Source organism: Hemiscyllium ocellatum, chromosome 19 (genome assembly GCF_020745735.1).
Source record: "Hemiscyllium ocellatum isolate sHemOce1 chromosome 19, sHemOce1.pat.X.cur, whole genome shotgun sequence".
In the NCBI taxonomy this organism is placed as follows: domain Eukaryota; kingdom Metazoa; phylum Chordata; class Chondrichthyes; order Orectolobiformes; family Hemiscylliidae; genus Hemiscyllium; species Hemiscyllium ocellatum.
Genome location: NC_083419.1, coordinates 42,797,059 through 42,859,347, shown reverse-complemented (window position 1 = coordinate 42,859,347; position 62,289 = coordinate 42,797,059). Strand labels below are relative to the sequence as shown.

The window sequence follows — 62,289 nt, the reverse complement described above, 5'->3', positions numbered from 1 at the left end:
GAACAGTTAATGATTTGTTTTTTTTTGTTAAGTATTTCAATAGAGTTAAGGTTTTGTTTGTATTTTGATTTTGGTGTAAGAATAATGTGTGGTTTGTTCAAAGCTTAGTAGTGAACCAATCAAATTACATCTGGAACACAGTACCTTATGCCTGCCTTTAAATAAGATAAAAGTTAGTGTCTTGGCTATCTCTTTGATACATTTTGAGAAAGTTTGGTCTGGTGCATAACAATGGTGAGGTAAAGAAACATCACAAACAAGCACCTTAACTTCTTGGGCAAGTCTTCCCAGGTAATAATATCCATCACTTTCCCTTCGAGCCAAAACACGAGCTCCCCTTATCAGTTCTCCCGCATAGGAATCAATTAAATCTCCCTTTGTTATAACCTTCACATCACAAGGATGCAATGTACTCCAGCTACATAGATGAGGCCTGTGTAAGTAAGACAGGTACAGACAATATATACAGAATACACAGTAACTAGTTAAAAAAGACTAGTTGAAATGTAAATTTTTTGATAATGCTTTTGCGTGCAGCCAATTGTTTGAAAAATACCCAAAATTTTGTGTTTGACTTAATGCAAATACTTGCAATGTAAATGATTCCCTTGTCCTATAAAGTTAGGCACTGGGGCACATTCCCCTCTTCAGAGAACTGTAGACCGCGCAGGACAAGATTTCTAGCAGCCCTCTTAGTCATCCCAGTCCTAACCCACTTCCCTGGGTCATGGCTACATTAAGTACTAACTGTGAAATACAATCAGGATTTCCACTGTCAGAAGATCAGTAATCAATCCAAAAAACAGTACTGCAATGAAGACAACTACATAATCCTCAAGGAGATTAAACAGTCCAATGCATTCTGATGGGCTCAACCCTACTACTTTGATTGTGCTTTTGGCCATGCATCTCACTGTCTCCTTTTGCAGCTTGTCATAATCCCAGCGAATGGTAATATTGGACAAGTCAGAGTCCTGGAGTGAAACCTAGCTTAATACATCATAAGTTTTATTTTTGCAGTTTGGCTATCCTGGTGACCAGTCACTGAACGTATTTGTAATAGGTTACTAATGTTCATTAAACAAAAGAAAATAGCTTGAGTACACAAAAGAAATAAAAACTAACCTATATATAATTTGACACTTTTGAAAGATCTTACTATAAATATCAACAAAGAAAGATTAAAATCTTGTTCCCATCAAAATCCTTTCCAGTCACTCAACCCCAGAGAATTATATCTCTGACCTTAACTTTAAGATTTCCTTCTTACCAAGGATTACCAGCTCTTTCTAATCCTGACAGCTGGATTTCATTTCACATCTTACAAACTATAAACTACCCTCCTGTTAGGATGGCTTATTTTCTTCTGAACTCAACCTATTAATGACTCCTGACCATTTGTTTCTGAACAGATCATTTAACTTGGTATTGTAAAAAATCAGCAAGTAACTCCCCAGGAAGTTTATGTAGTCATTTAATCACATAATTGACAAGCTATCTAAGCCCCTTCACAAATGACTTTCTGACTTGTTATAAAAATGTAATCTTCACAGTGTTAAAGCCCAAATTCCTTTTCATCTGCTTTAAAATCCAAACTTCCGAATAATAACAATATATTAGAAAAATAAACCATTATCACAAGCTCAGTACTAGGTAATGTTTGATATTTACTATTGTCAAGTGTCTTGGAACATTTTACTACAATTAAGGTGCTATATAAATGCAAGCTGCCGTTATTGTTGATAGCAATCAACATTTTTCTAATATTTTGTTACTGATCAGATGTTCGAACTGATAAGAAGGCAAACTCTTCACGGTAGAATATAAACGCCATACTGCTCCTCATAATGTCATACCTGAAAGGCACAGCCACATGTGATGGCCCAATTGGGCTGTAGGGATCTCCACTCAATGTAGCAACCATGTTGCAACAATGTGGTTCTGCAGAGTTTATCATCATTGGGTCAGAATAGTTGAATTGGTAGACTGGGATAAGCTGCAAATGATAAGATTTCCAGGACTGTTGTTAGGAAGCCTTGTAATATTATTTTCAATTTTTATTCTTATGAATATTTAAAAATGTATTGACTTTGTAGTCATCACAATAACTACCATTGTTGTCCTAAATATTAATGTCAAATAATCCCTATTGAAAAGATAGTGAGCACAACAGAAAGCTCTCAGTATTAGAGTAGGTACAGTGAGAAAGGGTCCATGAGAAAGGGTGCTAAGTGCTCTGTAAAGAACCCCATCACTCTGCCTCCACAGACTTCCACTGGGACCCATGTTATGAAAATCTTCACTGCAGAAATAAAGTTACTTCAAAACAAAATGTAAAAGTTGGTGCATTATTTAACTATAATGGCTTCTTTTTAGCAATTTTCCACTGATACTGTGGAATGAAGTTATGAGATTGTGGAATACATAGAATTCTACTACCATATTCAAGTGCAATCAAAAGCTTTAGCCTAAAATCTAGTAAACTATGAGCAATATACTGAAAATTCTCCATCAACCCCAGAATAAAATGATCAAAAGGATATAGATCATAGAGATGTACAGCATGGAAACAGACCCTTCGGTCCAACTCATTAATGCTGACCAGATAACCTACTCCCATTCGTCAGCACTTGGCCCATTTTCCTCTAAACCCTTCCTATTCATATACCATCCAGATGCCTCTTCAATGTTGTAATTGTACCACAAGTGAAACTTTACACTTTGCCATTATTTAATATCTTTAATGTATTTTAAATAGTTAAACCATATGAATCTCAAACACAACTAACACAAAATGATAAACATGAGTGGAAAATTCTAGAAAATAATTTCAGTTTGAGGAGAAGTATTGGGGCAGCATTGTAGCTCAGTGGTTAGCACAGCTGCCTCACAGCACCAAGGACCAGGATTCAATTCCCACCTTGGGTGACTGTCTGTGTGGAGGTTGCACGTTCTCCCCATGTCTGTGTGGGTTTCCTCCCACAATCCAAAGATGTGCAGGTCAGGTGAATTGGTAATGCTAAATTGTCTATAGTGATAGGTGCATTAGTCAGACGTAAATGTAGGGGAATGGCTCTGGGTGGGTTGTTCTTCATAGGGTCAGTGTGGATCTATTGAATGAATGTCCAATTTTAAAGATGTTTATTTACATTTTAATTTTAGTACTTTTGCTGTAACATTTGGGAGTATAAACAAAATACAAAATTATTTAAACTTCTATTAATACCCTTTGATCTTCTCTTAAACCTAAGTTTTTAAAATAGATGGAACTGCCTTTTTACATTTTTGGAAATAAGCTATCTTGTTACACACAAATTTTAGCATGCTCCTAATTGTAATGCAATTATTGAAAGGCTGCTATTGGAGATGGTAAAAGACAGTCCCAAACACCACAAGTATTAAATCCTCAGTTTTACTATCATTATTTTAGACATTTTCAAACCCACTTGTTCTGTTGAATCACTTCTGTTGAGTCTAGCTGTTTGAAAGGAAGCACCAGTCTGCCATGCTATCTTTTCCAAGAACTCATGAGCCTCAGATCTGCTGTGACGTCCCATCACATATAGAGTGTGTACTGGTCGACCTTTTGCTGCATATGTCAACATAGTGTAGATTTCTTGCGGGTTGATGTCAGGTATCCCATCTGTTATCAGGTAAACTGCATCTGTGGCAGGATCATCTAATGCAACAGCTAAAGCACGTTGCATGTTTCTACCAGTTTGACACTCCAGAGATTTGATCCATGGGATAGTTTTCTCTACTGCCTGAAGTTTGCAATCAATCAAATTATCACTGTATTTTGCAACCTAGTGAATAGGTAAATAAAAAAAAAATGTTAAGTTACTCAGATTTGCAAAAGCCTTAATTGTGTAACTAAGTAGGTATTGGTTTACACAGGGGAGGATTGGACGTTTTTGATCCTCAGGTGACCTGCTCAGATTGTCCAAAGTCAAAACTGGGATACATTGTGAAACCATGTGGAGGTGAGGATGGGTGATGTTGGAAATGTTGGGTAACTGATGACAAGGAGTCTGGAGGGAAGGACAATTGAAGATGGAAGATCATGTGCTATCATCTCCTGGATTATGTCCACCCAGAGTTGGCAACATTATTTTGCAGATCATTTAAAAGGTTTCAGCGGCATTGGAGCTATCAGCACCGAAAAGGTAGTGGCAATTCAATTGGGGTATAGGGGAGTGGTGGTGGGCATTGGTGTGGATCTGCTGCCTGCAATGCAAGTCTATATGATGGGTGTTTACAGGAAGAATGACACCATTTCATGCAGACTTTCTGCCTCGAGACCCAGCTTTTCTGTTTGACACAAATGGAAAGGGTGAAAACAACGAAATTTGATCTATTCATATGAAGTTGTTGAGAAATCAGGACACTTAATGAGAAGATGTTGTCTGGTCACCTTACTCTATCCAGTGCAGCTGAATAACACACACATGCAATGGAGTAAATATTTAGCTTAGAATGACAAATCAAAGCAACCATTGATTTTAGGCAGAGATAGCGATAAGCATGGCTACACAGCTACTCAACACTAACATATTTTTTCAGATGAAATTTGTAACTGAAATTTACTAAGACATATTGTCATGAATGATCACCATGACAGATGTCAGAAATGTAGCAAAAGAAGTTATGTTAATTCACTAAGAAAGCTTTGGGATGGATATAGTGTTCCTGCATTTCCAGTGAGATTGGAAATCATCAGGAATCTGGCTGACATTCATGTTGCCTTACGGAATCCAATTATATGGTGGCTGGTCAATTAGTGAGGGTGACATGGTCAGATCTTATGGTGAGGGCAAATTTGATGTCAGGAAGGAATTAGGAATAATAATATTAATAAAGAATATTATTTTTATGTAATAAACTTTCTTCAGTTAAAAGTATATTGACAGCTTAGTGTTACAATGTTCAGCGACTGACCTCCATGATAAACATAAAAGAAGAAAAAACTTGTGATCTATCAAGCCAGGTTCTATTATGGAATCTGATTTCATCAGCTGGGATCATACAGCATGCTGACTGAGTCACCACTCCTCAGCCTTTCAGATCTGTACATTTTTACACAGAGAACAAGTCTTCAAAATTATATCTTCTGTCCAAGAAGCCAAAGCAATTCTTAAGCTATTTATAAGTAACCAGCTTTAACTGGGCTGGTTAATGAAGGCATGGGAAAGCTATGTTGCTTAAATTATATTTGGGAGGTGATGTTAAATTGCCTAAACTGATGCAAATTATATTTAAGGGCCTATGAATCCTTTTAGTGAGGTTCTGTTACCAATGGGCAACTTTTCCATGTCATTACCTTACTGCCACACACTTAATATCTGGGTACATTTCCTGCGGTTAGAATTCAGACACGTGGCCTCCGACATGATTGTCTGCTCCAGTGGGTAGCTCTACATTGAGCCCATGATTTTTCACCAGATGTGTTGCATATTCAGCTGTCAGTTACATGTTTTTTTTCCCATTTTTAATTTCATCTTTTGCCTGTCATTTTTTTGGGGGATGGGGGGTGGGGCAGTGTGCTGGCAAATATATTCAAAATGCCAGCCTTCTAAAACTTCCTGTCTTCATATATTCAAGTCCCAAATCCAAAGTGTTGTTCAGCTAAACTGTTACACATTTTGATCTGTCCTAAACCTGATGAAGCATAGGTTTGATTACCAGTACTCTTCTCTATCCCGGTGAGCACTTGAAAGTTAGGCACCATCTAATGGAGATAAATCTCTATCTACAAATATTGTACATTAATTCCAATGCTTGAGAACTTCTGAGAAAATAGACCAGGTATAGGATGAGTGACATGCAGACAGTCAATTTTTTTTTAAACTGATAACTTGTCTCTATTTCCACAATAGCTATGGAATTTCAGTTAACTAAATAAGTTTAGGAAATATGAAAAAAAAACATTGAAGTAGCTTATGAAGGGCATCAGACATCTTTACCCATTCTGGCCTATTTGTAAATCCAATAACAATCTGAATGGCTCTTAACTGCTCTTTAAAATATCTTTATTGCATTCAAAAAGGCAGATCACCACTACTTTCTCAAGGACAATTATAAATGGACAATAAATGTTGGCTTGTCCAGAGACACCACACCCAGTGAATGATTACAAAAATGTGCTCAGGACAACTGGTTAGATTTTAGCTCAATGACAAAGAAGACACTGTTGGCTCTAATAATAGAAAATATAGGAAGGCAACGAAAGGATCACATAACATCTAAGATGTAGTTATGACAACATAATTAAAATTGAAAAAGAAAGAGAATGGTAAAGACTTTACTGGAAAAGTCCAATTTTACTAAGATGTGGGAACTGGCCCAAATAAACTAGAAAGAAAAGTTGCAGAAAATATATTGTACAAATAATGCAAAACATTTAAAGAGAACTCAATTAAATTTTGTTCTTGGCATACTGCCAGAGGAAAAGGTGCAGAATAAACTGGAATTCTTTGGATGAGTAGTGAATTTAAAATTAAGATTAAAAATTGAAAGGAAAAGTTGCTATACTATTAAGAAAGTGCAGAAGAGAATGAATAATTGGATAGCCCTTTTAAAGAACATAATGGATTGAATGGCCACTTTTGTGTGAAGATATTCTAAGAGGCTTTAGAGAGAAGTATGATAAATCTGGACCCAAGGATCCAAATCAAAATCAAATTAAACATAAAGGAAAACAACACAAATTAGAGAAGAAAGAGGAAGATGAAGCAGACTGACAATAACACAATGCTAAGTACCAAAGACTGTTCCAATCACATGAGATAATTTTTGCAGGACAGAGACAAGACACAGCTCAGTACATGGACCCACTCATCTCTCAAGGGCATATTCCTTGAAAACATAGAGTAAACCAAGTAAAATAATTGTCATAGTAAAAGAACAAGATCCATTGAAGATGAAGAACAAAACTTTATGGAACATATAGATGTGACACAATAGAAAGTGAGAATAGAATGGGCACAACAGGAAAAGATGAAGCAATCAGATGAATTGCAAATGGAGAGGTTCAAAGTAGAAAAGACCCTGGTGTCATTATAAATTTTAAATAACAATGAGATAGGTTAGTATCAAGCTTGAAATAAGAAAGTACAAGCATGTGAAAGGAGGGGAAAAAGAAAGTATCTCCTCTCATAAATGATGTAGGTGTAAGCAGTCTCACACCGCCTTTCCTATCTCAAGATGCTAGGGTGAACATGAACTAGTGACATAATTACACTAATTGATTTAGATAAATAATTATTTATGTCTACAATGTTATTCTTAACTGTACTTAAGTCGTTTATTGACTTAATAAACTAAAGAAGCAACTTACTGAACAACCTACCTTGCCAGCGAATGCAATGATGTTGAATTTGTTATTAATCGTTGCAGAGGCCTGAGTGAACAGGGCCTGGATTAAGTAGTATTTCACTGCTTCTAGTTTGGAATACATACTTCCAGATATGTCCAGAACAAAGGTTACATTCTTGTCTTTAATACTCCTGAAAAGAAGACTCCCGGTGAAACATAAAGGAAAAAAGACTGCCATAATGAGCCCCTGAAATGAAAACAATGTAATTAATTATGCACCATAATGAGCCTCCAGTTTCTCTTCTTCAGGTTCCAATAAAGTGTTTAAAACTGACGTTCCACAATTCAGTGCAGCACAGTCCCTTTCACAATGCATGATGGAAAATCCCGCACAATAACAATGTTACTTTTGAAGTATTGTATTTAATATAACACTATATCCAAACTATTAGACCCATCAGCATTTTCGTACTTCCGATATTTTGGTATTAATACTAATTGCTCCATCTGCAAATTACGCCATCAAATAACAATCCAATGTTTCCCCAATATTACATCATGCTGTCTCCAAACATCACACCCAATATAAATTGTGCCCAAAATATTTTTTTTTACAGATCACTACAGGAGATTGTTTTATGTGATACTTATTGAAGATAAACCTCCTTCATGTCTTTGAAATAACACCACAGGATCTGTTATACCCACCCAAGCAAGCAGTCATGGCCTCAATTTTAAAATACCACCTCTGCCATGGCTGCCAGCCCTGTCACACTAGCCTGGTCAGTAAACTGAATGAATATAGCTTGCTTAGGCCACATTTTAGTTCGTAATGGTCCTAGTTAAAGCTGATCAACAAACAAACATTCTATTAAGTTTTAGTTACTTACAAGTTATTACTGAAAGTTTGTTAGGAATTGAAGAGACACATTTATTAACGGGAACTTACAGGAAAACAACATATGATGATTAAAGCTAGTACCAATAAGACAAAACAATAATGATATGAAGAATGTCCCAACTAGCCTCTGTGGTATACCACTAGGGCCAATTGATTAAGTTCCTTGTTGTTGAAGTGGAGAGGTTAATGTTTGAACTCAGCTGCAATTAAATGGTTGTTCTTTCATTACACATGCACACTCTATACAACAATAAATTCTGGAAGACAGAGAAGATTCCAACTGGCTCTCCAAGTGTGGCTCTTTATAGTTGCCCAGTTATTTGATTGCTTTTTGTTCGTGTAGACTGCATTTTTAAATTTTACAATCCTGTGGATTCAAGATGGCAGTGACCCAGTAGGTCTGCCCTGCTGAGCTCTGCACCAGGACCCAGACAAAGTGGTGTACTCACCCTCACTTTATTACCCAATGTGGTAGAAATAGTTATTTTTGACTCCTAGAATTGTTCAGTGTCAGTTTAAAATAGTTAGGAAAATTACCAAAGGGAAGGGACCGCAGGGATTGCAGCAAACAGGGTACCCTCCCCCTCCCCAGCAACAACGGACACACCCATGGCTGCAGCATCGGCCTCCGCAATCGCCCCAGGGGCCGGAGCAGAGCCCGGTCTCGGAGGCTGTGAATCTCTGAGAGAAGATCCATTCAGCGATGGAGGAGACCCGGGCCAGGCTTGAACCGATCTCAGTCATGCTGCAGAAACATGACCAGGAGATCCAGCATCTCGGGCAGCGTGTTGGGGAGGTGGAGCAACGGTCCGTGGCCTCCGAAACCGCAGTGGAATCCTCGGCAGGTCAGGTCCAGGCCCTGGAAAAGGGGGCATGGGCATTAGAGGAGCAGGTCGACGACATCGAAAATCGAGGTCGTCGGAAGAACATCCGTTGGTGGGGCTTCTAATTCAGGAGGAGAAAGGCCAGCTCGTCAGCTTCTTGGAGCAATGTTCCCTGCAGTTTCTGAAGCTGGAAGTCGAGGTAGGCTGGATACAGGTCGAGGAAGCCCACCCATTTGCAGTGCACAGGCCCGGATTGGAGCAGCGCCCCCCGCCTGGTCCTAATGCGATTCCAACACTACAGAGATAAGCAAATGATGCTGGAAACCTCTTGAGCACTGGGGAAAGATCTACAGGCTCTGATATACAAAGGATCACGAGTTATGATTTTCCAAAACTTTTCTATGGTTGTGATTCATAAGATGAAGGCCTTTGATGAGGTAAAAAGGCGACTGGGGGATTTGAATATCCAGTATTCTGTAAGGTATCCGACAATATTACGTTTCAGCCATGGATGGTCCATGTTCAATTTTGACTCACTGGAAAAGGCAAAGGACTTTCTGGATGCTTTAAAATAGACTGGCTGGCTTGAATAATATGGACAATAATGTTTATTTTGTTATTCCTTGTAATTTGCCTGGTTTTCCTCGTTGTCAAGGGGCTTTTTTTAAATATATGTGGGGTCATAATTGTTTCTTTTTTCTTTTTCTCTCTCTTTTCCCTTCTCTCTACCCTCCCATAATCCTTTGTTCTTTTTTCTTATCATTTCCTTTTGTTTTTCTCTTCTGGTATGGGTGGGGCGGTTGGGGTTAGAGAGGCTATATATTTTTGTTCTACGAGGAGTGCCTAGGATTAGAGTATGGATGGGACAGGTTGAGTGCCTACTTTTAACATTCTTGTTGTAAGATGTGTGTATTTTTTCTGACTTTGTGTTGTCTGGGGTGGGGCATGGCTTCAGCTAGAAGGAACCATGGAGGGGTTCGTGGATAGTATGAACACCCCTCGTGGGCAAGGGGGAAAGTCTCCTTTTATTTGTGTTTTCTGTTGGTATGTTGTAGAAGTAGCTGTTAGAAGTTTTGATTTGGTAGTTTAAAAATTTGTATGAACTGTTTATTGTTTTCACTCGGCACACTATGAGTGGGGTTTTTCCTCCCGGGGGGAGGGGGGTCATAGACTGTTTTTTTTTAGATTCCTTACAGTGGAAACAGGCCATTTGGCCCAACAAGTCCACACTGATCTTCCATAGAGCAAGCCTCCCAGACCCATCTCCCTCTGACTAATGGACCTAACACTATGGGCAATTTAGCATGGCCAATTCACCTGAGCTGCACATCTTTGGATTGTGCTAGGAAACCCAGGCAGACGCAGTGAGAATGTGCAAACTCCACAGTCAACCGAGGCAGGAATCGAAACCAGGTCCCTGGTGCTGTGAAGCTGCAATGCTAACCACTGAGCCACCGTGCCACCCACCCATTTTGGATGGTTATGGCTAGCCATTCGTTTAAATGGAATGTTAAAGGGAGTCATTCACAAATTAAGAGAAAAAAGATACTTTCAAGCCTTAGAAAAGAGAGTCGATGTAGCCTTGCTGCAAGAAACACATTTAACCAATGGGGAGCGCTTGAAATTGCAACAGGGAGGGTTTGGACAGGTGTTTTTCTCATTCTTTAATTCGAAAAGTAGAGCGGTTGCTATACTCCCATTTCAAATGTTAGACCAAATTAAGGATGAATATGGATGGTTTATAATTCTTAAAGCTTTAATATATGGAGAGGAATATGGGATTTTGAATGAATATTGCCCCCTGACACAACCCCTTAAATTTTTAACAGATATGCTTTCCAGGTTGATGGCTTTTGGGATGCGTCATACAATTATAGGGGGAGACTTTAATCATCTTATTGACCCTGAAGTGGGCAGGATGCCTAGGGATCTTGCAGGTATGTGCCCGCAATCTAGGCAGTCAGTGAACCTGAACAGGGAGCTGGGGTTGGTGGACGTGTGGAGATGTCTTCACCCCGAAGGAAGGAATTTCACCTTTTTCTCTAATCCACTTAAGTGCTATACCAGAATTGACTGAATTCGGTGCTGTCTTGCAGAATAGGGAACGTAGCCATTTCCGATCATGCGGCAGTGTACTTGGAGGTCAAAGCTGGTGGTAACAGGATAGGCTCCCAGCACTGGCGTATGGACCCTTTCCTCTTGAAAGATAGCAAGTTTATAGAGTACTTTTCACAGGAATTTAAAAACTTTTGGGACATTAATTTGGGTACGGCCAGTAATCCATTGGTGCTCTGGGAGACTGCAAAGGCCTATGCAAGGGTTTGATTATTTCTTACTCAGTGGCCCAGAAGAGACAGAGGGGAGAACAGCAACGTTTGCTCAAGGCTCGCCTGAAGGCAGTTGAGTTAGCTTACTTTGACAGACTGTCTGTAACCAAATTGGAGTGGATTACAGTCCTTAGGGCTACTTTGAATGCTGTGCTCACCCAGACAGCAAAAAGGGAAATGTCTTTTGCGAATACAGAGGTTATTTGAGTATGGTGATAAACCGGATAGGTATCTAAGGTACCTAGCCAGAAAGAAGAATGCCTCCCCCCCCCCCCCCCCCCCCCGCCCCCGACCCCCAATCTGTCACATCCATCAGAGAAAGTGCTGGTAATCTTACTTACGATGCCAAAAAGATTAATGCAGCATTTAGGAAGCTCGGAGCTGTACCGGTCAGAGGGCTGTGAGGACAGATTTTGAAGATGGAGTCCTTTTTTAAGATCCTGGACCTCCCAGGCATAACTTCAGAGCTGGCATCTTTTCTGAATGCCCCCTTGATAATCCAGGAAATATTGGAGGCAGTGAGGCAGTTCCAGAGTGGTAAAGCGCTCGGCCCAGACGGTTTTCAAAGTGACTTTTACAAGGAGTTTATAGAAATGCTCGCCAGATCACTCTTGGATATGTACAGCTACTCATAAAGTCAGGACTGCATGCCATCCTCTCTGAGAGAAGCAAATATTTTTCTTCTCCTTAAGAAAGGGAAAGCTCCAGAAGATTGCACTTGATACAGGCCCATAACATTACTGAACTTGGATTTTAAAATTCTGTCAAAAATGCTAGCGTTAAGGTTGGAGCGGGTTTGCCCTTCATTGTAAAGGAGAACCAGACACGTTTTATCAGGGGTCATAGGTCTACCAACAACATGAGTTAAGTATTAAACATGGTCCAGATATGCCAGCAATGTTCGATTCTGGACATGGTAGTCTCCCTGGGTGCAGAGAAAGAGTTTGACCAGGTGGAGTGGCCATACCTCTTATGTACTGGAGCAGTTTGGTCTTGGAGGGGTTTTTGCCAGGTGGGTGGCAGTGTTATATAGTGATCCAAAAGCAACAGTTCTCACAAATGGTATAAGGTCAGATACTTTTAGGGTTGGCAAAGGCTGCTGACAAGGGTGCCCTCTCTCACCACTATTATTTACCATTAGTAGTTGAGCTGCTGGCGAGGCCATCTGGAGGGATCCCAACATAATTGCCCTGGAGATAGGGTCAGGCAGACATAAGATCATTCTCTATGCAGACGATGTTCTTCTCTTTTTAACTGATTCGATGACATTTGTGTCCCATTTAATACAAGTGATTAATCAAATTGGTTTGTTCTCAGGGTATAAAATTTACTTTATGAAGTCGGAGGCTATGTCTATGGGGGGCCTTACGAAAATATCTGATTTTGAGAATGAAACCAGTTTCCCTTTCAGATGGTCACAGGAAGATTTCTTGTATTTAGGAATTTTTATCACCCCGGCCTGCAATCAATCAATTATATAAAGGTAATTTTGTGCAGTTGCTAGAGAAAATAAGGCAGGACCTTCAGCGTTGGGAGGATCTTCTAATATCTTGGTTGGGTAGAATAGCTCTGGTTAAAATGAATGTTCTTCCTCGCTTATTATATCCCATGTGAATGCTCCCCTTGATGCTGCCAAAGCAAGCACTACAGAAGCTTTAGAGTTGGCTTAGATCTTTCATCTGGCGTCATAGGCGGACTCTTATATAGCTGGGCAAATTGCAGCTTCCACAGGGGATGGGAGATTTGGATTTTCCGGACTTTAAGAAATATCAATTGAGTTCCTTACTATCCTATGGGCGGCATGGTGGCACAGTGGTTAGCACTGCTGCCTCACAGCGCCAGAGACCTGGGTTCAATTCCCGACTCAGGCGACTGACTGTGTGGAGTTTGCACATTCTCCCCGTGCCTGCGTGGGTTTCCTCCGGGTGCTCCGGTTTCCTCCCACAGTCCAAAGATGTGCAGGTCAGGTGAATTGGCCATGCTAAATTGCCCGTAGTGTTAGGTGAAGGGGTAAATGTAGGGGTATGGGTGGGTTACGCTTCGGCGGGTCGGTGTGGACTTGTTGGGCCGAAGGGCCTGTTTCCACACTGTAAGTAATCTAAGCTATGTGGCTGACTGGGCCTGCCAGGACTCGTGACCAACTTGGCGGGCTATCGAGGTCTCCCAGGCAAAATCCCCCTCATCAATTTGTTGTCTATGGACAAGATGAGGACTGTTATGGACCATTGCAAGAATCCGATTGTCCTTATCACGGTTAAAGCATGGAGAGTGATGCGGCAAGGTGAGGGCAACTTACGAAAAACTTCCCCTTTCACTCCCATAGTAGGAATGTTAGGATTCTGGCCGGGTTATTGGACTCTGGCTTTAAACTTTGGGAGTTTAGAAGCGTCTCCTGTTTAGGAGATTTATTCAATGGGGAGGTCATGATGCCTTTCGAGCAGCTGAGTCAGAAATATGAGCTATCTGGGAGGGACCTCTTTTGTTACTTTCAGGTTAGGGACTTTCTACAGAAAAATACTATATTGATGGTTAGTCCCTATAAGTCAGATATGGAGAGGAGAGTGCTCCTGTCTCCCGGCACACTGTCGGTCAGCACCCTCTATCACTCGTTAGGAAGTAATGTTTCAATGGACTCTATGCGGAATCTGGATTCGGAAATTGGGGGTAGAGATCTTGTCAGAGGTGTGGGAGGATACTTGGGAGAACGTAAGGAAGATTTCAATTTGTAATAGGTTGCAGGCTATGAAGGTATGCCACAGGGCTCATTTGGCACCGGAGCGGCTTGAGAAATTTAAGACAGTAGCGCCCCAACGTGTCCCAAATGTAAAACAGATGTTGGCACTCTTACTCACTGTTTGCGGTCATGCCACAAGCTTCATAGGTATTAGGGTGCCATAGCGAGTGTTTTGGAAGAGGTCTTGGGGAACTGAGGTTAAATTGGATCCAGTGTCCTTCCTCTTGGGTTTGCCAAATCTCCCGTCTTTGGACTTGCATGGGCAGGAACTGTTTAATATTCTTTCATTCTGTGCGTGGAAGAACATTCCAATGAGTTGGGTGTCGGAGAATCCCCCAGAACTTTCGGGTTGGCATAGGTTGGTTATGGAGCACATTCCCCTGACTTCCTTACGAGTATGGTGCACCAGAAAACACAACTGAATTATTTGGATACAGACGTGTTGACTGTAATCAGTCAGGTCTTTGTGTAGTCATGAGGGCTCTGTCTGGCGGTCCGGGGGCCCCTGGGAGGAAGAATCCTGAACAAATACGGGTTTGCTTACTGATGCTCCCGGTGGTGGGGAGCTTCAGTGGGATTGCGCTAACTGCAGTAACTTAACTGAATATAACTTAATTTACCTTGGTTTAATTTAATTTTTTTTCTCTTAGTTATTTATTGAATTGTAGTTTTTGTAGGTTTTTTTATTCTTTCTCTCATCAGTGATTTGTGGAGTAGAGTAGTAGTTTTATTTGTTATTATCATCATATTATAAGGTTGTTGTACTATTTTGTAGTGATTTTGTAACTTTTTAAATTTTTTACCATCTTTTTTCTCAATAAAAATATTTACAAAAAAAAGCTGACAATCCTGTCATGTCCACCCTCACCTTCAACAATAGTTTCCAGAGACCATGCATTTCATTAGCAATAAGCTGAAGAGCAATTCACTGCCTCTATTAATTCTATCCTTCCCTTTAACTCACCAAACTTCCTAGGTCAAAGGTTCCCTGTCTTACTCTGAATTTGAATTTATCTCCAGTTTATCTCTTATTTATCTCTTTATGTCATTTCCAAATTATGCCAAATTATGTTGACTACCAAAATTCCATTCCTGCCTCCCATATTAGCTGATATTAACAATGAAAAATATTATTTAAAAAAAGGTCTTCTTTATTATTGTTTTGGTCTGCATTGAGAGCTGGTGAGCATTAATTTCGGTGTAAAGTTAACAATTATTTAAAGATACTGTTTAAGTTAAGAGATATTAGGTTTTATTCTAGCCTTACAATAGTAATATACAAGGTCTCTGAGTGCGGTTCCAGCTAACTAACAAATTGTCTGGTTAAAACAGGCTTTTTCAGGAGTTTGAATGCAGTTGTTTGAGAGATTAAAAAAAAAGCAAGGGTTTTCTTTGTGCTGCTTTTCTGTAGAGTGTAAAGTGGGAATTGTTCAATAAAGAAGTTCAAACAGGAGGGAAAGGAAATGTTTTGTTTTCTTTCTTTTTCAGCCTCCAGCAATTGGCTTTTACTTTGGTACAGGAAAAGAAACTGATTAGAATAAGTTACCAGTTACTCACCACTTATTCTAATTGTAACAAAGAGTTTTTAAAGTTACAGTATAGCAGATTAGCTCAGTCAAGTGGAATACAGCCTGCAGTATGTGGGAAGTCATGGATGTACCACGAGTCCTAGACAAATATATCTGCAAGTAGTATCAGTGACTGTGTAAGCTTGACCTCTGGGTTTCAGAACTCAAAGTGGTGATTGGAGACACACTGTGCATCCACAAGGCAGAGAACCATGTATGGAATGTTTAAATTGAGAATTAGAACTAACTTTATTGTCACATGTACGCATACAAGTATAGTGAAAAGTTTACAAGTTGGCATGTACTGTACAATCTTAGGTACAAAGGTACAGATACCTACAAAGGTACCTACAAAGGTCAGCACCTAGCCCCCAAACGACAAATGAATAAAGAAGAAATTACATAAATAGAGTTAATCTTCTGAACATGAGAGTCTACAAAGACAGAGCTTTTGCAAGATCTCTGTGAGGACCCACAGCCAGAAGTCCTTGCTTCGGGCACTGCCCTCGTAGTAGCTAAGTCAATGTTTCAGGCTTTCGGAACACCACTTCTTGCATGCCTGATGGAAGAGCAGCACTCTGAAAGCTTGTCATTTCAAATAAACCTGTTTGACTATAACTTAATGTTGCTTGATTTTTGATCTTAGAGAAGAAGAAATCGAGTGTCTGAAAGCAGATTTTATGGAATTAGGAAGTAAATTAAAAAGTAAAATGTCTAGAGCAGTCATCTCAGGATTACTCTCAATGCCATGTGATATTGAGCATGGGAATAGGAGGATTTATCAATTGAAAAATATGGAAAAAAAATTGGTCAAGGAAGGAGAATATCAGATTTCTGAGGGATTGGGACTGATTCTGAGGAGGTGGGACCTGCTCAAGTTGGATGTACCACACTTTAACATGACTGGGGCTGATTTTCATAGAATCCCTACAATGTAAAAGCAGGCCATTTAGCCCATCAAGTTCACACCAACCTTCTCATACAGGGAAATTAGCCAGTGCTGATTGGGAGGATTTAAACTAGCTTCTCAGAGATGGGAACCTAAAGTATGGTCATAGAAAGTCATAAAAATGGTAAATGAAACCACAAGGCAGGTGAAATGAAGGCAAATATCAACTATGCTTGGAATGCAGAATAATACTAAAAAGGGAAAGTTAAGTGCACTCCACCATCATTGTCTCCAACTTGTAGATCGCAATTGACTGGTCGATTGCAGTCTCTAATAGTCAATCTCACTGCTTGCCAGTGTTCCTTCACTAGGCATGTCTGATAGTTGACTTCAGCGTCTGCCCATGTTCCCTCACTGTGCACACATCAACCATCATGCCCTGGCATGACTTCTACTTTTGGGAGCTGTGCAGCTAGAGAAAAGCACAGACTTTATCATCATGTTTCTGCTTGGTCCAGATGGACTATCATTGCATGATAAATGTAAGTTTTGTGTTGGAAATACAAACTAATGAATCAGAAATATACTTGGAACTGAAGACAATGTATTACAGTACTAGAAACATAGGTGACCATTCAACCCATCAAATCCATACAAAGTCCCTGCAAGAGCAGCTCAGCTAGTCCTGCTCCACTGTTCACTTTCTGTAGACCTGCAGCTTTTTGTTCTTCACCTGATCATCAAAAAAGTCTGTGCTGGATAAAAAACAAATTATGGGGAACATTGCTGCAACCCATATCCAATATCCAAGTAATGCAAATCGATCCGGAGCTCTGAAGCAAACTGCAATCACAGAAGTGACCTCTGGGGCCTCACAGTTGAAAGCAGCAACATTCTGAATGTTCTAGAGATGTGGATCCAGAGGCTTACCTGTAGTATGAGCAATAGCTGATGATGTTACAAACTACAAGGGAAAGCAATAATAATGACTGGGGAATCTGGGCCATTTAAAAAGAAACTAAAAGGATACAGCTTCCACGAAAATAAATTTCTGTTCATAACTTTAAAACAAAAGAACATTTACTTTCTCTGTTACCGAGTATATTGATAAGTAGAAGTGGGTATTTGGAATGAAACCACATAACAATGCAGTGAATTCAAGGTTAGGTTTCCCTGAACAGCATGCTTTAAACAAAGAAAGTTGAGGAGTTGAAGGCTGCATTTGAAAGCTGAAGTCATTTGTTTACAAACCTGCAACAAAAGATAAGACCTACATTGAAGCATCACTTCACATTTGCCATCTTCACAGATGGTGAAGTAATTTAACAAAAATAATTGTGGCCATGAACTCTACATTCAAAGTCTTTGAGAATAAAGAAGAAATAATGGCAATTCAGTAGCATGATGTGTAGAACATCGTCCAGAGACATCTTTCAGCAACTACTGCAGAATTTGAAGGACTGTGAACACTTTTTGCTGCAGTTCAATGAGTCCATTGACAGACCTCAACTGATTGTGTTTTTTAAGGACATAAGGATCTTTTTGCCCGTTAACGAGGCAACAAGAGGTGAGAGTAGCTACAATGAATTCAAAAAGGCATGTGCTTGAGATAAGCATTCGAATAAAGAAACTTGTTTCCAGCACAACTAATGGTGCAAATATGGGCTTTGTTGCGTTTTAGAGAAATAATCCTGACTTCCTCTCTTCCATCAATTATCACAGTATAATCCACCAGCAAGTATTAACAAGGCATGATGCCAGCCATGGTTAAGACTGGTCATTTGAGCAGGCTCCAGAAATTACCCGTGACATCAAGCAAGAACCGTCCAAGGAGAGAAGAAAATCAATAATCATGAGGGTGGAGGTATATCAATGCAGTGACATTGTCAGAAATGGTTATCTAAGAAGATCCTAAATACCTGTACTCTGAACAAGTAGCCTTGAGTTTAAGATTTTTAGATATTACATTTTTACATGGTGTCCGCTAGGAAATCAATGTGCAACTAGCCCACAAAGATACATCAAGGATTTATCTTCATTGCAATTACCACCAGATACTTGAATAAATATTGGCATTACTAGCATCAGTGGTCTTCTATTGTTGCAACCACAAACTGAGAAAAAGTGAAGGAATAATATAACAAAGAAGCACTTTTTCATAACATCCCTAAAACTGAATACAGATAGCTTGTTCACATACACACAAAATGCTCCTATTACAAACATTGAACAGTTTTCAAATATGCTATTCTACAGTGAAAAGGGACTCACAGCAGGATGAAATAATCCTTTTCCTTTTAATGTCTGGATTGCTTCTTGTCTTGTACACACTTATTCCGTCCAGTATTTTGCTTGAAGCTGTAGGGTATTCTTTGATCCTTTCAGGTTGGATCTCAATTTGAAAAATATTCTCTCAGCTTGTCATCTTCTCTGATATTTATCTCTTTCTCTATCTATTATAATGAGTTTCTCTCCAGCTGTAATTCTGATTACATGTGCCTCACATTTCGTCTGTAGAATTCTTTTTGATATAAATGTATATTCCTCCTGTGACTGTACAGCATGTAATGTCTCTATGCTTGTAACTTTCCAGTATGTGTCTTCTATACGACTGCTTATTTCTTTGTGTACATCTCAGTTTCAAAGTACCAGCCTAGAAACATGTCTGTTTGTGACTTCCTCATTTGTTTTTACTTTTCTGTGTGTTTTTTTTTGGTAACTCCATTTCACTGTCTTTCTACATTCTATTTTTGTCACGAGAGACTTAACTCAATAACTCACTATATTGATGCCCTCCTGTCTCTCTTGATTTCTATTCTGAAGCCTCCTTCTTATGAGTTTATGTTTCTGTTGTTACCTAGGAGACCACATACAATTGGTGTATACTAATCTTTCAACACAGAGATAGTTTTAAATTACTCTGACTATCCATGTTTTGATACTCCAACTAAACATTCCGGCTACTACCACAGCTAGCTGCAATCATAGAAAGTGTTTTTTAAAGCAAACAAGCTTTAGTAACAGAATGAATCAACTGAAATGTTAATGCATCTAATGGTTTAATCCAGGTAATATCAAGCTTTTGTTTCACTGCATGCTACTAAGATACAACTCCAGACAAAGACACAGGATTCTAAAAATATAAAAATATTTATTAATCAACCTGTTCAGAGATACAAATGTACAAAAAAGGTAGAAACAGTTGTAGGCCATTCAACCCTTCAAGCCTGCTCTGCCATTTAATGTAATAACTTATTAGAAACAAAAAAACTGCAGATGCTGGAATCCAAGGTGAAGAAGTCAACATTTTGGGTGTAACCCTTCTTCAGGTATGGGTGTGGTGTAAGTTAAAAGGGAGGGGGCGGCAGGGTGGTGAGGTGGGGATAGGTGAACATAGCTAGGGGGTATGACCTGGTTGGTTGATGGGAGGAATGAATCTGGTTGGTGGCTAGAAGGAATGGTCGAAGAGAGGAATGGAAGGGAAGGGAGGGGCTGGGAAGAGAGTCGGGTGATGGGAAGGGAGGTTGTTTAAAATTAGAGAACTTAATGTTGAGTGCTTTGGGCTGTACGCTGTCCAGCAGAAGATGAGGTGTTGTTCTTCTAATCTGTGGTCTGATTTGTTGTAGTAATGGACGAGGCCAAGGACCGTCATGTCGGAAAGGGAGTGGGAAGCGGAATTAAAACGGACAGTAAATGGGAGGTCAGGTCAGCCCCTCCAGGCCCAGCTGAGATGCTCGGCGAAACATTCACTTAGTTTACATTTGGTCTCCCCAGTGCAGAGAAGACCACCTCAGGAGCACTGGATACAGAAATCAAGGTTGGAGGAGAGGCAGGTGAACCACTGTCTCACCTGGAAAGACTGTTTGTGGCCCTGGATGGAAGTGAGGTGGTTGGGGGAGGGTGGGGGATGTGCCAGCAGGTTTTACATTTTCTGGTTGCAGGGGGTTTGGGATTGCTCGGGTCTTGTTGCATATGGACACAGATTGCTTCAGCTTCTGGAGAATTCCAAATAGTGAACATTGTGTGATCATCAGCTAACATCACTAATTTTGACCTCGTGATGGAGGGAAGGCCACTGATGAAGAAGTGAAGATAGTTGTGCACTACTCTGGGAATCACCTGCAGAAATTATTTTGGGGATTGTAATGATTGACTTCCATCAGCCAAAACTGTCTTCTTTTGTAGTAGGAATCACTCTAGCCCCAGTACAAAGCAGTCTAGGAGTCATTCTCACTGATATCCATCACATTTACTGTAGTTTTATTCCTCAAAAGGGAATAGGTTATTTAAAAGACAGCAAGCAAAACAAAAGGAGGGAATGGAGTTCGAAATAGAGTGAATAGTTCATAAACTAAAAACAGCAAATGAAGTGACCCAGCAAGTGATCCACATAAAAAAGCACTATAAACGAGAATAAATTTCAATGCATTGAAATTTAGAGTGCAGCTAACATTCATGTTGCTGAACCACGAGCAGCAGGTCACTGCAGCCAAGGTCAGCATCACCTTGCACTGGATCGAAAAGCTGTTGACGCACACCCAAACTCAGACTCAGACTAAGTCCCAGGAAATCACCCTCTCCTTGCAGGTGAAAGTGGGTACTGCAGATAAGAGTAAAGAGTAGAGTGGTGCTGGAAAAGCACAGCAGGTCAGGCAGCATCCAAGGAGCAGGAAAATCGGCATTTCGGACAAAAGCTCTTCATCAGGAAGAGGCTGGGAGCCTTAGGGGTGAAGAGATAAATGGGAGGGGGCAGTGGGGCTGGGGAGAAGGAAGCTGATAGTGCAATAGGTGGATGGACGTGGGGTAAAGGTGATAGTCAGAGAGGAGGGTGGAGTGGGTAGGTTGGAAGGAAGATTGACAGGTGGGACAGGTCATGAGGACAATGCTGAGCTGGAAGGTTGGAACTGGGATTGGGAGGGCGGGAAGGAGGAAACTGGTGAAGTCCACATTGAGGCCATGGGGTTGAAGGGTCACGAGGTGGAAGGAGTTCTTCCACCAGGCGTCAGCTGGTAAGGGAGTGGCGATGGAGGTGGCCCAGGACCTGCATGCCCTCGGTGGAGTGGGAGGGGAAGTTGAAATGTTCGGCCATGGGGTGGTGGGGTTGATTGGTGCGGGTGTCCTGGAGGTGTTCTCTGAAGTGCTCTGTGAGTAGGCAGCTAGTCTCTCCAATGTAGAGGAGACCACATTGGGAGCAACAGATACAGTAAGTGACATGTGTGGAAGTGCAGGTGAAGCTTTGATGGATGTAGAAGGCTCCTTTGGGGCCTTGAATAGAGGTGAGGAGGGGTGGGAAGATGTGGGCACAGGGTTTGCAATTCCTGTGGTGGCAGGCAAAGGTCCCGGGAGGGGAGGGTGGGCTGTTGAGGGTTGTGGACCTGACCAGGTACTCATTGAGGCAACAGTCTTTAAGGAAAGCAGATAGGGATGGGGAGGGAAACATATCCCTGGTGGTGGGGTCTGGTTGCAGGTGGCAGAAATGTCGGCGGATGATGCAATGTATACCTCCATATACACCTCCGGGACATGCGCACCAATCAACCCCACCGCCCAATGGCCGAACATTTCAACTCCCCCTCCCACTCTGCCGAGGACATCTTCGGCTTCCTCCATCGCTGCTCCCTCACCACCCAATGCCTGCAGGAAGTACACCTCATCTTCCGCCTCGGAACACTTCAACCCCAGGGCATCAATGTGGGCTTCACCAGTTTCCTCATTTCCCCTCCACCCACCTTACCCCACTTCCAGCTCAGCACCGCCCTCATGACCTGTCCCACCCGTCAATCTTCCTTTCCACCTATCCACTCCACCCTCCCCTCTGACCTATCACAATCATCCCCACCTCCATCCACCAATTGCACTCTTAGCTACCTTTCCCCCCAGCCCCACACCCCTCTCATTTATCTCTCCACCCAGGAGGCTCCTCGCCTCATTCCTGATGAAGGGCTCCTGCCTGACCTGTTGTGCTTTTCCAGGATCACACTAATTCTGACCCCACCCCCGCCCCAGGATACAGCAGGTGTAACAAGAGAAAAATTGAGTAAGTCCGGCATCATCTGTGAAGATAAAGCGGAGTTAATCTCGGAGGGTTGACACTGACTCGGTGGTAAAAACAATGACTGCAGATGCTGGAAACCAGAGCCTAGATTAGAGTGGTGCTGGAAAAGCACAGCAGTTCACGCAGCATCCGAGGAGCAATAAAATCAATGTTTCAGGCAAAAGCCCTTCATCAGGAATATGGGCAGAGAGCCTGAAGGGTGGAGAGATAAGTGAGAGGAGGGTGGGAGTGGGAGAAAGTAGCATAGAGTACAATAGGTGAGTGGGGGTGGGGATGAAGGTGATAGGTTTGGGGGGAGGGTGGAGTGGATAGGTGGAAAAGAAGATAGGCAGGTAGGACATGTCATGGGGACAGTGCTGAGCTGGAAGTTTGGAACTGGGGTGAGGTGGGCGAAGGGGAAATAAGGAAACTGTTGAAGTCCACATTGATGCCCTGGGGTTGAAGTGTTCCGAGGTGGAAGATGAGGCATTCTTTCTCCAGATGTCTGGTGGTGAGGGAGTGGCGGTGAAGGAGGCCAAGGACATCCATGTCCTCGGCAGAGTGGGAGGAGGAGTTGAAATGTTGGGCCACAGGGTGGTGTGGTTGATTGGTGCTGGTGTCCCGGAGATGTTCCCTAAAGCGCTCTGCACGGAAGTGTCCAGTCTCTCCAATGTAGAGGAGACCGCATCGGGAGCAACTCATACAATAAATGATATTAGTGGATGTGCAGATAAAACTGTGATGGATGTGGAAGTCTCCTTTAGGGCCTTGGATGGAGGTGAGGGAAGAGGTGTGGGCGCAGGTTTTGCAATTCCTGCGGAGGCACGGGAAGGTGCCAGGACGGGGCGGGGGGGGAAGAGTGGACCTGACCAGGTAATCATGGAGGGAACGGTCTTTGTGGAAAGCTGAAAGGGGTGGGGAGGGAAATATATCCCTGGTAGTGGGGTCTTTTTGGAGGTGGCGGAAATGTTGGCAGATGATTTGGTTTATGCGAAGGTTGGTAGGGTGGAAGGTGAGCACCAGGAGCGTTCTGTCCTTGTTAAGGTTGGACAGGTGGGATCTGAGGCCGGAGGTGCGGGATGTGGACAAGATGCGTTGGAGGGCATCTTTAACCATGTGGGAAGGGAAATTGTGGTCTCTAAAGAAGGCCATCTGGTGTGTTCTGTGGTGGAACTGGTCTTCCTGGGAGCAGATACAGTGGAGGTGGAGGAATTAGGAATACGGGATGGCATTTTTGCATGAGGTAGGGTGGGAAGAGTAGCTGTGGGAGTTGGTGGGTTTGTAAAAAATGTCAGTGTCAAGTCGGTCGTCATTAATGGAGATGGGGAGGGAGGAGTCAGAGATGGTCCGGGTAAATTTGAGGTCAGGGTGGAATGTGTTGGTGAAGTTGATGAATTGCTCAACCTCCTCGCGGGAGCACGAGGTGGCGCCAATATGAAGAGGTGGGGAGTGGTGCCGCTGTAACATCGACTGTTCTACATAGCCAACAAAGAGACAGGCATAGCTGGGGCCCATATGTGTGCCCATGGCTACCCCTTTGGTCTGGAGCAAGTGGGAGAATTCAAAGGAGAAACTGTTAATGGTGAGGACCAGTGTGGCCAAACGAATGAGTGTATCGGTGGAAGGGCCTAACAGACTCTTTCCGCACTGAAGGGATTCTATGAAGCTCAATGACTAACGCATTCTCTTACTCAGTCGGTGCTCACAGTAAAACCAGGATCGACCTGACCTTCGCCCCTCACGTCACACGCTGACGTTTCCAGTACTTTCTGTAAGAGAAGCTCAAACTGTCATTTAAACCACACCCCGTAAGGTCACACACATCAGCTGTCGGATCAGCCCCTATTAGGTATGGCTCCACCCCATAAGGTCACATACATCAACCACCGAGACCGCACCTATGAGGCGTGGCTCCACCCAATGAGGTCGCACCCAACAACAACGGAATCTGCCCCTGCACTGCCAGCCCCGCCCCTGTAAGGCATAGCCCCGCCCCTTTCGTTTTCAGTCTTCCCGCCCAGGTCACGCCCATCCACTGCCACTCTCACCAGACTTGTTTGGTCTGGTCCTGCCCACCTGGGAAAAAGCCCCGCCCACCGCAAGCTGTTCTTGCAGCTGCTGTCCAATGAGTGTAGAGCTTGTTGGAGGGTGGAAGCGGTTGTACCTGGAGACGACAGGCGCCATGTTCTGGGTAAGGACAGTCGGGACGGCGCTGAGGAGTGGTTCCCGGTTTCTGCAGGGTCGGAGTCCTGGCAAGCCCTCGGTCAGGAGGTGAGCAGCCGTTGCATTAATTAGATGCTGATGCTGTTTCAAACTGCAATGCAGGTTCTCAGAATGCCATCGCGAAAGGTCACTGTCTGCTGAAGTTGCCTGTGTATTGTGAAGGACATTGCCCCCAGTTGGACCGTGCTGTAGACCTGTCCTAATGGAGACACTTTTCTGACCCAACTTCAGTCGGCTGCATGAGATGTTCTTGTGACTTTGCAGAGAAAAAAAAATGATAGTAGATTCTGTTGAATGGTTATCTGGGTAGACTAGGAGAAAGTGAGGACTGCAGATGCTGGAGATCAGAGCTTAAAAATGAGTTGCTGGAAAAGCGCAGCAGGTCAGGCAGCATCCAAGGAGCAGGAGAGTCGATGTTTCGGGCATAATCCCTTCTCCAGGAATGGGGAGACTCTCAAAGCCATTTAGAAGAGTGGCTTGTCAAAAGATTCAGGCAAGTTCCAAGATGTACCTTGGTTAATGCTGAGCAGGTCAGCTTCGTGCAACGTTGGAGTCTCAACAACAATTGAATACATAACGGCAGGAGACAGAGTGGTTGGTGGTGGAAGGTTGATTTTTTTTTGGACTGGACAAGGTCTGTTGCCAGCTGTGTTCCACAGGGGTTTGTTCTGGTTCCTTTTTTTTGTCATTTACATAAAAAATTTGGATGAGCATGGAGAAAGTAGGTTTGTGGATAACATCAAAATTGGTGGCATAGTAGACAGTGGTTTTAGATTAGATTACGTAGTGTGGAAACAGGCCCTCCGGCCCAACAAGTTTACACTGATCCGCCGAAGCGCAACCCACCCAGACCCATTCCCCTACATTTACCCCGTCACCTAACACTATTTAGCATAGCCAATTCACCTAACCTGCACATTTTTGGACTGTGGGAGGAAACTAGAGCACCTGGAGGAAACCCATACAGACACGGGGAGAATGTGCAAACTCCACACAGACAGGAATTGAACCTGGATCTCTGGCGCTATGAGGCAGCAGGGCTAAACACTGTGCCACCCAGAAGAGATTTACCAGGATGTTGCTGGTTAGGGAAGGTTTGAGTTATAAAGATATGCTGGATCGGTTGGGACTTTTTTTTTAACTCAACTGTAGGAGGTTGAGAGGCAACCTGGTAAAAATTTATAAAATAATGAGGTATAAAGAGAATTAATTATAGTTGTCTCCTCCCTAGGATGGGGGGGGGGGGAGGTTTCAAGACTAGGGGGCAAATTTTTAAGGAGAAAATGAGGACTGCAGATGCTGGAGATCAGAGCTGAAAATGTGTTGCTGGAAAAGGGCAGCAGGTCAGGCAGCATCCAAGGAGCAGGAGAATCGACGTTTCGGGTATGAGCCCTTCTTCAGGAAGAAGGGCTTATGCCCAAAACGTCGATTCTCCTGCTCCTTGGATGCTGCCTGACCTGCTGCCCTTTTCCAGCAACACATTTTCAGGCAAAAAGAGAAATTTAAAAAAAAAGACGAGGGGCAAGTGTTTTACGCAGAAGGTGGTTTGCATGTGGAACGAATGTCCTGAGGAAGTGGTGGACGTGGGTACAATTACAATTGTTTAAAATACTTTTGGATAAGTACGTGAATACGTAGGTTTGGAGGGATATCGGCCTGGAACCAAAAGGTGGGGTTAGTTTAGTTTGGGATTATGTTCGGTTTGGACTGGAGGGTCTGTTTCCGTGTTATATGACTATGTGACACGATATGCGATCATCTTGGAGCTTGCAGTAGGGAAGACACATTCTTGTAAATGTGCCTTTGCAAAGTGCTGTAGGAAAAAATGCAGACCTTTCTGTTGAGGTTCATTCTTAGCAAGTCTAAACATTATAACAGACACTCTGCGAAACAAACATCAACTGGAGAGTAATCAACTCTCTGTACTCTTTGGTCTGCCTGAAACTTGTTGCTCTTCCAATGCAAAGAGCTGATTGTAGCCGAGTGCAGACTTGAACAGCTCAAAGTGTCATAGAGTCATAGAGCACGGAAACGGACCTTTCGGTGCAACCCGTCCATGCCGACCAGATATCCCAACCCAGTCTAGTTCCACCTGCCAGCAGCTGGCCCATATACCTCCAAACCCTTCCTACTCATATACCCATCCAAATGCCTTTTAAATGTTGCAGTTGTACCAGCCGCTACCACTTCCTCTGGCAGCTCATTCCATACCCATACCACCCTCTGTGTGAAAAACTTGCCCCTTAAATCACTTTTATATCTTTCCCTTCTCACCCTAAACCTATGCCTTCTAGTTCTGGACTCCCTGACCTCAGAGAAAAGACTTTGCCTATTTACCCTAGCCATGTCCCTCATCGTTTAGTAAACCTCTATAAGGTCACCCCTCAGCCTCCGATGCTCCAGGAAAAACAGCCCCAGCCTTTTCAGACTCTCCCTATAGCTCAAATCCTCCACCCTGGCAACATCCTTGTAAATCCTTTCTGAACCCTTTCAAGTTTCACAACATCTTTCCGATAGGAAGGAGACCAGAATTGCATGCAATATTCCAGTGTCCTGTACAGCCTCAACATGACCTCCCAACTCCTGTACTCAATACTCTGACCAATAAAAGAAAGCATACCAAACACCGCCGCCTGAATTATCCTATCTATCTGCGGCACCACTTCCAAGGAGCTATGAACCTGCACTTCAAGGTCTCTTTGTTCAGCAACACTCCCTAGGACCTTACCATTAAGTGTATAAGTCCTGGTAAGATTTGCTTTCTCAAAATACAGCACCTCATATTTATCTGAATTAAACTCCATCTGTCACTTCTCAGCCCATTGGCCCATCTGATCAAGATCCTGTTGTAGTCTGAGGTTACCCTCTTTGCTGTCCACCACACCTGCAATTTTGGTGTCATCTGCAAACTTACTAACTGTACCTCTAATGCTCACATCCAAATCATTTATGTAAATTACTAAAAGTAGAGGACCCAGCACTGATCCTTGTGACACTCCACTGGTCACAGGCCTCCAGTCTGAAAAACAACCCTCCACCATCACAACCCTCTGCCTTCTACCTTTGAGCCAGTTCTGTATCCAAATGGCTAGTTCTCCCTGTATACCATGAGATCTAACCTTGCTAATCAGTCTCTCATGAGGAACCTTGTTGAAAGCCTTACTGAAGTCCGTATAGATCACCTCTACCACTCTGCCCTCATCACTCCTCTTTGTTACTTCCTCAAAAAACTCAATCAAGTTTGTGAGACATGAATTTCAATGCACAAAGGGTCAAGACTATGATTGAAGCATGGCCAAACATTGTGGCAGCTGCCACATGGGTGTAAGCTCCTGTCATGCCACACCACTGAGCTGGAACTTTTGAAAATTCCTTCTGGCTGTTTATACCAGTGACTTTGAGATGTGGAGTATATATTGTAAGTGTAACTAAAATTGGAAGTATAGGGATATCTCAATACCTTGTACTGTATTGAAAGAAATTAAGGTGTATTGCACTTTTCCTAAGTGTGAATTGATATTGTAATTAATAAATTTCAAGTAACGTTTTGAAAAATTGCAAGCAAAGGAAATGTACATTTATATAGTGTCTCAGGATTGCCCAAAGAGCTTCACAATTAGGCATTTTTGAAGTGTAATCATTCCTGCTGTAGGAAATAGAATGTAACTTGGCAATGATTAGGAAGCCATTGGCCCTTATAACCTTTTGACCATTTTCTTTCTTAATTTTAGAACTGATAGCTTAGGCCGACTTTGTAAATGAATGAATGAATCCAGGTACTTGCAAAGAAACATTATGTAGTTTCATTTCACTACCCCTGTTATTTGATAGATCTGTCACCCGCTTAAAGCAGAGTTCTTTCCTTTCTTTCCAGTAACATTGAAGTGTGCCCACCTTGTTGTCAGATTCCGGGTCAGACGCAGCATCTGAGTTTAAAGTTTCTACATCTGTGAAAATCCTCCATTGAAAATCCTTTCTCGTCCCTTTAAATTCTGTCCAATAACTACACGTTTTTCTTTTGATAGGAAGGACAGAATTGATTGAATGGCCTAAAAATCTTTCCAACTATTGTCTGAAATATATGCACATTCAATGGTCCTTCTTATTCTTGCTAACTCTAATTAGTTTGAGATTTTGCATTTGTTGACATTGAGGTTCTCCAGTGGTATAGTGAAATTTGAGGTATCCTTGGCAATTTTCTCCCTAAAGAGGTTAAAATATTTCTAAAATTATGACTACTCATGCATCTGGTCACATTTTCTGACGTATTCATATCTTAACTCCTCTTTTGCAGAGCTGGTGATGGGCCACATATTGAGCCCCAATATCGACAGTATCCACAATTGACCAAAAATCAAGTACTGGAGGCTGAGTTTCTTAGTGGTTTCATGTGGTTCTGGATTTTCTGGCATCTATGGCATGATCCTGATGCAGTCCTTGTGAGTACTTTGAATCTCCAGAATTTCTTGTAGCATCTTAGTTTTCACTTTACAGTTTAAAAATGAGTAAAGATTTATGATTTGCTTTGCTTTTAGGATTCGTATCAAATGATTTTAAAAGATGGTTCTGTAAAAATAAATAAAAGTACTTTGCTAGTTTTAGAACTTCCATTGTGTTTCCTGGTTATACTTCTCAGCAATGCAGAATTTCATTAACAATTTAAGGAAAATCAAAGATATGAGGTGGTGTTTGTCAAATTAATGTGTAAGGAAAAGCACCACAAAATGTTTGCGGTATACATTAAGAGTGACAATCCAGCGAAAAATGATTTTAAATTTCAAAAACAGATGTTTATGCACATTATCTGTCTTGGAACCTTCAATATTAGTACAGCAGTTAATAAAACATGTTGGGATTTATAAATAGAGGCATAGACAAGGAATCGTTCTAAACATACATAAGACACTAGTTCAGCTCCAGTTGCAGTATTAAATTCCTTTAGGAAGGATGTGAGGAACTTGGTGATTCTAGGAATGAGGCTGTTAATTACTTGGTTTAATTAGCAAAACTGGGGTTTACTTGGAGCAGAAAAATATAAGAGATTTGACTGAGTTGTTTAAGACCATGAAAGTTTAGATAGTTTCTCTCCATTTAGGCTATTTTTCTTCTGTCATCAGTGGTATCAAACAGTATTTTACACTGAGCCATGTAAGGAGGTAAGAACAAATGATCAAAGCTTTGACCAGTGAGATAGTTTTACGGATTATCTTGAAGACAGCAAGATAGACATTGTAGAGATCCGAGGATATGGTTGCCAAAAGTAGAAAGAAACAAGAGGCTAGAATGGAGGAGTGAAGTGATCTCTGTAGATTTGTGAGGATAGAGGACCTACAGAAATAGAGAGGAAGCAAAGTCATTGAGAACTTTTTAAATAATGATGAAAACTTTGACTTTTAAATTAAAGCGTTGCTGTACTAGGAACAAGTGTAGGCCATGATGCACAGAAGCAATAGGAAATCAATACACCATGTCAGTTAGGAAATGGACATTGAAGTTCAATGAGCTTCAAGAGATTTTCCTAGTTATGGTGGTGTTTATTTTCTTGGTAGATTTATAGTGCAGAATTTCACAAATTGATTACCTTTTGCTCGACTTAAAAGTTCATTTTGATCCTACCCCCTAAAGTCTAAAACTGAAAGAATCAGAGTTGGGTTCAAGTAGCTCAAAACCACTTAAATTCAGGAATAAGATGCCTTATTAAGGAATTAAGTGACTGCTAAAAGTGTTCTGACTGAACACACTAGCCCATTTGAACTTTTGTGGAAATAATGTCAATACATTGACCTGGATTTTCCAATTCTGATTGGAAATAGGGATTTCAATCCCGGTTAGACAAAGGTTTGTTCACTTACTTCCTGGGATTTTCCTGGCTGGATTTGTGATGCAGGGTTTATCACAACACATGCAATCTAATAACCTGACAGGCAGCATTGGAGGGATTAGTTGCAGAAACCACACCCTGTTTTGTAGCAATAGCTGGCATATACAAGTAAGTAAAATGTTTAAAGGTCCCAAAGCCAATTGGACAGCTGCTGAGAGGATAAATGTGTAAGGTAAGTGGGTAAGGGGAAATGTAGAGTGACAAGTGGATTGATGAGCATGGGGATAGAATAGTGGATGACTGGGTTGCTGAAGGACCAAGGTAGCAGCTGGGTGGATGAGGCAGTCGTATAATGGGTGGGTTGGCAAAGGGTATTATGGCAGGAAAGTGGATGAAGGAGGAGGTAGTATGGTAAGCAATTTTTTTGAAAAGGCAGGTATCAGGAGGGTACAAGGTAATGTCCAGGATTGAGAGTTTGTGTATGGGTGGTGAGGGGGTAATAGATTTGTTAGTTTGGTGGGTGGGGTCCAGATTTGTAGTTAGCCAGGAATTATGGGGCTTTTAAATTCCTCTACCTTTTCCTGACTAACTATAAAGGTCAATAAGTCAACACTCCAAGGCCTCCAGCTTTTATCTTAAGAATCGAGGACGTTTTTGGAAACTTCCAGGTGTTGACCATTGGAAATTTAAACTTCGCACGCAATTACCAGGTAATCATTATGTTGGGATTTCCAAGATATCCCAATGTGCATCTTTCAGGGTACATCCTGGTCTCGCCCTTACCAGAGTGGAAGATCTTTGCCTGTATCCATATAAACTAAACAAATTAAATGTGTACACAAATAAAAATAAACACTTGAGACTGTTATCTAGAGAAAATGTAAATGGATGCACTGCAAAACTATACAGCAAAAATGTTGGAAAGGCTTAACCATAATAAAAATTACATTTTGTTTCAGTACCTACAGCATAGTTTATAATTTCTCTCACAGATTTAAGCATGTAACAAATTAGTCCTTACATTTCTGGATGTATTGATGTTTAAGCTACTAGTTCCTTCCCTATTTATTAACTACATATTTTTAAAACAGGGTCATTTTCCTTATCCTGATCCCTCCAAATGGACTGATGAGGAGCTGGGCATACCTCCAATTGATGAGGAATAACCTGAACTAGCTTTGTTGAAATGTAAGTTTCATAGAACTACAGTCTACATTTGTAGAGGTGGAGAAATATCTTTAGCAACAACTTGTTTGCATAGTTTCTTTAACACAATAAAACTGCCCAAGATATTTCACAGGAATGTTATAAGAAAAATTTGACACCAAGCCACATTAGGTAGTATCAGGGCAGATGACCAAAGGCTTGGTAAGAGATTGTCAGAAGCAACTAGGAAACACCATTCTGATTTGAGAAATTGTGCTAGAACTGTTGCCCGTAATATTGACCAGCACAGAAACTTACACACAGAGCACATGACGATCGTGCTCTTTTGTTGTCATTAGTACTTTTTCCTACTCCATTGTTTTTGTCAATCTGATCAACCTGCCTTCCTAGAAATCTGATTTTCGTTCATGTAAAAAAACATGACTATGGGCCCTTGCTCTGGTTCAGTAATATCATGGTTGATTTTTATTACCTCAACATTTCCTGCAGTAAACTCAGATCACTTAATACATTTAATATATAAAAATATAAATATAACATTGGAGACTGGCCTTCTGTGTTAATATATTCCTTGGAGATTGAGACATTTCTACTTTTAAGATACTGCTTTAAATTCTGTCTTGGTGCCTCCCTGTTTGTGATAACTGATTTGGTGCTTTGGTTCAGTAGGAGTCAGCAGTTCTTCAGTATCTCCCTCAAATGACCATTTGTCATGCCTTGAGTTAAGATGGTGACTGAAGATTATTGATCAGCACCACCACAAAATTTGCATCCAGTGTGGAGCAGAGTTACTGTCAATATGAATTTTTTTGTTTTGACTTTTTATTTCTTTCCGGGTTCACCATAGAAAAAATGTAGCACTGAGCTAATAGCCAGGCTAAGAATCAAAGTCTGAATCTTTCTAGTCTGCATGCACGTTCCATGTTAAATAGTCACTAGGCAACAATTCTTTTCTTGTAAATACTTGTTCATTTTAAGAATACTTGGATGCTAAACAATAGTGTTGTACCTTTTTTTGTTCCAGTGTTTCCTTGGTGGTCATTTCTGGGGATGTTCGTCTGACATTTGGTTTTAAAAAAAACCTACTGTAAATTAAATTGAAATAAATATATTATTTGGACAATTATCTGTTATGCAATGTCTTCTATCCAAATATTTGTCCGTCTCTCATTCTTGATGAACGGCTCCAGCCCGAAACATCGATGTTCCTGCTCATCGGATGCTGCCTGACCTGCGCTTTTCCAGCACCACACTCTCGACTCTGATCTCCAGCATCTGCAGACCTCAGTCTCCCTGTGCCTCTGTACTGTCAAGCAAGTCAACGTACAGTACCAGAGTTAGTGTGTTCTGATAAACACTGTGATTGGAACAGTGGGGAAGAAGAATGTTGACTACAGATATGATTAGCCTTAATCACCATATTTCACACCAGTACAATTTGTATTAAGTCCACTGTTAAAAGGATTTGTTCAAGTGCATTCTGGGTAATCCAAGATGGAGGATGGGAAGAAATTCTGGATATAAGAGCTGCCTCCTTTTTTTTTGAGGTATTTAGGTGTTGGTGGTAATTTCCTGGAATTCCAGGAGCAGCATTTACTATTTTATATGCTGTTGCATTGTTGTGGAACTTTAGAGGAAAATAAAGTCAAAACAGTGGCACTTTAGAAGGACAGACAAAAGGCAACGCATGGTCAGGAGAGGAGACTGAAAGAAACCCACACTGCTAACTGACGCAGTAGTGAATCTGTGCAGTTACTACCTTTGCTGTTTGAATTCATATATCTCTGGACATTGGGGTGCATCAAGGAAATCTTAACAAATAGTGAAATTCACAAATGATCTTGGAGGACCCTGGTGTGGGAGAGCTCACAACACAGGTACAGATAAGTGCATAGTTTTTAACATGTAACTTAGCTGTAAGTCTACAGTAGTGAGTAGAATGGATTCTTTCTTATGTTGTATTGAAATGTCTCAATTAAATTTTAAACAAACCATAAGTACTAAGTTAGCCTGGCACACTTTTTTTAAAAGAGCAAAAGATGGTGCTATTTTCTGGATCAGGAGATTGTGAAGGATCAAAGATGGCCTTTAGTAGAAGAATATACTCTTGTCTGATGTGGAAGTTTAGGGAGAGTTTGCATGTTACAGAGGATAATGTCTGCAGGAAGTGCCTTTTGGTTGCACAACCTATCAGATCAAATTAGAGGCAACGAGGAATTTAAAAGAGCCGGGGGTGTGATGGATGGCAGCGATAGGAAGGGAGAAAAGTCACAGATACGGTCACATAGATGGGTTAACTCCAGGGAACGTAAGAGAGGTAGGCAGGTAGTGCAGGAGTCTTCTGCGGCTATCCCCATTTCAAACAAGTATCCTGTTTTGGAAAGTGTATGGGCTGATGGATTCTTGGGAATGAATTCAATTGAATTTATGAATGGACCAGAACATGAACAGCCAGGTTTCAGGTATTGAGACAGTCTCTAACGTAATGAAGGGTTTGTCCGGCTCCAAGCAATCAATTGTGATAGGGGACTCTTTAGTCAGAGGCACAGACAGATGTTTCTGCGGCCAGCAGTGAAAGGTCTGAATGGCGTGTTGCCTTCCTCGTGCCAGGATCAAGGATATCTCGGAGTGTAGAATGCTCTCAAAGGGGAGAGGGACCAACAGGAGGTCATTAGTTCCAATATGAACAATGAAATTGGAAGGGAAAAAGATGAGATTCTGAAGGGAGAATACAGAAAGTTAGGTAGGAATTTTTAAAAGGAGGTCCTCGAGGGTAGTAATATTGGATTACTCCTGGTGCTATGAGCTAGTCTGGGTGGGAATGGGAGGATAAAACAGATGAATGCATGGCTGAGGAGCTGGGAGAACGGTTTGCATTTTTTTTTTGAATCACTGGAATGGCTTGTGGGGTAGATGTGAACTGTACAAGAAGGATGGATTGCACCTGAATGGAAAGGGACTAATATACTGTCGGAGATTTGTTAGAGCTGCTCAGGAGGATTTAAACTGGATGCAAGTTTGCTCGCTGAGCTGCAAGCTTCATTTTCATGAAAACTAACCTTTCAACTCGGCGTGCAAACTTGCATCCAGAACCTCAACCTGAGCTACAAATCTTCTCAGGATTTAAAGTAGTAGGGTGGGTGACCCAGGGAGATAGGAACGAGTTCATTCTGAGACTGGTACAGTTGAGAAAAGGAGTGAGTCAAACAGTCAGGGACAAAGGAGAGAACAAGGTAGGACTGATAATTAAACTGCATTTACTTCAATTTAAGAGGCCTAACGAGGAAGGCAGATGAACCAAGGACATGGTTAGGAACATGGGACTGGGATTAGATTACTTAGTGGAAACAGGCCCTTTGGCCCAACAAGTCCACACCGACCCGCCGAAGCGCACCCACCCAGACCCATTCCCCTTAATTTACCTAACACTACGGGCAATTTAGCATAGCCAATTCACCTAACCTGCACATTTTTGGACTGTGGGAGGAAACCGGAACACCCGGAGGAAACCCACGCAGACACGGGGAGAATGTGCAAACTCCACACAGTTGCACTCTGGCACTGTGAAGCAGCAGTGCTAACCACTGTACCACTGTGCTGCCCATTAATATCATAGCAATTACAGAAATGTGGCTCAGGGATGGATAGGACTGACAGCTTAATATTCCAGGATACAAATGCTCGAGGAAGGATAGAAAAGGGGGCGGGGGGGGGGGAATGGTGTTTTTTATAAGGGATAGTATTACTGTGATACTTAGGATATTCCTGGGAATGCATCTAGGCAAGTTATTTGAGTGGAACTGAGAAATACGGAAGGGATGATCTCCTTATTGGGATTGCATTATAGACCCCCTAATAGTCAGTGGGAAATTGAGAATCAAATTTGTAAGGAGATCTCAGCTAACTGTAAGAATAATAGGGTGGTTACGGTAGGTTATTTTAACTTTCCAAACGTAGACTGTGACTGCCAGTGTTAAGGGTTTACATGGAGAGGAATTTAATTGTGTACAAGAAAATTTCTGTATGTGGATGTACCTACTAGAGAAGTTGCAAAATTTGACCAACTGTTGAGAAATAAGACAGGACAGGTGACTGAGGTGTCAGTGGGGGAGCACTTTGGAGCCAACTACTATAGTTTTAAAATACTGATAGAAAAGGATAGACCGGGTCTAAAAGTTGAAGTTCTAAATTGGAGGAAGGCTAATTTTGATGGTATTAGGCATGAACTTTTAAAAGCTGGAGGCAGCTGTTCACAGATAAAGGGTCAGCTGGAAAATAGGAACCCTTCAACAATGAGATAACAAGAGTTCAGAGACAGTATATTTCTGTTAGTGTGGAAGGAATGGCTGGTAGGTGTAGGGAATGCTGGATGACTAGAGAAATTGAGATTTTGGTTAAGAAAAAGCAGCATATGTCAGGTACAGACAGGAGAGATATAGAGAATCATTAGAGAATAAAGATAGTACAAGTATACTTAAGAGTCAAATCAGGAGGGCAAATTGGGGACATGAGATAGCTTTGTCAAATACAGAGTTAAGGAGAATCCAAAGGGTTTTTATAATACCTTAAGAACAAAAGAGTAATGAGGGAGAGAATAGGGCCCCTCAAAGATCAGCAAGGCAGCCTATGCGTGGAGGCACAGGAGGTGGAGATACTAAGCGAGTATTTTGTATCAGTGTTGACGGTGGAGAAGGGCGTGGAAGATATAGAATGTGGGGAAATAGATGATAACATCAAAAATGTCCTTATTACCAAACTAGCAATTTGGATACAGAACTGGCTTGAAGGTAGAAGACAGAGTGGAGGTGGAGGCTTGCTTTTCAGACTGCGACCAGTGGAATGCCACAAGGATTGGTGCGGAGTCCACTACTTTTCAACATATATATAAATTATTTGGATGTGAACATAGGAGATATAGTAAGTAAGCATGCAGATGACACCAAAATTTGAGGTGTTGGGGACAGCAAAGATGGTTAGCTCAGATTACAACGGGATCTTGAACAGATAGGCCAAGGAATGACAGACTGAGTTTAATTTAGATAAATGTGAGGTGCTGCATTTTGGAATGTTGCTGAACAAAGACCTTGGAGTGCAGGTTCGTTGTTCCTTGCAAGTAGAGTTGCAGGTAGATAGGATATGAAGAATGCGTTTGGTATGTTTTCCTTTATTGGTCAGAGTACTGAGTATAGGATTGGGAGGTCATGTTGTGGCTATACAGGACATTTTGTAATAATGCATTCAATTCTGGTCTCCTTGAAAAGATTCAGAAAAGATGTACAAGGAAGTTACCAGGGTTGGAGGATTTGAGATATGGGGAGAGGCTGAATAGGCTGGGGCTGTTTTCTCTGGAGTGTCAGGCTGAGGGGTGACCTCAAAGGTTTATAAAAATCATGAGGGGCATGGATAGGATAAATAGACAAAGTATTTTCCCTGGGGTGGGGTGTCCATAACTAGAGGGCATAGGTTTAGGGGGAGAGGGGAAAGCTATAAAATAGATATAAAGGGCAACTCTTTCACGCAGAGGGTGATGCGTGTTTAGAATGAGCAGCCAGAGGAAGTGGTGAGGCTAGAACAATTGCAGCATTTAAAAGGCACCTGGATGGGTATATGAATAGGAAGGATTTAAAGGGATATGGGCCAAGTGCTGGCAAATGGGACTGGATTATTTTAGGATATCTGGTAGAGTTGGACTTAAGGGTCTGTTTCCGTGCTGTACATCTCTATGGCTAACACTCAAATTTATATTCCTTGTACAGTTCCCCACATGGTTAATGACTTCAGTTGAGTAGGTGGCTCAACAAGGTGTGCTTGGAATAAAGGTCTTCTAGTACTGGTCACCTTCTGATTGGAAAGATGTTGTGAAACTTGAAAGGGTTCAGAAAAGATTTACAAGGATGTTGCCAGAGTTGGAGGATTTGAGCTAGAGCGAGCTGTTGAATAGGATGGCGCTGCTTTCCCTGGAATGTCAGAGGCTGAGGGGTGACCAAGGGACAATTTTTTCACACAGAGGGTGGTATGTATATGGAATGAGCTGCCAGGAAGTGGTGGAGGCTAGTACAATTGTAACATTTAAAAGACATCTGGATAGGTATATGAATAGGAAGGATTTGGAGGGATATGGGCCAGGTGCTGGCAGGTGGGACTAGGTTTGGATTGAGATATCTGGTCGGTGTGAACAAGTTGGACTGAAGGGTCTTCTTCCATGCTGTACATCTCTCTGACTCTAGTATCAAAACGGAGTGGTTTATTTGGCTTTTTTGTGAAATATTCTAAAAATTGATTTCTTAAACTTGAAATGAGATTATATCTTTTGTCTTTAAGATAAAACCACCATAATTTTAATTCATCTTTTTAGTATTACTTTGAATGGAACATAAGGAAAATATATTACCAAAAGATGTACAATATATTACAGCTAAACACAGGTCAGCATTGTCCTTTTGGCCAAATAAAAACACCTTGTTTGTTGCCTACCTGCATATGTTTTTTCCTAAGCCATCGGAGAGTCACAAGAACTACATTGGTGTGAGGCAGCAACACAAGTTTGAAATATTTACAGTCTACTTGAACTTTGCCTTCACTGTTCATTTCCTGTTCGCAAAACAAGTAAATTATCTCACTTGCTACAAAAAGTCAATTATCTTCCAATGTGCATTGTAGCATCCTCCATACATTCACAAAACTGTTTCAGATGAAAAGTTAATTTCTATTTTGTCTAGATAATCAGGTCCATTAGAAGATAACTGCTGAATACTGATATACAATAGGTGCACACTTGTTCTTCCACTAGATTGATTGAGCACTGTAGAGTAAGATTTAAGATGCACACTTTGAACTCAGTTTATGCTTAACACTTTGAAGCAAGGTTACAAGTGCATTGATTTATTTTGCATGTTAACCAAACTCCCCACCAATCCTTGATATCATTAATTGTGGGCAGCAAGGAGCCATGCTTCTTCTCCTAGAACAGCAATTCAGGTAAATGAATGTCTCCCTTTGTCAGAGTGACAGATTGTCATGTTCTTAAAACTCACATCAGCAGACTAGTTCTGGTTAATAATCATATTGCAGGTCAATCTCCAAGATACTTGTATGATTTTATAGAAATGAAAAGATGCACCTCATAAAATCTATGTTTGGACTGATCCTAAGTAAGAATTGACCAATTTAGAATTAAGACCTAGCTTCACATTCAGTATGTGTCAGATTCATGTCCCTGATGCTCCTTTTAATGGTGCCTCACTGCTCTGTGCTCCATTATTTACATTTCTGCAATATTTGGTTCAGGGGAGCTGCTGTGATCTTCTATGAGGAATCCATTTGCATGTTGTTCATAAGATTATGAAAGCTCTGACTCAATCTATGAAGATGTTCTTGCTCAATAGGACAGTCACATCCGAAATATTTTGCAACTCCTACTGCCCATCCTCTTCTGTGGCGTAATTGTCATTGTTCAACTGGCAGGTCCCTCTACCAGACTCCAAGAGTTCTTCATCCTCACTATCTACATCCTCATCCTCATCCTCTTCCTCCAGATCTTGCATGGGCAGACATGTCTTGGAACCTTTGCAGATCTTTAAATGTCTAGTTAAGTGATACTTTGTTAAGTATGCCTTCGAACACTTCTCACAGATGAAATCCCTTCTTCCTTCATGTGAATTGAGATGTTTCTTTAAGTGTGTTGTCCTCCAGAAGAGTTTGTCACAGTTTGGACACTTGATTTGCCTCTCTCTGTACAAAAGCGTAAAAAGAATTATTTTAGAGAAAGTGTTAATTAAAATTCAATGCTTATTTTTGGTAGATACCATGTATGGTGTTATAATATTGAAGTCACAGATCCTTAACCCCTAATCTTTCTCAATGTCTAAACATAGTTTAACAGTTTTTTTTCTTCATTGCAATTTATGGCAACGTACGTGAATGAGCAGTAATGCTTTAAGTGCATTCAAAGCTACACTGGCCCGTTCTAGTCAACAAACGTGGTGACATTAATTTACTGTTTTTGAGATGATCCTAGTATGCTATCAGTTTTGCCTTAGAGACAGATTTAATTCAGGACCATTCCAATGATTTGACTATATAATCTAGGCTGACATCTGTACAGTATTGAAGAAATATTGCTCAGTCACGTGTTATATTTTGGATGAAATATTAAATAAAATCCATATGTTCAGTTCACATAAAAGATCCCATGGTTGTATTTAAAGAAGAGCAAGACAGTTTCCCCAGAGTCTTATAACAATGCTAGAACTCTTTGTTGCTTGCTGCTAAACAGACTTACATTGTTAGAGAATATACAGCCCAGAAATCAGACTCCACTTTTTAAAATCTAAATTCACCCAATGGACTGTGATGGTTCAAGAAGGCAGTCCATCACCACTTCTCAAGGGCAACTTGGGAAGGCCTTGCTAATGACGCCCAAGTCTCATGAAATAACAAAAAAAACCTTTGAACCCTCAAAGTGCCATTGTATCCATTTTTTAAATAATGCAACCGAAACAGCAGCCTTCTCAAATACAGTGTAATCAAGGTTCAACGCAGATTTAGCACAACTTCTTGTTTCATTTCCATCCTTCTAGAAATAAAGCACTTTGTTTGACTTATTTACTAAGGCCTTGCTAATCTGTGGTGCAACATTTAGTTACTAATGGATCCATTTGTTCTTCTACCTAATCTATATTTGCACTTTCCAAATAATGTGACCATACTATTCTCCCAACCAAAATGTGCCACCTTACATTTGTGTGGAACTTCATTAGTCTACTCTGCAATCTTATTGTTGTCCTCAATCTGTAGAAATGCTCCGCACTGAAAACCATCCTCCCAAATCTGGTGTCATTGTAAATGTAGAAATTTTGTTTTTGATTTTAAAGTCCAAATCCTTAATAAAAATTGGGGACAGTAGTCATCCCAGCACTGATCCTTGTAAAACATCACTTCCCATCTTCTGCCACTGAATAAATACATTTTTACTCCCACTCTTGAAGCCAGCTAGCAATTCATTCTGATACTTGTCCCCTGACTCCCCATCCCTAATACTCTATTCATTAGCCTATGATGGAACATCGGAACCAAGGCCTTTTGAAAATCCAGATAAATAATGTCTACTACTGTTTATTATCTCCTCAAACAGTTCAATAAGGTAGCTCAAACAAGATGTTCCCTTCTGAAATCCATTCTAACTGCACAATATTATGTTTCTCATTTTTTAGCTGTTCTGCTGTTTACTCCTTTAGTATGGATTTTTGTTCCCATCTCTGCTTTAAGCTGACTGTTTATATTATTTCTTGGACAAGTTAAATATAGGGAATACACTAGGAATTCACCAGCCATTGCTTTTTTTCTCGCAAATAATTGAAAATGTAACTAGTCATTTGATAGTGCAGAACTTGAGTATTGCTGAAGAGAAAGTTTTTCATCTCAGGACAATTCACAAGAAATACCAGTGTAGAGAGAAATCAACATTTGTACTGTATGACAGGAGAATGCTGATTGATAGAAAAGTGGACTAATTGGCAGGGCCACAGGAAAACCAGTGAAATGACAAGAGGCAGTCCCACACTGCTAATACGTTCGGTATATTGATAAGCTTCTTGCTGTTCATGTCACTTATTAAAAGCCATTTACTTAAACTGTTGTTATTGGGTTCAGTGAATGTAACTGCATTTGCGATCATCTTAAAATGTAACAATGGAGAATTGAGGAGCAGGAAAATAGACGTTTCGGGCAAAGGCTTTTTATCAGGCTTTTGCACGAAACATCGATTTTCCTGCTCCTCAGATGCTGCCTGACTGCTGTGACTTGACTCTAATCTCCAGCATCTGCAGTACCCACTTTGCCCAATTAGTTAATTGATCCAGCTATAATTACTTAATAATGTGTGCATGATTCTGTCAGAGAGAAGACATTAATTAGTGGGGCGGTACGGTGGCACAGTGGTTAGCACTGCTGCCTCACTGCGCCTGAGACCCGGGTTCAATTCCCGACTCAGGCGACGGACTGTGTGGAGTTTGCACGTTCTCCCCGTGTCTGCGTGGGTTTCCTCCGGGTGCTCCGGTTTCCTCCCACAGTCCTAAGATGTGCGGGTCAGGTTAATTGGCCATGCTAAATTGCCCGTAGTGTTAGGTAAGGGGTAAATGTAGGGGTATGGGTGGGTTGCGCTTCGGCGGGTCGGTGTGGACTTGTTGGGCCGAAGGGCCTGTTTCCACACTGTAAGTAATCTAATCTAATCTTGTGTGACTCATTCCATTAAACCTTCCATTACTACTAACATCACATTTTAATATTTTTAATTTTGTATCATGCAAATTGTTCAGTTAAAACTCTGAATTAGAAAATGTGGTTGTGCAAGGGGCTCATTTCATATCAATACTATGTACATAGAAAGATGTGGAGGTGCCGGTGTTGGACTGGTGTGGACAAAGTTAAAAGTCACACAACACCAGGCTGGAGTCCAACAGGTTTATTTGGAAGGACAAACTTTCAGAGCACCGCTTCTTTGCAAGGTACCTGATGGAAGAGCAGCGCTCTGAAAGCTTGTCCTTCCAAACAAACTTGTTAGACTACAACCTGGTGTTGTGTGATTTTTAACTGCATAGAATGAGACTATACTTAATTTATCTGGGCAGTGTTAAACATTTGTGTTGTAATATGGTAGCTCTGTGAATCTCAATTTGGTTTCCATATGACTTTTGACACTTTCGAGCATAAATATTGCACTTGCTGGCCAGCATTTTCCAATGCTCCAACCTTACAGCAATGCTGAAAAGGGGGATTATATTCAATGAGGTATGTATTTATAATTGGATTGACACACTAGATTCTGCAAATAAACTTAGCAAATACTCAGTACTAACAAGAAAACAAAAGAGCCAGAACAGCTAATGGATGACTTACTGTGTATGGGTCAACATGTGCTGCCGTAGGTCCTGCCGCCGCATGAACATTTTCTCACAATAATCACATTTCAGGTTCTTCTCTCCTGTGTGGATTATCATGTGAGAGGCCAGGTGAGCCTTCTGAGTAAAAGACTTGTCACACATTTCACAGCGGTAGTTTTTCTGACCTGAAAGCAAATGTAAACACATGCATATTTATTTTTAAAACAGGATAATTCACTGCTTTACATTTATTTGCATTAATATCCTAATACTGTTCTTATGTCAAAACACCCAATATTGTTATGATAGTTGTTCCAGGATTTTGACCTGTTACAAGCAGCAGCAGTTTTCTTTTCTGTCTACTCTGTACAAGGAGTTCATCATTTTGAAAGCACCTATCAAATCTCCTCTTAGTCTTTTCCTCTCCAAGGAACACCAAATTCTCAGTCTCAAATTCTCCAATCGTTCCTCATAACATAAATGTTACATCCCTGGAATCATTCTCATGAACCTCTCCTGGAGTCTTAGTGATGCATTTACATCTTTCCTATAATATGGCACCCAGACCTCTACACAATACTCCAGCTAAGATCTAATCGTGTCCTATAAAAGTTTACTGTCACTTTCCTGCTCTTCCATGCTATACCTCAGTAAGGAACTGCAAAATACTGTATGCTTTAACAGCTCTACCTATCCTGTCACCTTTTATGATTTACATGGCCAGGTATCTGTCTTCTGTATATCCTTTAGTTTATACTATCACTTTGCATTTCTCTGCAACAAAATTTATCTGCCACCTATCCATCAGCTCCCATCAATTTATCAATATCCATTAGATGTCACCTCATGACTGTTCTGGGCTATTTCCCTTACTACTCTGCAGAACACAACTCCCTGAAGTCTCCTTTGGTCTGTCTCCTCCACATTCCCTTGAGGCAATTTCTCCCTTGTAACCTCTTTCCCCCAACCATAACGAGTCAGAAGTCAGGCAGTGTGCGCCTCACAATCTCACTGTTCCCTACTCCTCTAGCTATGACTATTTTGCATCTAAACTTGCTGCGGAAAAGCTCTACAGGCTAATGTGAGAGAGAAACAGCCTGTGTTTAAACGAGCAGCTCCTAGCAAAATTTACCACTCTGCTTACAGTACCCTGTAGAAAATTGCTACACCCGTTCAACAGAAAGTTCGCATTATCCAAATAGCATCTACATTTCGTCAACTGTGTTATAGCTAATTCATGTTGATGAAGTGCGCATTATACCAGAAATACCTGTATTTAGCACCAGATTCCCAGTGATATTTTGTCTCAGTTACAGAGTGGGCTTATATTTACGTAAAAAATTCAGATTCTTTCAACCTACACATTAAGTTCAATAGTATCATGAAGTACTGGATTTTTTTTAGTAGTAAAATAGGACAAATATACTTAACCTTTGTGCTTTTGTTGTTCTAGTAACGGAAACATATTGCAAAAAATGCTTAATGTGTTGGAAATACGGTTCCTGAAGAGAATAGGGAGAGTGCTAGAAAAGTGGAGGGTTGCTAATGTAGTGCCTTTATTTAAGAAAGGTGGTAAGGAAAAACTAGGGAACTATAGACCAGTGAGCGTGACATCAGCGGCAAGTACGTTGTTGGAGGGGATTCTGAGGGACAGAATTTACATGTATTTGGAAAGGAGGAGAAAGTGAGACTGCAGATGCTGGAGGTTGACTATCCCTAACCAGTCCTTGCCTTTCCAAATACATGTCAAAACATGTGGTGCTGGAAAAGCACAGCCAGTCAGGCAGCAACTGAGAATCAGGAGAGTCGATGTTTCGAGCTTATACCTGATAATGAAGAGCTTATGCTCCTCAGTTGCTGCCTGACTGGCTGTGCTTTTCCAGCACCACACTTTTTGACATGTATTTGGAAAGGTAAGGACTGGTTAGGGATAGTCAACATAGCTTTGTGCATGGGAAATCATGTCACACGAACTTGATTGAGTTTTTTTTGAAGAGTTCTCAAAGAAGATTGCTGAAGGCAGATTAGTAGATGTTATCTCAGGCATTTGACAAGGTTCTGCATGGTAGACTGGTTAGCAAGGTTAGATCACATGGAAACCGGGGAGCTAGACAACTTGATACAAAATTGGCTTGAAGTAGGAGACAGAGGGTGGTGGCAGAGGATTGTTTTAGGATTGGAGGCCTGTACTAGTGGCATGTCGCAAGGATCGAAGCTGGGTCCACTGCTTTTCATCATTATATAAACGATTTGAATGTGAAGATAGGAAATTTGCAGATGACACCAAAATTGGTGGTGTAGTGGACAGTGAATCTCAAAAGTACAATGGGATCTTGATCAAACGAGCCAAGGAGTGGCAGGTGCTGTTTAATTTAGGTAAGAATGAGGTGTTGCATTTTGATCAGGCAAACCAGTGCAGGACTTTCACAATTAATGGCAGGTCCCTAGGGAGTGTTGCTGAACAAAGACCTAGGGGTCCAGTTATATAGTTTCTTGAGAGTGAAGTCAAAGGTAGACAGGATGGTGAAGAAGGCAGTTGACACACTTGTCTTCATTGGTCAGTGCATTAATTATAGGAGTTGGGATGTCATGTTGAAGCTGTACAGGACATTGGTGAGGCCAGTTTTAAAATACTGTGTTCAATTCTTGTCTCCCTGGTATAAGAAAAATGTTGTTAAACTTGAAAATATTCAGAAAAGATTTACAAGAACTTTGCAAGGACTGCAGGGTTTGAGATATATGGAGGGGCTGAATAGGCTGAGGAAATTTTCTCTGGCATGTTGGAGACTGAGGGCTGACCTTCTAGAGATTTATAAAACCATGACCTTGGATAGGGTGAATAGCCAAGGTCTTCTTCCAAGGGGAGGGGAGACCAAAACTAGAGGGCAAATGTTTAAAGTGATGGGGGCAAAATTTAAAAGGGACTCGAGGGGTAACTTTTTCACACAGAGGGTGATGCACATCTGAAATCAGTTGGCAGAGGAGGTGCTGGAGACAGGTACAATTACAACATTTTAAAGATTTCTGGATGGGTACATGAATAGGAAAGGTTTTAGAGGGAAATGGGCCAAATACTGGCATAAGACAAGATCAGATTAGGATATCCAGTTGGCACAGATGAGTTGGACCAAAGGATCTGTTTCTGCACTGTATAACTCTATGCTACACTGCTCAGAGATATATTGAGCGAAAACTGAATCTTGTAAACTTACCTGTGTGAATTTTCAGGTGAGTTCGGAGATTGCTGGGGTCACTGAAAGCCTTGCTGCAGAACTCACACTTGTGTGGTTTCATCCCCATATGTCCCATCATGTGAACATTTAGTTTGGTAGAAGAGGTGAATGCTCTTGGACAGATGGAACACTTCCACTTCCTTTCCCGACTCTGTCCATGACTGCTTAGATGTGACTTCAGCTCACTGTATGTACCATATGCCTTGCCACAGTGACACATGTGTACATTTGGATGCTCTGGAACTCCTTCAACAAAATATATACACAAAGATACACATTTCATTCCTCAATTGGTCAGTAGGTGCATATCAAGTTCTGAAATAGAGCTATAGATGCAATGAATGTTTCTGTAACAATACAGAAGGTGCGACATCGTGGCTTAGTGGCTAGCACTGCAGTCTCACAGCGCCAGGGACCCGGGTTCAATTCCAGCCTTGGGTGCCCGTCTGTTTAGAGTTGCACATGTCTGTGGTTCCTCTAGGTGCTCCGCTTTCCTCCAATAGTCCAAAGATGTGTAGACTAGGTGAATTGGCCATGCTAAATTCCCCATCGTTTTCAGGGATATGTAGGTTAGGGGCATTACTCAGGGGTAAATATGGGATAGGAGGGGAATGGGTTGGTATGGACTTGTGGGATGAAGAACCTGTTTTCACATGGTAGTATTCTACAACAAGAAATAACTGCAGTTGTAGGTCTCTTGTCAGTGCAATTATCTATCGAACTAAGTCTTCAATGATATTCAATTACCCAGCCTCCATAGCTCTCTGTAGTAGAGAATGTTTGAAAGCTAACCACCCTCTGAGAAGAAATCTTTATCAACTTAAATGGAAGATCGGTATATTTAAACTGAGAATCCTATTTCTAGATTTCCCCCAAAAACCACCCTCTCAGCATTTACTACACCAAGCTCCTTCAAAATCTCTTTATTTTGAAAAGTTCACCTCTTGTTCTTCAATAATCTACTGAGTAAATATCAACATGGTCAACATTACATGGTAAAAAAACCCTTAATTTCAGTAGTTAACTTTCTCTGAATCGTCTCCACCAAAGTATACTCCTGAAATAAGAGGAGTAAAAGTGCAGGAGTGCCTGGTACAGTTTAGCAGGACTTTGCATTTCCGTGCTTTATCCCTTTGCAATAAAGACCAAGATTCCATTTGCCTTCCTAGTTACTTGCCGAAGCTGCATGGTTACTTTTTGTCATTCATATATAATGAGACCCAGATCTCAACTACAACATTCTGCAGTCTCTCTTCATTTAATTAAATTTCTACTCAACACTCTTCCAACTACAGCAACAATCCTTTCTCCTTTCCCTAAAATTTGGCAAATGGTGTGTAATTTAGGAAAGTGTAAGAACTTTTTAACTCTTACTGCCACCTTAAATTACAGCAAACCAATTGAAGATAACTCCAGGTACTGGTCTCCCACAATGCACATATATCTGAACTTCCTGAGGTAGTAGAGCACATAAAAAAGGAATCTCCATACAATAGCATACATTTTCACAAATGAATTTAATAGATAGCTTTATAACTCAAGTAGATATTTCAAAGAGAATCAGAATTGTGAAGACAGTATCGGTTTCTAATTGCTAGAGACCCAAGCTGTTTTGCTGCATGCAACAAAGGCAAGTAGTCAGTAACAAATGTTGACATAATCATGTTTCAGGTTTTGCAATTGTTGTTAAGTTGAATTTCCTAGCTTTGGTATGAACTGAGACAGAAAATAAAGATTAACAAATTAACAGGAAAGAGCATACTGAACACAAAACAAATCAGAATAAATGGACAGTAAATATTTTTAAACATACAAGTCATGCCCACACTTTCTCTGTCTTCAGTCTAGAGACTTTGAAAAATTATCCTCTGTTTCTACTCATGCAGATTTTTGAGTGGGAACACAGACAAAATAGCTGCCGACTCCCAGATCACTTGCTTTTTGGATATCCAAGTGTATATAATCACATTCCATGGGGCTCTTGTGACACAGTGGTAGTGTCCCTGCCTCTGGGCCAGGTGACTCAGGTTCAAGTCCCATATACTCCAGTGGTATGTAATACCATCTCTGAATGAGTAGATTAGAAAATATCTACAACCACGTTCCATGCAATCCCATTACACTGTCCTGAGAAGCCTGATAAGGGACCAAATGAAGAGATTTCAGCCTTGCTACAGAGCACAGATAATAACGTCTGGTTATTGCATTTTGAATTATCCAGAGTAATTAACTAAATTTAAAACAAATTAATGGTAAGACTGAGAGTACCACTTACCAAGTTGCCTTGCATAGTCCCTGGTATAGTAAAAAAGTAGCTCATGGTTCGGAGGAATCTCTTTGGATGTACAGAAATAAATCTTCCCATTGTGAGGATAGGCTACTAGGTTTTGCTCCTCCCGTGTCCTACAGGAGATGTAATAATTGTTACAGACTTAAATATTGTAAGTTTTAAAAACCGTCCAAATCACCACGTCATACTTTCTGCCACTTTCCTCACACTGGCAGAATAAGCAGGCACTAATTTTTGGCCTTTTTGTCGCATATTAGCAGAGATCTATGCAAATAATGTTGAGAATGGAACATTTTCTTTGCTAAATATAATTTAAGCATATGAGCAATAAACTTATGAGTTTTGCACAAGCAAGCTGTAACCTGCTGTCAGTATTTTATCTTTTGTGATATCTACATTGCATATGTCCTTACAATATACTCACCTCGCCCTGTGTACAAACATCATCCAGTTACAGATATTCTCATCTGCTGTCACTATCAGAAATTCCAAAACATAATTGCAAAATATCTGAATAAAAAAAAAACACAATTCCATCATATGGTAAAATACATTGGGACTGTAACAGGAAATAGATAAAGAAGGAGACTTGAAAAATGTTAAGAGGAAATTAGTCTAATAAAGATTTATAAAATATATTACAGCACAGGTCATTCTGCTTACACACACATTCCATAGTGTCATAGAGATGTACAGCATGGAAACAGACCCTTCGGTTCAACCCGTCCATCCTGACCAGATATCCCAATCTAATCTAGTCCCACCTGCCAGCATCCGGCCCATATCCCTCCAAACCCTTTCTATTCATACATCCATCCAAATGCCTCTTAAATGTTGCAATTGTACCAGCCTCCACCACTTCCTCTGGCAACTCATTCCATATAGGTACCACCCTGTGTGTGAAAAAGTTGCCCCATAGGTCTCTTTTATATCTTTCCCCTCTTACCCTAACCTATGTCCTCTAGTTCTGGACTCCCCAACCCCAGGGAAAAGACTTTGCTTATTTACCCTATCCATGCCCCTCAATTTTGTAAACCTCTATAAGGTCACCCCTCAACCCCAGACGCTCCACAGAAACCAGCCCCAGCCCATTCAGCCTCTCCCTATAGCTCAAATCCTCCAACCCTGGGCAACATCCTTGTAAATCTTTTCGGAACCCTTTCAAGTTTCACAACATCTTTCCAGTAGGAAGGAGACCAGAATTGCATGCAATATTCCAACAATAGCCTAACCAATGTCCTGTACAGCCTCAACATGACCTCCCAACTCCTGTACTCAATACTCTAACCAATAAAGGAAAGCATACCAAATACCTTCTTAACTATCCTATCTACCTGCAACTCCACTTTCAAGGACCTATGAATCTGCACTCCAAGGTCTCTTTGTTCAGCAACACTCCCTAGGACCTTACCATTAAATGTATAAGTCCTGCTAAGATTTGCTTTCCCAAAATGCATCACCTCGCATTTATCTGAAGTAAACTTCATCTGCCACTTCTCAGCCCATTGGCCCATCTGGTCAAGATCCTGTTGTAATCTGAGGTAACCCTCTTCGCTGTCCACTACACCTCCAATTTTGGTGTCATCTGCAAACTTACTAACTGTACCTATTGTGTTCGCATCCAAATCATTTATGTAAACGACTAAAAGTAGAGGACCCAGCACCGATCCTCACTCAAACTGTCTGTAACGTGATTGACAAATAGGGAACAGTGTTCCTAAAGCGTGAACTTTTAAAACCATGTGTTGACTGTAGTATGATTGTATTGCCAACACTAAGTGCTATTTTTATATAGTTATAGAATCATACCTTCAAAGAACTACCCGCATTACAATTCTCAAACTGCCACCATCGTATTACAATATCTATGTTGTGATAGATATCTAAATGAGGAGCATTCAGTCCATCTATCGCATCCTTGTCCAGATGTTTGATTCCCTAAGCTTTTGAAATTCCCTGAACTCATCACGTTTAAATGAACAGTTTTTTTTTTACACCAGACCATTCTAGAATTGCTATCAAATGGTTCCAGGCATCAAGCTTTATTTTGTTTTGCCCCTTATTGTTTCTCATGTGCCTCAGTTCATGAAATGACTGCAGTGCTCAATCAGATGGTCTGACGAGAGTACAACAGATCTTCAAGAGAAATGCCTCAGAGTGCGTTCTGCTAATCTGCCAACAGATTTCAGCATTTTATGAGCTAGGTAAACACAGTTCTATAATAAGTCAAATCATAAAAGCACCCTGATCTCTCTGATTTTCTTTCCTAGTTAATTCAGTGAATGTGCAAGATGTAGTACACGGGCCTTGCTTAACTGAGATCACATGTCAAACAACTGTCTGTATTATTTAGTTTATAATGAATCATATATTAAACTGGATACAATTACATTTCCAATTAGTTGCATATCCCAGTGGCTAATGCATCACACAAGACTCTGTTGGGCATGTTATTGTGTTCCTTTCCATTCACCCTGCAACCTCTACTATCTAGAGTTAAAATAGTATTAAAAACTCAAGTACAAGGTTTGATTTTATGATATATATCAGTCATACTAACCTTCCAGATATTAGTGTTGCTTTTGTTCGTCCAATCAGCAACTTCCAACAAGTTAATCTCTTCTCCAATCAGAGGTCCAAAACAAGTGCGTATGGGAATTGTTTCTTGACTCCACACACCTGCCAGAGATCAGACCCAGTGAATAAGGCTGCGGCAGAGTCTGCAAAGAGATCCAGTGACTGAGGCAGTCTGGGTCAACAGACGCATTTGGGCAAACATTATTAGTGCTACCAGTAGGTTTTCTGATTCCAATGGGGTGGGTGCAGGTTGTTTGGTCGAGAGGGCTACAGAATTAGGAGGTAGCACCAATTAAGTTAGTAGGCACAAATTAGCCACGGAAGGGGCAGGATGGAGGGAAGGAACAGCTGTGATTGGTTATTTAGATGGAAATGCCATTTGTTTGGCTTTGGAAAGGGGTAATTATTTTGGACCATATAAATGGGGTACAAACAGCACTTGTGGTGCAGTGGTAATGTCCATAATTTGGACCAGCAGGTCCTGGGTTTAAATTCCACATGCTCCAAATGTGTTTAATAGCATTTTTGAACAAGTTGATTAGAAAATATCTACAAGATGCTACAATTAGATTTAGGGCATGTCAGAGGACCCTAAAGAAGACACATTTTAAAATTATGCCACACGAAGGATATCCATGAAAACTAAAGGAAAATGTATCAAACCTTTTCAAAGTAAACAAAGACAGAAACACATTTCGGGAAATTAAAAGCACAGCAGACAGCTTAAGTTTAATTCCACTGTAGCCAACACAATGACTTTTCAGTCTAAGCTATTCCAGAAGGTTCTCAAAAGAATCCTTAAGATAATAACATCCCTCTCTAAATAGGTAGACCATACAATGAGATAAAACCAACATCTGCCTACCAACATCTTCTCCCGTGATGGACTGTCTGAGGCTTAGCTGTTTTGGAATTGACAGTCGGGCTCGGCTGCTGACTGGTGTGTCTGGTATAAAAGTTACTGCCCCATGTTCAGGACAGTCAGCAGGATAGGCACGGTCACATACAGTACACCCTGAAGGATAGTGAAAAAAAAACTTATATATCAAAAGATGTACATTTTCATCACTGGCTGTTGAAGCTGCTTTTACATTAGTCTTCACCTGTCAGCTCCCAGATCTGGTACAATCTGCAGCAATCAAGATAAATATACCAGATTTTTTAAAAAAACACAGCTGGTGAAAAGGCTGCATTCTGGTGGTGATTAAAACGTCATACCTAGTCTACATTTGAATACAATGGTGAATCCCACAGTGTGGCCAATTTGTTGAAGGCCTGCAAAATAAGTTCAGGAGAATGGTGTAATTAGATTAGATTCCCTACAGTGTGGAAACAGGCCCTTTGGCCCAACAAGTCCACACCAACCCTCCAAAGAGTAACCCACCCAGTCCCATTTCCCTCTGACTAACGCACCTAACACTATGGGCAATTTAGCATGGCCAATTCACCTGACCTGCACATCTTTTGGACTGTGGGAGGAAACCGGAGCACTCGGAAGAAATCCATGCAGACACGGGGAGAATGTGCAAACTCCACACAGACAATCGTTCAAGGCTGGAATCAAACCTGGGACCCTGGTGCTGTGAGGCAGCAGTGCTAACCACTGAGCCACCGTTCCACCTCGCTCAGCCTCTTAAGATCCAGGCTATAATGTAAAAGCAGCTGAAGCATTATTAAAAAATATTTTCTGCCATTGAACAAACATATCCAAAATTTAAGGAAGATTGCCATATGATGACAATATGAGCTCTCTAACTATGAGTCGTCAGCTTGTGACACTTATTAAAAACATCACTTTGGTTTCTGAATGAACGGGCAGATTTCACATTTCCAAAAGCTAAATAAAACAAATTAACAATGGATCAACTCAACCAATGTAAGTACTATAGCAAAGAGTATCAAACCAAAATAAAAGTCACGGCTTCAACTACCAGTTATACAGTTGGCTGAATTTTTTTTGGCAAAGTCTGATTTGCATCACATCTTTTGGAGGGATTGTTGTTACAAATCCCAGTGAGATTTCTCACTCTTATCAAAAGTGCATCATTAATTATCTACCACACTCTATGGCATCTCTCTCATTCAATTTTATTCCCATCTTGCCATTTGCCAGAATGATTCGCTACTCTCTGGATATCTATTGAAACACTAGCATATCTCATGCCTGCATCACTTCAGAAGTCCATTGTGCACCTGGACAAGCACAATGACTTTGGAGCTGCCCTACACAGTTTCTGCCCAGATATAGCAGACAGGGCAAACTTGTGCTCCACTTTACAGATTGGCTTGAATGTTCTGCCCTATCTCATCCAACAGATGTGGGAAGATCTCCACCTGCAAAAATAGCAATGGAGGCCACAACACCACACAATACCTGCCTGGTCAGAGGTTGCCACCCAGGGCAGTGCAGTCTCAACTGTCTGGAGGAATGAACAGCAGTGTAGGAAGAATGTCAATGACATTCTCCACTCAGCCTGCATCAGTGCCACATCTGACTCTTTGATAACTAAAACTTATTATCTCAGCTTCTTACCTAGCTCCCACCGAAACTCATGCTGTACCATTCTCACTATTGCTTGCAATATCTTCCCTCACTTGCTGTCACCTACATTCCCTTTAATATTACCTGCTCCTGCTGCTGTTTGGACCTCCTTGGTCCAAGGCCACAACACACTGCATGGCCTATGTGCTGCTGACTTATTCACTCAGAACACTTCCTCCATCTACACCCAAAATAGTAGCTGTGCCTCCCTCTTTCAACTCCTTTAATAACAGCCTCTCTCTCTCATTTCAGGAAGAAAGTAATTCCCATGAGGCAGAGAGTCAAGATGGGTGGTGGGACTCTTGACTGTCACTGATTGACTGACCGTGTCTAAACCCTGGACTGGTACTGAAGCATGACCTTGATTTAGTGCACCATGACCCCTGAGGCTATCTTCTCTGCTCTGACTGAGGACTGCTGATAAACATAACAACCTTTTTGGTTTTGTGTTGTGCTAAATAGCAAGACAAGGCAGGGATACTGGGAGCAAATAAACTTGGCCAGAGATACACCTGGTCCAATCTGGTGCTTGTCCAGGAGTGTACAGCATTTTTGCAGCAACATTACTGTGATAGTTGCTGGTGCAGCCTCAAATCAACCCAAAAGTGGTACCACTGGGTGAAATAGGCATTAGAAATATGCTGAAATTAACTGCTTTACTGTTTTTATCTATAAAGCCATAGAGAGCATCAGTCATGCAGTACGTTAACAAAGAGACATTTTATCTTCAGGACTCAAAAGTTAAAAGTTTCATTCTATAAATATTAATGTTAACAAACAATCATTACTTACAAATCGTAAAGGAATCTGCCAGATTCTCTTTATTGGAGCAGGAATCCTCCATTTGTAGAGATCCTGACACAAATGAAAGGTTTTCTGAGGACCCATCTACCTGATTGGTCCTCATGGAGACCTCTGTTGTAATAGTGGAAACAGAAACTCTGTCCAGTCCCACATTGGATCCATGAAGAGACACTGACTCAAGTGAAGGCAGTGAGTGAGAAGATGAAAGTGCCACTCCTACTGGATTTGGATTTATTGTAGCAGCATGGATGGAGTCACTCAGAGAATTCTCTGGCATGTTGTTTACCCGACCAGTTATTTGTTCTGGTTCCATGACAACTGGTAACTCTATTGCATTAGCATGTATTGGAATTATTGTATTCTGCCCTACTGCCTCTGCTTCCAAATTATTCCCCACGGAGTCCACAGTTATTGTTTCATGGTTTCTGGAGCCAGAAGACAATGCCTGTGGCTTTCCTGTTACACCATTCATAGTCAAATCTTCACTCATCCCTTCTGTCGAGATGGGACTATTAACTCTAGAAACTGTTTCCATGGAGATGTTAGCATTCAGTGGAACTTCCTGGTTGTTGCTCTGATGCAGATTCTGGGAGTTGTGAGTGCCTACATGTCTCGAGTCAATGGAAACGATGCTGGACTCCAAGCCCACAGCACCATTAGGTTCATAATGATCAAGGGTAGGTGGGTTGCTAGAAACAGGCAGTGCAGGGTTTCCATCCACACTGATAGCGCTAGAATGGATGTACTGGGGAGGTGGTCTGTCAGCCAAGTAAGACAAAATACCTACAGCAAATAACAAATGTAAATTAATGATAAAGTAATAAACATTAATTTCATATTAAAACATTATACTTCTCTTCATTATCGAGGCAAGGTACAAGAAGATAATAGCAGAACGTGGAGTGTTAACACCATTTCTTGGGCAGGAACAGGGCTTTTCATCTCAATGTGAATATGCAAAGTGACAACAACCTGAATCTTTTTGTTGTTCAGTTGCCCAAACGTTGGGGCATGTATTGAAGGAATACACAATACATTTCTGGCAAGATGTTTAGAACTTTAGAAAAAAGCAAACACTAAACAGTTCCCTGTTGTTGCGAGATCTTTACTCACCCGGGAGAATGTGCCGAAAGTAGCTGTTCTCCAAATGTGGATATGGAGGAGGTGGCAAAGTATAATTCCGCTCTGGAATACTGCACATTACTCCACGTTCTCCAATACTCATTGGAAGCATTAATGAAAGAGCTGATGGGAGGGAGCCTAAGGAAGGACTAAGGTTCGGTATTGCCACCGGCATTCCTGTGATTTAAACACCAAGAAGTCAAATGAAATATTCAAGCATATACCAAACATCTTTCATATATGCTGCACAGCACATTATGTTTTGCTCAAATAAGTAAAAGTTAACTGCTACAAGCACAAAGAATAGTGGAAAAACTCAGTAGGTCTGAGATAGAAAGAATTAATATTTCAAGTCGGGGAGTATGACTTCTTCAGAACTGAAATGTTGGATAATTTTTTTAATACTTTTGACAGAGGCAGAGAAGCAAGGTGGAAGATGGTGGATATGCCTAGTGCAAAAGAGAAAAGGAGTTGTTAATAATGGTGAAGAGAAAGAAATTTAAAATGGGTGTGAAAGAGAGAGAATGGATTTTCCTATGAACAGCAAAATAGGCAAGTCACAAAGAACACAAGGCTTTTGGACAATGGGGAAGAGAGAATGTAAGAAAAATGGAGGACAGACATAAGGCAGTCACTTTCTGAAGTTATGAAATTCAAAATCAAGACATGGAGGCTATACAGTGCTTAAGCAGAAAAATGAGGTGTTGTTCTTCAAACTTGAGTTGCACCTTGTTGGAAATTTGCAGCCAGCCCACGACAGAAGTGTTAGCAATATCAGCAAAGTGGTTTATTGAAATAGCAAGCAACTGGAAGGCCTTGATCTTTCCTACAGACAAAAAGGGCGGTGCTCCACAAAGCAGTCACCCAGTCAACATTTGGTCTCAACAATGTAAAAGAAATTGCATCAGAAGCAGGATATTGTAAGCAGTAGATTGCTGTCCCTCCTAATAATCATCATATATACCATTCTTGTGCATATTTGATGCACTCTGATAGTATATTCAGTACATGACTATATGGTTTTTATAGAAAGCAAGGTGAAAAGCAGAATTAGATCCTTAAATACCAGTAAATTTGCTGAACACAATGTTATGGAAAATAATTTGGCATGTTTGACTATACAGTGACCCTGATTATGATTTTGCCCTATACGAATTACATGTAAATTCACACTACTACATGAGCTTTTCAACAATTAGCTGAAAACAAAGACATCAAAGCATTCTCATTACAATGCATCATAATGTGATAAATTAAGAAACCTGAGAAAATCAAATTACCTATCAGTATCTGGTTAAAATGTAATTTATTGTTCACTTACCACTTACTCTAATCACCTAACCAGAACTTAGTCTGTCCTCTTACTCCTCTGGTACTGTCACTTGGTTTAGAATCTCATCTTCCACCTTTGCTTCTTATTTTGTATCTTGTTTTTCTACTGCCCAGTTTCAAGTGCCATTCCTCCAACCAACTTTCTACTCTGCTGCGATATCAAAACCATAATTTTCAGCTTACAACCTAGCAAAGATAGATGAATTTATTCTCTCCACAGTCATCCATCTGATAATGGGAAGGTCATGAGAAACAAAGATAGGAGCAGACCATTTTGCCTGTCATTTCTTCTCTGCAACTCAATAACAGCATGACTGATCTGATTGTGGCTTTAATCCTATTTTCCAGCCTATCCCCATTACTCTTGACTTCCTTGTAGATCAACAACCTAACTCAGCCTTGAAAGGGGGAAAAAAATCAATGAATTAATAAATCTAAAATATAAATAGACATAAAAGCCAGTCTCAATAATGACAACCATGAAATGTTATACTAATACCCAATCTGTTCCCTTATTTCCTTTAGGGAAGGAAATCTGCTCTCCTCCCCTGATCTGGCATTCATGTGATTCTAGACCCACATTGTGTGGTTCATTCTTAAATGCCCAAGGAAGTGTCCTAGAAGACCATTCAGTTCAAAGAAATTAGGGATTAGAAACAATCCTGGCTTTGGAAGTGATGTCCACATTGGAATAAATAAAATATACATAGAGCCTTCATTGCTGTCTCTGAAAGAAATTTCCAAAGATTAACAAACCTCCAAGAGAAATTTCATCTAATCTCTGTTAAATGGGAGACTGGTTCTGGATTCCCCCAAGAGAGGACACAATCTTGCGGCATCCATCCCATAATGGCCTCTCAGAATCTGATATGTCTAAATAAGATCACCTCACCTGTACAGTGTATAAGTGTAGCAAAACTATCCTACTTCCATATTCCATTCCCCTCACAATAAATGACAACATTCTATTTGCCTTCTGGATAATTTGTTGCAGCTGCATACTAAAACTTATGTTCCAAGATTTCCAGATCCATCTGTAACACAGTTCTGTGATTTTTAAAAAATTTAAATAATGTACTACATTTCTATTCTTCTTGTCAAAGTTGGCAAGTTCACACACATTACACTTCATGTGATATTGTTTACCCACTAACAACCTATTCATTGAAGAGTCTTATTATCATCATCACAACTTGCTTTCTTATGTTTGTATCCCCAGCAAATTTGCAGTTGGTGCCTTTATTCATTAATATAGATTGTGAATAGTTGAGGTCACATCACTGATACTTGGGGCCCTCTATGAGTTCCAGTTTGATAGGTTGAAAATGATCCATTTATCCAGGGTTTCTGTCTATTGACTATTCTGTCCATCCGTGCTAATATTATCTTAGATTATGTAGTAAACTTATGCTTCTTCAAAATCCAAATACACATCTATTAGTCCCCCCTTATTTACCCTCTTGCATCCTCAAAGAACTCTATTAAATTTGTTAAACATGATTTCCCTTTCATTCTCGTCTTCTGTTAGTCAGTCCCTGAGTATCAAGGAAGACTTTATTCTACTCCCGTATTGTGTGTTCTCAAGTGATAAAACAGTCCAATCCTGGATCAGCAAACCCTGCCACAGGTGGGGCAGGTGTTGTTTGCTGAAGTGTGCAGGTGGGTTCTGCAGCTTTCAAACATGTCTTCCACTGTTTGAGCTTGGGCTCCATCTGGGCCTGTAAACACACTCAAGATGGTTGGTACCTTTGTTTCTTCTTCGAATTGAGCAGTCTTGAACTCGAGATTCCTATGAGTCAGTGGAGATATTGCATTTGTTTAATGGAGGCTTTGAGGATGTCCTTAAAGTATTTCCTCTGCTGTCCTGATAACTACTTGCCATGATGAAGCTCAGAATAAACAGCTTATTTTGTAAATACTGTACGTATCAGTCTACGTATCCTGTTCAACCCAGATAATTGACTGTAATCAGTGCCTTGATACTGGGGATGTTGGATTAAGACAGCATTCTGATACCAGAGCCCATCATCTCAGCAGATTTCGAGGATTCCATGGAAATATCACTGATGAGGGTTTCTCAATGGATGTCTACCTTGCATTGTCCATGTTTTCAACAGGAGGGCTGGTAACACAGCTGCTCAGTAGACGATGAGCTTGGTGTCAGTTTGAGGTCTTTGTCATTAAATACACTGTTCCTCTGACAGCCAAACACTCGGCTTGGTGCACTGGAAGCCAAGCTGAAATACCTTCCTTTAACAAATCCATGTTCTGTCTGATTCTACTACAATTTTTTAAATTTCTGCTGCTCCTTCCTTAGTTCCAAAAACTTCCCAATAACAAAACCTAAGACTATAATTTCCACTATTCATAAAACTAAATCAAAGAACAGCAAATGCTGGAAATCTGAAACAAAACAGTATTTGCTGGAGAAACTCAGCAGATCTGGCAGCATCTGTGGAGACAAATCAGTGTCAATGTTTCAGGCTCAGTGACCCTTCTTCAATCCATTCTAAACTTCAACTTAGATTTCAATAAAAGCCAAATCCAAATGCAAGTTAAATTAGCAAGAGCCCTAAGGCACAGTAATTTTACAGGCAAAACTCTTACAATCTCGATAATAGGTTTAAGACCATAGGAATCTAACGGTCCAATAAGGCTGACAAAACTTCAATGAAAACAGCATTGAGGTTCTAAAATGGTACTGATCATCCACAAATTCCCAAACTGGTGCTGTCAGCAAGGAGTGTGTGCGTGCATGTATGTGTTTGCGATTGCTAATCCGAACAAAGATTTAGACTTTTATGCATTTGGTAAGGCAAGTACATCTAGGAAGATGATCACAAAAGCTTTATGAGACACTTATAAGTAATAGTAATCCTAAACAAGGAAAATGCAACTGGCACTCTAAGAGATTGATAGGAGACTGGTTAACAGAATGTGTAGGCAGCTGTCTGTTAGCTAGTGGGAAATTTCAGCTATTGCAACATAAAGTTTTTCGGTTTACATCAGCTTTTCATACCTGGAGCTGGGAGAGGGTTGTGGGTGGGTGAACCCATGCCCAGGTGACTTCCTGTGACAGGTAAGGTGCTGCTAACAGATGAAGCATTCAGTTGATCCATCCCCACAGGGCTCAGGTTGATGTCATTCATGCTTAAAAACAGACAATGTTATTAATCAGTGATTGTGGCCTGAGATTAACTGCAGATGTAGCATTCTCTCAACAGAAGTTCATTTCATCAAAATTGCAAAAATTAATACTTAACACATACATAACAAAGACATTTCCTTCCATTAAAAGGAAAGACATCAATTCAATACCACTGCCAAATGTAATTAGTAATAATGGCCACCTCCAACCCACAAATCCAACAAAACAGAATTTCTAGTCCTACTTTACAAACCTGACCATTCTGAAATCAGAGGTTTGATAGTGTAAAATCTGGATAATTCAAATGTTTATACTGTAATGATGTTGACTCTGCACTTCTGAACATCACTAACTTCCTTCACTTATGAGCTAAAGACAATTAATTGATCATAGTTCAATGATCAAATGCCATTTTTTTTTTAAAAATCGCACCATTCTGAACAGTCATATTATAGATTCTTCTGTATTTACTCACCTTCTCACTGTACAACCAATTGTAATATCAAAGAAAGAAAAACATTCAGATACTGCACTGTAGAGAAAATAAGGTGGTTATTTCATACCGTTATGACAAAAGCAGGAATTTACCTGAAGTTATCTCCTGGTTTATCTGACCCCAGAAGGTTTTTGCTGCAGAAGTATCCATCTAGTCCCACTATGAAAAGCAAGAGAATATTAAAGATATGAACTTCAGTATACAGTTTCGAAGACACTTGGACTGTGATAGTATCCCTACCTCTAAATCACGTGGCCTGCATTCAAATCCTACTTGCTTCAGAGGTGTATAACAACATCTCTGAACAGGTTGATTAGAAATTTTGTTTTTCCACTAGTCAAGTTACAACATAAACCACATAAATTTCATGTCCATCTACACCATCGCTCACAAATCCCACTCAATACTAACACAGACACACCCAACCAGAATAATTCTGTAGCCTCAACCCAGTATCAATACAAACCTGCCTTACTATCAAGGTCACATTGCTGCATGGACTATCTTGGTATATATATCATGCTTACTATGTACAAATGCAATGAGCATACATACATCCACAAAACCCATTGAATACTACAGGAACCTAATGGAATGGCACAAACTGTAAGGCTACACCCACTGATCCATTAATAGATACCACACGTTTTTAGTCTGTGGAACATATAAATTGTGCAGATGTTGCATGTCCTGCTAAAAAATGGACAGATCTATGCTAGCCAATTAGTCTTATTAGACATGGCCTGTGCCAGGTGGGTACAAGTCCTGCATAGGGCCTAGTGCAAGCCTGAGCTAGGCACACAGTAGGTGCGGGGACAGGCTGGGCACAGGGTGACAGCAGAAAGTTGCTGGGCACGCAGTGGATTCAGGGACAAGGCCAGGCGCACAGTGGGTGCAAGGAAAGGGCTAGGCACAGGGACAGGGTTGCTGTAGGGACAGGCTGGGCAAAGGGCGTGTAGTCAGGTTATAGGAGAGAAAGCAGTGATGAGTGCCCCCGCGGGTGGGGTCGGCTCAGGTTCCAAGTTGCCCAGACAGGGCTGTCAGTGTCAGGGTGACAAACACTGCTGAACCAGGGATCAATTAGAGCAAATGATGCTCACTGACCCCTGGATAGGCAGCCGGCCCCACTCATCCTAATGTCTGCTGGAAACCAGGCCGGGCCTGGAGCCTGCAGCTTGGGGCCTGGACCCTGAGCCGGAGCCGGAGCCGGAGCCGGGCTCCCCACTGGGCTCCCCCACTCTCCCGGGTTTCTTACTTCGCCTCCTTTCGGGTGTCTTTTTGCGCCGATTGTTTGTCACCTACCCGACAGTCTGCGCAGCCGCACACCCACGGCCCGGCCCGCGGAGCCGCAGTGCGCCTGCGCAGTCCCCACTCCGCCCACAGCTGATCAATGTCAGAAATGAGTCGATTCAGCCCCACACTGTTACACTGAGGCTGCAGGGCAGGGTCAAAGAGGCTGACAAGAGTGTCAAGACATTGGGGAAGCTAAAGAAAAAAAATTCATTTGTTCGATCATATCCTAATGACACAGAGTTCTTTGTCTCCAATTAATTATATCTCTGCATTACCATCATTTTCATGTAAGCAAATTAGGCTTATCAATTTGTGTTCACTAAGAAACTAAATTAAATGGAGCCAACGTGGGGCTTTCAACATACAAGTTTGCAGATGGAAAGGAATAAAATTTTTTTAGCTTTAATAACTATGTAACTAATGAGCCATATGAGTAATTTTAGGGCACAGAATTGCTTGCCATGTAGGAAGAAACCAGCAAAGGAAGTGATCTGGGAGTTCCATCTGAAATTGGAAAAACTATATCCTTGCTTCCAAATTTTCTACAAAGTAAAAGCAAAATCCAATGAATTTCCTGGTGACCATAATTTCTTTCCAGTCCAGCTTGTGTAAGGATCTCCTCTCGAGCATACATGTCCAGAAACTAATTGTGGAAGCAGGAGCTCTAGGTGTAGTTACAGAATGGGAAGATCAGTCCTGCTCTCCCTCAACCTTGTCTCTACAATTAGTAATGATGTCACATATCCATGTGTTAATCAGCACCAATAATC

General features: G+C 41.1%; 2 protein-coding genes across 3 annotated transcripts; one reads left to right on the top strand and one right to left on the bottom strand.

The window, feature by feature from the left end:
• Positions 1-24,721: 24,721 nt before the first annotated feature.
• ndufb2 (NADH:ubiquinone oxidoreductase subunit B2) lies at positions 24,722-32,928 on the top strand. The gene is made up of 4 exons (XM_060839861.1): positions 24,722-24,862; positions 29,109-29,253; positions 31,727-31,823; positions 32,827-32,928. Exons 1-3 carry the CDS (start codon positions 24,774-24,776, stop codon positions 31,799-31,801), a joined length of 309 nt encoding a protein of 102 aa, XP_060695844.1. The 5' UTR covers positions 24,722-24,773; the 3' UTR covers positions 31,802-31,823; positions 32,827-32,928.
• Positions 32,929-38,134: 5,206 nt separating this feature from the next.
• Positions 38,135-61,566, bottom strand: prdm4 (PR domain containing 4). Of its 2 annotated transcripts, none has more exons than XM_060839859.1 (12): positions 61,482-61,566; positions 60,319-60,385; positions 59,602-59,732; positions 55,242-55,427; positions 54,117-54,911; positions 51,648-51,797; positions 50,766-50,884; positions 48,630-48,715; positions 48,191-48,318; positions 45,895-46,161; positions 42,699-42,867; positions 38,135-39,533 (listed from the first exon to the last, which is right to left on the bottom strand). In XM_060839859.1, coding segments are annotated over exons 1-12 (2,415 nt in total). In that variant the 5' UTR covers positions 61,483-61,566; the 3' UTR covers positions 38,135-39,217. The 2 variants fall into 2 exon arrangements, with proteins under 2 accessions (XP_060695842.1, XP_060695843.1); XM_060839860.1 differs by having other exon boundaries at positions 61,529-61,556.
• Positions 61,567-62,289: the final 723 nt, after the last annotated feature.

Coding starts and splice junctions, on each gene's coding strand:
- ndufb2 (XM_060839861.1), top strand. CDS start 24,774: ATGTTCTGGGTAAGGACAGTCGGGACGGCGCTGAGGAGTGGTTCCCGG. Junction 24,863..29,108: donor GGCAAGCCCTCGGTCAGGAG/GTGAGCAGCCGT, acceptor CCTCTTTTGCAG/AGCTGGTGATGGGCCACATA. Junction 29,254..31,726: donor ATGATCCTGATGCAGTCCTT/GTGAGTACTTTG, acceptor TTTTTAAAACAG/GGTCATTTTCCTTATCCTGA.
- prdm4 (XM_060839859.1), bottom strand. Junction 50,885..51,647: donor CATCACGGGAGAAGATGTTG/GTAGGCAGATGT, acceptor GATCTCTGGCAG/GTGTGTGGAGTCAAGAAACA. Junction 48,716..50,765: donor GCAACACTAATATCTGGAAG/GTTAGTATGACT, acceptor TTTTTTATTCAG/ATATTTTGCAATTATGTTTT.